The 72,089-nt window shown below is 43.7% G+C and overlaps 1 protein-coding gene across 1 annotated transcript; it reads left to right on the top strand.

Moving 5' to 3' along the window:
• The first annotated feature begins 25,201 nt into the window (after positions 1-25,201).
• Positions 25,202-60,636, top strand: ENPP7 (ectonucleotide pyrophosphatase/phosphodiesterase 7). The gene is made up of 7 exons (XM_044299461.1): positions 25,202-25,616; positions 25,772-26,526; positions 34,035-34,278; positions 48,076-48,221; positions 50,798-51,421; positions 57,510-57,747; positions 60,509-60,636. Exons 1-7 carry the CDS (start codon positions 25,202-25,204, stop codon positions 60,634-60,636), a joined length of 2,550 nt encoding a protein of 849 aa, XP_044155396.1.
• The last annotated feature ends 11,453 nt before the right edge of the window (positions 60,637-72,089 follow it).

Here is a 72,089-nt window from a genome sequence, read left to right as displayed (position 1 = left end):
CCAAAAACTTTGCATAAAAATCTAAAGAATATGTTCTCAGGATTAGAGGACCAGATTTTTCCAAGAAAGATATGGTTATGTTTTGGTGCATCTACCCTACATGGCAGTATGCTTACGTTGAAACAGATTTTTGGAGGTGACAGACTCTCTTTAACCAACATATTCAGTTACAGTAAAAATTGTGGCAATGTATAGTGTCATCAAACATATAGCACATAACATCAAAATATTATAAACTATAATATTAAAGGGGTTGGCCACTTTCTGGCTACTTATGACTGCTGTGTATGTAAGATGACTATATGGCACTTAACAATATACACCTTGTTGATATTCTGTGGTGTTTGCTATTTTTCATAAGCCTTGATAACTTGTTAGGCCTCTTTCACACTTGCGTTGTCCAGATCCGGCGTGTACTCCACTTGCCGGAATTACACGCCGGATCCGGAAAAACGCAAGTGAACGGAAAGCATTTGAAGACGGATCCGTCTTCAAAATGCTTTCAGTGTTACTATGGCAGCCAGGACGCTATTAAAGTCCTGGTTGCCATAGTAGTAGTGGGGAGCGGGGGAGCGGTATACTTACAGTCCGCGCGGCTCCCGGGGCGCTCCAGAGTGACGTCAGAGCGCCCCATACGCATGGATGACGTGCCATGCGATCACGTGATCCATGCGCTTGGGGCGCCCTGACATCACTCTGGAGCGCCCCGGGAGCCGCACGGACGGTAAGTATGCTGCTCCCCCGCTCCCCGCTACACTTTACCATGGCTGCCAGGACTTTAGCGTCCCGGCAGCCATGGTAACCATTCAGAAAAAGCTAAACGTCGGATCCGGCAATGCGCTGAAACGACATTTAGCTTAAGGCCGGATCCGGATCAATGCCTTTCAATGGGCATTAATTTCGGATCTGGCCTTGCGGCAAGTGTTCAGGATTTTTGGCTGGAGCAAAAAGCGCAGCATGCTGCGGTATTTTCTCCGGCCCAAAAACGTTCCGGTCCGGAACTGAAGACATCCTGATGCATCCTGAATGGATTTCTCTCCATTCAGAATGCATTAGGATAAAACTGATCAGGATTCTTCCGGCATAGAGCCCCGACGACGGAACTCTATGCCGGAAGAAAAGAACGCAGGTGTGAAAGAGCCCTCAGACAAATCTGTGCTGTTCACATAGAGGTCCTGTCCATAAGATGGCCGCTGATGGATAGTCATGTGACCTGCCACTTCACTCAGTCTCCTCCGTTTAAACACTTCACACCTGCTCTAAACTCCCAGCAGTGAAGTGCAGATGGTAGGTGCAATGTATTTGAATGGAGGAGACATAGTTACATAGTTGTTAAGGTTGGAAAAAGACAAAAGTCAGTCAAGTCCAACCTGTAATCCTGCTATATTGATCCACAGAACAAATCCCTGGAACAAACAGGGGTTGGGCCATAGGGAAAGGGTGTGTAGAACATGATTTCTATGCATTTTGTTATTTTGAATTAAAAAGTCATCTAAACCTTTTTTTAAGCCATCTCCTGTATTTTCTGTAACCAGCTCCTGCGGCAGGCTATTCCAGAGATTCACAGCCCTTACTATAAAGAATACATGTTGATCCTTTTTCCTCCCGGCATAGGGAGTGGCCCTTTGTTTTTTTTTTAGGGGGTTTAACAAAGAATAGCTTCCCTTGATATTTTTTGTATTGTCCATTTATATAATTGTACAGGTTAATCATGTCCACCCCTTTTTCAAGGCTAAACAAATTCAGTTCTTTTAATCTTTGCTCATAGCTGAGATATTCTAGGCCCTTTATGAGTTTAGTCGCTCTCCTTTGCACTTTTTCTAACTCCAGGGCATCCTTTTTATGGACTGGTGCCCAGAACTGAACTGTGTATTCCAGGTGAGGCCACACCAACGCTTTGTATAGTGGCAATATTACACTGCTGTCCCGCGAGTCTATACCTCTTTTAATACAATACAAAAGTTTGTTGGCCATAGAGGCAGCTGACTGGCATTGCTTGCTATTATTTAGTCTATTATCTACTAATACACCTAAATCCTTCTCAACCAGTGACTCTCCCAGTTTTAATTTCCCTAGGACATGTGCTGCATGCAGATTATTAGCTCCTAGGTGCATAACTTTACATCTATCTATATTGAACCTCATTTGCCATGTGAAGGCCCAAACTGTAAGACTTTACCGTATCACAAAGTTTAGTGTCATTTGCAAAAATAGAAAGAGCATAATTAATCCCATCCTCTATGTCATTAATGAATAAGTTAAATAGTAGTGGACCCAGCACAGAACCTTGGGGTACACCACTTATAACTGGGGACCATTCAGAGTAGAAATTATTGACCACAACTCTCTGGAAACGATCATGAAGCCAATGTTCAATCCAATTACAAATGATATTTTCTAAACCAGTAGACCACAATTTACCCATTAGTCATCTGTGTGGGACAGTATCAAACGCCTTTGCAAAGTCCAAAAACACAATATCGACAGGTTTCCCTATGTCCAGGCTTCTACTCACCTCCTCATAAAAACAAATCAGGTTAGTTTGTCTTAGTAAAACCATGTTGGCTATTACTTATTACTATTATATTATTGACAATTACATAATCCTGTATGTAGTCCCGTAGAAGGCCCTCAAACATTTTTCCCACAATGGATGTAAAGCTTGAAAGGGTTTTCCCATTACAATAACTTATCCTCTATCTATGCAATATGAGATAAGTGTCTGGGGCCCGTTTTCTCCAATTTGAATGGAGCACCAGACCCACATACATATACCTATAGTGTTGCTCACTCCCAAACAACAAAAACAAACCCAATATAGTCAAAAATATATCCACGTTATTGCATAAAAATTCATGTACACAATATATAACAATATAATGGTAATGATGAAAGGAAAACGACAGATAAGGGTGCCAGAATCACCTGACCTATGCTGCTACTACTCCCAAAAAGATCTTCCACATGTCAAGTGTCACCATGTCCAAAGAGTATACACTATAAAACATGAATATCACAAAACGGCCTACCTGTTACTACATGCATGGGTATATCCCTCAGTACGGGTAGATCTCTATATCAAGTTCACATTTGGGACGCGTATAATAACACTCCTTAATAAATATTGCCTAAAACAATGGTACAGCATGAGCCCAGAAATAAGCAATGGGACGGAGAAAATCAATATGAAGAGCAAAAAAAGAGAACAATGAAAAAGCAGAAAAACTGAAAAAAGAAAAAAGGGAAAAAAGACAGGAAGACCCCCCAAAAAAACACCACTCACAGCCTGGTCAGGAAAGCCAATAACAATGTGACCAAAATATGCCACAAATTGCCATAATATTATGAGCGATACATACCACAAGACATGATTGGGGGTAAACAGAGCAGTGCAGGTCAGCAAAAAATACCTTGACGCGTGTTTCGTCTCTGCTTCGTCAGGGACATACCCATGCATGTAGCAACAGGTAGGCCGTTTTGTGATATTCATGGGTTATAGTGTATATTCTTTGGACCTGGCGACACTTTACATGTGGAAGATCTTTTTGGGAGTAGTAGCAGCATATCTGTTGTTTTTCTTTTATCATTACAATTATATTGTTATATATTGTATGCATGAATTTTTAGGCAATAAAGTGGATATATTTTTGACTATATTGGGTATGTTTTTGTTGTTTGTGAGTGAGCAACACTATAGGTACAGTGGATATAAAAAGTCTACACACCCCTGTTAAAATGTCAGGTTTCTGTGCTGCAAAAAAATGAGACAAAGACAAATCATTTCAGAACTTTTTCCACCTTTAATGTGACCTATAAACTGTACAACTCATTTGAAAAACAAACTGAAATCTTTTAGGTGGAGGAAAGAAAACAAAAAAAACTGAAATAATGTGGTTGCATAAGTGTACACACCCTCTTGTAGCTGTGTTCAGAATTAAGCAATCACATTAACAATCCTGTTAAATAGGAGTCAGCATACACCTGCCATCATTTAAAGTGCCCCTGATTAATCCCAAATAAAGTTCAGCTGCTCTAGTTGGTCTTTCCTGAAAATTTCTTAGTCGCATCCCACAGCAAAAGCCATGGTCCACAGAGAGCTTCCAAAGTATCAGTCAGGAAAAGGGTACAAAAGAATTTCCAAGGCATTAGATATACCATGGAACACAGTGAAGACAGTCATCATCAAGTGGAGAAAATATGGCACAACAGTGACATTACCAAGAACTGGACGTCCCTCCAAAATTTATAAAAAGACAAGAAGAAAACTGGTCTGGGAGGCGACCAAGAGGCCTACAGCAACATTAAAGGAGCTGCAGGAATATCTGGCAAGTACTGGCTGTGTGGTACATGTGACAACAATCTCCCGTATTCTTCATATATCTGGGCTATGGGGTAGAGTGGCAAGACGAAAGCCTTTTCTTACGAAGAAAAACATCCAAGCCAGGCTACATGTTGCAAAAACACATCTGAAGTTTCCCAAAAGCATGTGGGAAAAGGTGTTATGGTCTAATGAAACCAAGGTTGAACTTTTTGCCCATAATTCCAAAAGATATGTTTGGTGTAAAAACAACTCTGCACATCATCAAAAGAACACCATACCCACAGTGAAGCATGGTGGTGGCAGCATCATGCCAAGGGGCTGTTTTTCTTTAGCTGAAACTGGGGCCTTAGTTAAGCTAGAGGGAATTCTGAACGGTTTCAAATACCAGTCAATATTGGCACAAAACCTTCAGGCTTCTGCTAGAAGGCTGAACATGAAGAGGAACTTCATCTTTCAGCATGACAACGACCCAAAGCATACATCCAAATCAACAAAGGAATGGCTTCACCAGAAGAAGATTAAAATTTTGGAATGGCCCAGCCAGAGCCCAGACCTGAATCCGATTGAAAATCTGTGGGGTGATCTGAAGAGGGCTGTGCCCAGGAGATGCCCTCGCAATCTGACAGATTTGGAGTGTTTTTGCAAAGAAGAGTGGGCAAATCTTGCCAAGTCAAAATGTGCCATGCTGATAGACTCATACCCAAAAAGACTGAGTGCTGTAATAAAATCAAAAGGTGCTTCAACAAAGTATTAGTTTAAAGGTGTGCATATTATTTTATTTTTATATTTTTTTCTTCCCTCTACCTAAAAGATTTCAGTTTGTTTTTCAATTGAGTTGTACAGTTTATAGGTCACATTAATGGTGGAAACAGTTCTGAAATGATTTATCTTTGTCTCATTTTTTTACAGCACAGAAACCTGACACTTTAACAGGGGTGTGTAGACTTTATATATCCACTGTATATGTTCTGGTTAATATACATACCCTGATTTGTTGTTGCATTAAGGCCTGTTTAGGTTTTAGACCCACATACATGTCTGCAGCTCCATTCAAATCTATAGGACTGCTGAAGATAGTCAATTACAAATGCTTGGCTATAAAGCTGAATGGAGCAGCAGCATGCACGCATGTCCACTGCTCCATTCAAATAGTGGGAACACAAGCCCAGCTGTCGGAACCCTGTCAATCAGACACTTATCAACGAAGTGCCCTGACGAGAATTCTAAGTGTACCAATTCAGCAGGCTTTGTCAGGTTTCGTGAATCAGCTGCAAAATCCTTTATTCTAAGAGAAAAAAATAAGAGCAGAGTTTTATAATCTTGTAGGATTTATAGCTGAGTGATAAGGTGGAAATACAACCTTTGCAACCAAAATACAAAAATACAGCTTTTGAGATAGACTGAGAGACTCCTCCTGAGGACGCAGAACGGCGAAACGTACGTCGAGGAGATAAAATTAACCTTTTCTGACTCTAACTGGTACGATCTTTACCTTTTGTCTCTGGTTACCTTGTTCTTGATATTTGTATCTAACTAGATCATTTTTCATGCTATTCAGAGAATATGGTGCATTGACTCTGCACTGAGCGACATTTAGAGGGTGGATCCCCCTTCTGGCTCGGTGCATAGTCAGTCCAAGGCATCCTGTTCTCTGTATTAGCATTTTTCCATAGACTCATCACCTTTAGAGTGGTATACATATAAAGAATCGGTGGTGTTATATTGGACATATTCACTATATGCTCATCATCAGTTCATTTTTGGCATTTATATTAATATAATGTTTTGTGATTTTTTTTCAAATAAAGATTAAACATTTTTAACTTATGGGATGTGTATCTACTCCTCTTAGTGTGGCATATCTTAATAATGCTGCCCTATCTCTGTCCAAGCCTTCTCTTATGCTGCACCTCTTTTTTGGAATGCACTTCTACATTGTGTAAGACTATCTAGCTTAAAAACCAAGGTAAAAAAGCTACAGTATACTATGCTCAGTGAAAGAATGTGCCTGTGGATCAGCTTGTGGATCCATCTGATGCCAACTTAGGGAGAAGAGTAAGGTCATGGATGCTAAAAGCCATTTGCGGGGCTAAAACAGAAGCGTGAGCCAAAACAATCTCTGGAAAAGAATGGAGCTAGTTATATCCTGCAAGTTCCAAGATGGATGCTAAGTGCAATACAGAAAGACTGAGAATTGCAAAGCTAGGGACTTGCTTACTTCTACTCATTTTGAAGAGTAGGTCTTCACTTTGTTTTAACGCCTCAAAATTTATATCAAATATAAAAATGTATAAATCTTTAGAATGGTGCTTGGTCCTCCTTGAGGACTTGAGGTGTTAGCCTAAGTTCACATCTGTGTCGGAGGTTCCAGTTGGTGCCTCTATCTCAAATTTTTGCAAAAATCTGGAGAAAATACTGGTGCATACCAGGGAGAATGAGGAAAACTGAAATAGAAACTGACAGACCACAATATAATCATTTGCCTTTTAATTTTTGTTCCTGTTTTACTATTCCTGTACTGGAACAGAAAAATAGAATAGCAGATGTGAACTTAGCCTAAGTCATCTGGTCCTGGTGCCTACTTGTTTTACCTAACTTTGGCCCAGTCTCACATCTTAAATCTGAGAGGACCCTGCTGCTGGACTTTATCAATCACGAAGACATGTAGGTACAGTTGTGTTCAAATTAATTGCAGTGTGTTTAAAAAAGTGAATAAAGCTCAAAATCCTTCTAATAGCTTTTATTTCCATACACACAAATGCATTGGGAACACTACACATTCTATTCCAAATCAAAACATGAAGAAAAATATATCAAATTTGTGTGGTTCCTCTAAAAAAATTGAAGAAAAGTGAATATTAGACCGTTTAAAAGAATAGCAGTGTTTGTTCTTCTTTACAAACTCAAACATTCACTATATAAACAGAAAAATGTTTAAAGATTTAGCTTTCCTTTGAATCACTTAACTAATATTTAGTTGTATAACCGCTGTTTCTGAGAACTGCTGTACATCTGTGTTGCATGGAGTGAACCAACTTCTGGCCCCTGTGAACAGGTATTCCAGCCCAGGAGGATTGGACCACATTCCACAGTTCTTCTCTATTTCTTGGTTTTGCCTCAGAAACTGCATTTTTGATGTCACCCCACAAGTTTTCTATTGGAGTAAGATCCGGGGATTGGGCTGGCCACTCCATAACGTCAATCTTGTTGGTCTGGAACCAAGATGTTACACGTTTACTGGTGTGTTTGGGGTCGTTGTCTTGTTGGAACACCCATTTCAAGGGCATTTCCTCTTCAGCATAAGGCAGCATGACCTCTTCAAGTACAGGTCCTTTAAAAAAAATTAGCATATTGTGATAAAGTTCATTATTGTGGCGGAACCCGCCTCGCCACTGGGCATTGGAGAGGCCTGGCTGGCCGCCTCCTACCTACTGATTATGGCCCCTGGTGATTTGGTACGTTTGAATGCAATATTTGGGCATGTGCTATTTTATATTGCTGCTACTGGCCCTTTAATGGCCATCCGGGGACATGTCTGACTTTTAGGAACAATGCCCCTTTAAGACTGTGTAGCAGATTGCATTCAGGCTGTCTTAAATACTATGCATGTTAATATGTGTTCGGTTGAATTGTATATGTGTATGCCAGGGTTCAAGTTAGTCCATTACGTTTGATAATTGTATTTTGTGGATTGCGTCTGAGACAATGCTTATTGTGTTGGTTAATTACATCTCAGACAATGCTCATTGTGTTTTGTTTATTGCGTTACAGACAGAGGGAAGGGGATTTTGTGTACAATTGCTGGGAAGGTTTAAATACTGTAGATACATATGATTGGCTGTTTTTGCAGAGCCTGTGGGTGGTACCTTGTTGGAAGATGTGTATAAATCAATGCTTGTGTTAAAATAAAGAGAGTTCCTGTTTTAAACCTCAAGGTGAAGTGTCGTCTCATTCTTGGGGGAGGATTTATTGCATGCTGTCCCAGTTTGACTGCTAGGAGTGAAAACCTATTCGTATGGTTCCTATTCAACTGCCTACAGCATTCATTGCTGGGAGAGGATTTATATGCTGGTTCGGTGATTGTGGTGTCTGCCAGAGTGCTTGGAAGCCTCAGGAAAACGCTAGGCGCATCCGTAAACGGAGGTACTCAGTCGGGGTGCCAGGAGATCCGTTACATTGGTGGCAAGCAGTGGGATGGCGTCCTAGTGCGAGGAGAAGCAGCTCAGAGACACCGGTAACGTGTGGAGTTAAAAATTGAGGGCAAACGCTAGCACTCGTGCAGCGCCCCTGGGAGCAGATGTATCCAGCGACTTGGAGCAGACAAGTATGGAAGGCTCTGAAGATGACTGGCTGGCCGAGGTGAGGCAGCGAGTGGACCAGTATGGAGATAATGTGTCCATGGATATATGCCAGGCCATCTGGAACCAGGTCACAGCCAAGCGACACGCAAGGATGGAACGAGAATTCCGACTGGCGAAAGAGAGAGAAATTGCCCAGCAGAAGGAGTGTTACAGCAGCCGAGCAGAGGCTGCATCCGAGGAGGTAAGCCGTTTCCCCTTGAGGCGGCCAGAGGAACCCGAAGTAGGGGTCCTCATAGACTGGTCCTGTGAGGAACCACAACAGGCAGGTGGAGACGGGACCGAGGTCTCTCCACCGGGATGCTGGGCAGCTGGCCCAGACCCTCAGCAGCAGCCGAAGTTGCAAGGTGTGGACGCAGATGGTCCTTACTCGCAAATGTTGAGGGACCTCACAGACTGGTCCTGGGAAGACCCGCAGATGGCAGGTGGAGATGGGACCGAGATCTCTCTACCGGCCCTACAGGGATACTGGGCAGCCGGCCCAGATCTCCAACTCCAGCAGCAGTACCAGGAGGAGGAGGTAAGCAACCCCTCCCCTCCACAGCCAACTCCAAACCAGGTACTGGGGTCAGTAGAGGAGTCGTTAGCCCCCTCTGGCCCCCTCCCAGTAGAAGAGCTGGCATCTGGGCAGAGCGCCGCTGGCCTCTGCCCTACTTGTCCCCTTACTACCCAGCAGGACTGTACTCCAGTCCCTCCAGCAGAAGAGCTGGCATCAGGGCAGAGAGCCGCTAGCCTCTGCTCCACCGACCCCCTTGTTACAGGGCTGGCTTGTACCCCCCTTGCCCCAGCAGAATTGCTGGCATCAGTGCAGAACACCGCTGGCCGCTGTTCCCCAAGTAGCCCCAGCGGTTTGCCTAGCACACCAAGGGGAGACAGCAAGCCCCACAACAGTGCAGATGGGACCGTAGTCTCTGTACCTGCACCACTGGAGATATGGACAGTCTGTCCTGGTCCACAACAACAGGACAATGTATTGGAAGGAGAGGCAGTCTGTTTTCCCCTACAACAAGGGAGGGTGTCGCAGAGAGAGGAGCCTGTTACCCCTTCCCCCCAGCAACAGCTTTGTTCAACCAGGGGAGAGGGCACCCTGGTTACCTTCCCCCCAAGTCATGGATCTACAACTGGGCACAAGTGGCAGGGGGCCATAGGGACAACTACACCCTTGGAGAAAGGCCGGCTGACTATCAGAGCCCCAGACCGCCTGGAGGTCTGGAGTCTGGATAGTCTCAATGGGAAAGGGGACAAATGTGGCGGAACCCGCCTCGCCACTGGGCATTGGAGAGGCCTGGCTGGCCGCCTCCTACCTACTGATTATGGCCCCTGGTGATTTGGTACGTTTGAATGCAATATTTGGGCATGTGCTATTTTATATTGCTGCTACTGGCCCTTTAATGGCCATCCGGGGACATGTCTGACTTTTAGGAACAATGCCCCTTTAAGACTGTGTAGCAGATTGCATTCAGGCTGTCTTAAATACTATGCATGTTAATATGTGTTCGGTTGAATTGTATATGTGTATGCCAGGGTTCAAGTTAGTCCATTACGTTTGATAATTGTATTTTGTGGATTGCGTCTGAGACAATGCTTATTGTGTTGGTTAATTACATCTCAGACAATGCTCATTGTGTTTTGTTTATTGCGTTACAGACAGAGGGAAGGGGATTTTGTGTACAATTGCTGGGAAGGTTTAAATACTGTAGATACATATGATTGGCTGTTTTTGCAGAGCCTGTGGGTGGTACCTTGTTGGAAGATGTGTATAAATCAATGCTTGTGTTAAAATAAAGAGAGTTCCTGTTTTAAACCTCAAGGTGAAGTGTCGTCTCATTCTTGGGGGAGGATTTATTGCATGCTGTCCCAGTTTGACTGCTAGGAGTGAAAACCTATTCGTATGGTTCCTATTCAACTGCCTACAGCATTCATTGCTGGGAGAGGATTTATATGCTGGTTCGGTGATTGTGGTGTCTGCCAGAGTGCTTGGAAGCCTCAGGAAAACGCTAGGCGCATCCGTAAACGGAGGTACTCAGTCGGGGTGCCAGGAGATCCGTTACAATTATTTTCTGTAATGTACTGATAAACATTAGACTTTCATATATTTTAGATTCATTACACACCAACTGAAGTAGTTCAAGCCTTTTATTGTTTTAATATTGATGATTTTGGCATACAGCTCATGAAAACCCAAATTTCCTATCTAAAAAAATTAGCATATTTTATCCGACCAATAAAAGAAAAGTGTTTTTAATACAAAAAAAGTCAACCTTCAAATAATTATGTTCAGTTATGCACTCAATACTTGGTCGGGAATCCTTTTGCAGAAATGACTGCTTCAATGCGGTGTGGCATGGAGGCAATCAGCCTGTGGCACTGCTGAGGTGTTATGGAGGCCCAGGATGCTTCGATAGCAGCCTTAAGCTCATCCAGAGTGGTGGGTCTTGTGTCTCTCAACTTTCTCTTCCCAATATCCCACAGATTCTCTATGGGGTTCAGGTCAGGAGAGTTGGCAGGCCAATTGAGCACAGTAATACCATGGTCAGTAAACCATTTACCAGTGGTTTTGGCACTGTGAGCAGGTGCCAGGTCGTGCTGAAAAATGAAATCTTCATCTCCATAAAGCTTCATCTCCATAAAGCTTTTCAGCAGATGGAAGCATGAAGTGCTCCAAAATCTCCTGATAGCTAGCTGCATTGACCCTGCCCTTGATAAAACACAGTGGACCAACACCAGCAGCTGACATGGCACCCCAGACCATCACTGACTGTGGGTACTTGTCACTGGACTTCAGGCATTTTGGCATTTCCCTCTCCCCAGTCTTCCTCCAGACTCTGGCACCTTGATTTCCGAATGACATGCAAAATTTGCTTTCATCCGATTTCCTGCACACGCCTGTACACGGTGGCTCTGGATGTTTCTACTCCAGACTCAGTCCACTGCTTCCGCAGGTCCCCCAAGGTCTGGAATCGGTCCTTCTCCACAATCTTCCTCAGGGTCCGGTCACCTCTTCTCGTTGTGCAGCGTTTTCTGCCACACTTTTTCCTTCCCACAGACTTCCCACTGAGGTGCCTTGATACAGCACTCTGGGAACAGCCTATTCGTTCTGAAATTTCTTTCTGTGTCTTACCCTCTTGCTTGAGGGTGTCAATGATGGCCTTCTGGACAGCAGTCAGGTCGGCAGTCTTACCCATGATTGCGGTTTTGAGTAATGAACCAGGCTGGGAGTTTTTAAAAGCCTCAGGAATCTTTTGCAGGTGTTTAGAGTTAATTAGTTGATTCAGATGATTAGGTTACTAGCTCGTTTAGAGAACCTTTTCATGATATGCTAATTTTTTGAGATAGGAATTTGGGGTTTTCATGAGCTGTATGCCAAAATCATCAATATTAAAACAATAAAAGGCTTGAACTACTTCAGTTGGTGTGTAATGAATCTAAAATATATGAAAGTCTAATGTTTATCAGTACATTACAGAAAATAATGAACTTTATCACAATATGCTATTTTTTTTAGAAGGACCTGTATTCTGATGTATTCAAACTGATCCATGATTCCTGGTATGCGATAAATAGGCCCAACACCGTAGTATGAGAAACATCCCCATATCATGATGCTTGCGCCACCATGCTTCACTGTCTTCACAGTGTACTGTGGCTTGACTTCAGTGTTTGGGGGTCGTCTGACAAACTGTCTCCGGCCACTAGACCCAAAAAGAACAATCTTACTTTCATCAGTCCACAAAATGTCTCTTTAGGCCGTCAATGTGCTCTGTGGCAAATTGTAGCCTCTTCAGCACATGTCTTTTTTTCAACAGTGGGACTTTGCGGGGGCTTCTTTAGATAGCTTGTCTTCACATAGGCCTCTTCTAATTGTAACAGTTCTCACAGGTAACTTTAGACCTTCTTTGATCTTCCTGGAGCTGATTGTTGGTGGAGTCCTTGCCATTTTCTCTATTCTTCTATCCATTCGAATGGTAGTTTTTTGCTTTCTTCCACTTCTTTCAGGTTTTGGTTGCCATTTTAATGCATTTGCAATCATTTTAGCTGAGCAGCCCATAATTTTCTACACTTCTTTATATGTTTTCCCCTCTCCAATCAACTTTTTAATCTAGGTACGCTGTTCTTCTGAACAATGTCTGGAACAAACCATTTTCCTCAGAGAGAAATGCACTGTAACCAGCATGTACAACATTTGCTGCCTTCCTTCCTTAAATAAAGGCAATAATTGCCACCTGTTTTTCAAAGAATGAATGACCTCACTCATTGTACTCCACACTGCTATTATTTTGAAAATGCCCCTTTCAATAAGTGATTGAATTACACAGAATCAGCAGCATGCATGTCATGACTGTTGGATTTCTATTACTCTACTTCACCTGCTAGTAAATTATTTGCCATGTAGAAATATCATTTCTGCCAAAAACAGTGATTGATCAGGTTAGTTAAGTCTGACTGCTATTATTTTGAACACAACTGTAACATAACATGGGGAAAAAGTAAATATTATGTAAGTATTACATAGTGCTTTCCATCCATTGTGGTTTTTTTTTGGGGGGGGGGGGGGTTAGAAAGTAGAAATTTGTTAAAAAATAAGCAACAAAATCCCTAGTAGGCACATATGTGAGCTTCAGCAGTTGTAAAGGTAGAAATTGCTTGTTGTGGTGATATTGGTTGCAGCTGAAGTAGGTGGGGTGCATAGTTGCTTTTACTTGGGGAAAGTGTTATTGAGAGGACATTAAAAGTTCAGTGTCTGGCAGGCTTGATTACTTTAATTTGTGTATCACACTGCAAGCAAGTGTCCATGCTTGAGCAATTGCTGGAGGACAGATGTCTTGGGCCCACCAGTAAAATTTATTTTGGGGGCCAACATACAGATACATTCAAATATTACCTGCTCAAAAGCATATTGGATGCAGATGCAGCATGATTTTTAGCTCTTCGTAAGGCCCCATGCACATGAACATATCTGTTTTGCTGTACGCAAATCACGGATCCACAAAATACGGATGCGGTCCATGTGCTGTCCGCATTTTACTTTACATTAAATAGGTTTACATTTTGCAGGTATAGTTCTTCTTTTTTGCGGAATAGACATACGGATTTGCAAAGCACGCGGATGATCCATGTGCTTTCCGCATACAAATGCCCGTTCCGCAAAAAGATAGAACATGTCCTATACTTGTCCCCAAGATGCAGACTGAAGACCCATTGACTTCAATACAGATGCAACATGAACAAATACTTTTTGTGCTGAAACTAATGTATTCATTTAATTGTTGGTACACTATAAGGCAATTTTCTTTTCTTTTGACCTTTATAATGAATATATTTAAGCACTGACCACCGCATATATGGACCCCATCCAATGCATGGTTCATCAGGAGACATCTGGGAACCTCCATGTGATGCTGCCACCTGATCATTTCTACTATTCACAGCTGGGTGGCCAAGTGGATCAGGAAAGACCGTTCATAGTTTCTGTATTGCTATGTACCCCGACACCATATTCTCAGCAAAATGACTATACAGAATGTGACTGTGACCAAAAGTACCGGCGCTTTGTGATCCTCCAACATGAATGGGAAATTGCAGTTTATTTTTACGAGGCTACCAAAAAAAAAAAGGACTATGGGGGTCATTTATTATTCAATAATCACCAAAATGTTTGGTGTATATATGTCACAGATTCAGTTGCAAAGGGGATTTGCGGCCGAATCCGCAACTATTCCCCACTCACACCGGGTCTAAAAAAGGGCATGGTGGGGAAGGTGGGCGGGCTGGCCGGCCCATCTCATTTATCATTTTCTACGCCTGTTTTAGCCGTAGAAAATTATCTAAATCTGCGCCAGCAAGAGCTACTTTCACACTGGCGTTTCTGGGTCCGCTTTTGAGATCCGTTTCAGGGCTCTCACAAGCGGCCCAAAACAGATCAGTTCAGCCCCAATGCATTCAGAATGGATAAGGATACGTTCAGAATGCATAAATTTGGCTGTGCTTGGTCTCCGTTGTGTTTTTTAGACGGTCACTAAAACGCAGTTTGCAGTGCCTATACGGAGCCAAACGGATCCGTCTTGACTTACAATGTAAGTCAATGGAAACGGATCCGTTTTTCACTGACACAATATGGTGCAATTGAAAACGGATCTTTCACCCATTGACTTTCAATGTAAGTCAAGACTTAGACTTTTTTTGAATGAATAATGCAAACGTATCCGTTATGAACGGATACAAGCGTTTGCATTATTGGTGCGGATCCGTCTGTGCAGATAAAAGACGGACCCGCACCAAACGCGAGTGTGAAAGTAGCCTTATGCGCATCATATACCGCCAGTCTTAATAAATTACCCCACATGTCTCCAGCCAGTATACCAGTTGGGAGGCCTGCTGAAGGTTGGATTTCTACTATTTATTGGCAGAAAATTCCCACAGTAATGGAAGAAGGCATTTAGAGGGAAATTGAGGAAGAAAGGAGTGGATTTCATTGTCTGGTGCATCTCAGATCCATCACCAATTAACCTCTTCGGCACCCAACAGCAGCAATAGCTCATGAACCAATAGCAGGAAAATGGGCGAGATGATGGCCAAAAATGTACTTATTTACAGCGGAGGCTGGAGACTATTTTCTTCCAATGCAAAAGTACTAGTACAACTAATATGGACACTGTCCACATGGCTTTGGCTGAGCTGTTGTGGGCAAACACAGGACAAGTTATGTTTGTGCCCATACGCCCTATGGTCCTTGAAGTTCAGCATTATATGAAAACATTTAGGTCTGTCAGGCATTGTTGGTGTCCATCAAATGCCAAATCTGCCACTACCATTTTGGTTTTTCATTATGCTGTTCCTTACAGCAGTTCCCTAGACATTTACGATTCAGAGTGGTGCAGTCTTTACTGAGAAGAAACGTCAGTAGAAGACATTCTTCTGTCTGCCTTTATTGACATCAGCGATATAGTTATTATCTTGTCTGACCTTGTTTGTGTCCATGACTCAATGATTCTTGTTTTGATCATTCTAGAAATTATCTTCATAGTCCTGTCTTGCCTTTTATTTCAGATGGATTACAACTGATTTACAAGGAACAATAAATAGAAGAGATAAGGAAAATGTAGCAGGTGGACTCTGCATATGGCCAATGTACAATTCTCTTCAATCACTTGCAAGGTATGCGGACAAACCTGGATCATTATACTTCATTACCTACTCCTGAGGTGAACTTAAATGGGTTTTCCAGGCGATCAGTATTAAAGGCCTATCCTCAGGATAGGTCATCAATACCTGACTGGTGAGGGTCACACCCCTGGCATCCCCACCAATCAGCTGTTTAAAGAAGCGAGTGATGTCATGTTCATTGGTCACATGGTTATTTGCAGCTCAGCCCGGTTCAAGTGAATGGGCCTGGGCTGCAATACAAAGCACAGCCACTATACAATGTATGGCCTGGCCCTGTCAATCAAAGTGCAGAGGGCGCGGCAGTTGCAGAGAGAGCAGAGCCTCTTGGATCAACGCAGATGCCTTCAGCTGCCAACTGCACACGCAACAGGTACAAATCTTCTGACAGATTCCCTTTAAGCGCAGGGTTACTTAATTTCAGTCATTTCCAAATCATTAGTGAGATTTCCAGTGGAACTTGAGTCCTAAAATCCTTATATTCATGTGGCGGTCCTATTTTTCCAGAAGATTATTGTCAGCTAGTGATGGACGAACATCGCGGTGGGCTCCATTCACTTTTAATGGCAGGCGAACCTGAAAAACCTTCAGGTCATATTTGCAGCCACAAAATACTTACAAGTGCAGAAATAGTCCCACAACATGGAAAGTGACAAAGGAATCAATTGCAAAAATTCCCACCCAAAAATATTTTAGGGCTCTTTCACACTTGCGTTCTTTTCTTCCGGCATAGAGTTCCGTCGTCGGGGCTCTATGCCGGAAGAATCCTGATCAGTTTTATCCTAATGCATTCTGAATGGAGAGAAATCCGTTCAGGATGCATCAGGATGTCTTCAGTTCCGGACCGGAACGTTTTTTGGCCGGAGAAAATACTGCAGCATGCTGCGCTTTTTGCTCCGGCCAAAAATCCTGAAGACTTGCCGCAAGGCCGGATCCGGAATTAATGCCCATTGAAAGGCATTGATCCGGATCCGGACTTAAGCTAAACGTCGTTTTGGCGCATTGCCAGATACGACGTTTAGCTTTTTCTGAATGGTTACCATGGCTGCCGGGACGCTAAAGTCCTGGCAGCCATGGTAAAGTGTAGTGGGGAGCGGGGGAGCAGCATACTTACCATCCGTGCGGCTCCCGGGGCGCTCCAGAGTGACGTCAGGACGCCCCACGCGCATGGATCACGTGATCGCATGGCACGTCATCCATGCGCATGGGGCGCGCTGACGTTATTCTGGAGCGCCCCGGGAGCCGCACGGACTGTAAGTATACCGCTCCCCCGCTCCCGCTCCTACTATGGCAACCAGGACTTTAATAGCGTCCTGGCTGCCATAGTAACACTGAACGCATTTTGAAGACGGATCTGTCTTCAAATGCTTTCAGTACACTTGCGTTTTTCCGGATACGGCGTGTAATTCCGGCAAGTGGAGTACACGCCGGATCCGGACAACGCAAGTGTGAAAGAGGCCCTAATCAGGGGGCATTTTTATGCGTCTTTAAGGGAAACTCTCAAAAATTTGCCCTGCTGGAGCCTAGAAAATTTTTACTTTAGGCCACGGGAGTACGGCCCCCAAACATTAGGCATTCACCTGACAGAAAAGAACTTGTGATTATGTGGCTCGAGATACATTAGGCGGTCACTGGATAAAAAATTTCTGTAGGCCATTGGAGTAGAGGCCCCAAACATTAGGCATTCACCTGACAGAAAAGAACATATGTTTATGCGTCTGGCGGTACATTAGGCGGTCACTGGTTAAAAATGTACTGTAGGCCACTGGAGTACAGGTCTCAAAAATTAGGCATTCACCTGGCAGAAAATAACTTGTGATTATGTGGCTGCAGGTACATTAGGCGGTCACTGGATAAAATTTTTACTGTAGGCCAGTACATGCCCCAAAATATAGGCATTCACCTGACAGAAAAGGCCTTTTATGCCGCTGTATACACATAAGACAAGGACCATTCTTTGTTCTGGTTGATGGTGGATAATTGTGGGCTGGCATGAGGAAATTCAATTACACGTGGTCGTCACAGGTGTTGAATTCCTCCAAGATCCATGCCTCATTCATTTTTAGAAATGTGAGGTAGTCCACACTGTCGTGAGCTAGGCGAGTCCGCTTATCGGTCACGATCCCCCATGCTGCGCTGAACGTCCTTTCGGACAGGACACTCGACGAGGGGCAAGTCAAGAATTCCATGGCAAATTGTGCCAGCTCTTGCCACAGGTCAAGCCTGCACACCCAGTAGTCCAGGGGTTCCTCGCTTCTCAGAGCATCCACATCGGCCGTTAATCGATGTAGTTGGACACCTGTCGGTCTAGGCATTCCCTGAGGCTGGATCCAGAGGGCGGCTGTCGATGGGTTGGCTGCTAGAATGATCTCATATCTGAAGTGACCAACACATCTTCAAACTGTCCTCTTCTTGCAGGTGCAGTGGGATTGGTACCCGCACCTGTTTTGCAGTGGATGGAAATTCCTCTGCCAGCGCCTGCAACAGCAGAATGCAGGATTTCTCGCAGCAAGGCCTGGAAATGCTGCATTCTGCCAGTCCTTTGTGATGCTGGTAACATGTCTGCCATTTTGTGTTTGTACCGGAAGTCTAAGTACGTTGCCACCCAGTACTGGTCCTTGCCCCTTATGCTTTTTATACGGGGTTCCCTCTTCAAACACTGGAGCATGAAGGCCCCCATTTGCACTAAACTGGGAGCAATGGAGCGCCCTGGCTCCTGCTCATCGCCCAGGAGAATGTCATCTTTAGTCTCCTCCCCCCAGCCACGGACTACTGCCCATAGCGGTCCCGACTAATTGTAAATAGAAGTGTCCATCAAAAAGAAAAAAGTTGTAAGAAGAACGTGTAATAGGGTTAAAATGAACCTATTGTGCCCGTGAAAAAGTGCACTTTTAGTGAAAGGAAATGAGGAAACTGCCTGAATTCCTCAATCATGTCTGATGTTGGTGTACAGCGCCTCAACATCAAGACTAGCCAGTTTTGTTTCTGGAGTGACCTGCAGCTCCTGGAGCCTGGTGACCACATCCTGGTGGCTCAATTACATCTGGAACTCTAGGATCCAATGTGTCCAAGGATTCCAGAATAGTCAAAGCATCATTTTCTTGTCTTAGTAGACGTCCATGATCCGTGTCTTCTTGTTTAAATGACTTGTGTGAGGAAAACTTGCGGGCGAAGAGATTTATATATTTTACCCACATGAAACATTCAAAGACAGGTGTAAGGGTGAACGAAAGACCTCTACTAAGTAATTTAACATGTCTTTCCTCCAGGTAGGCACTGGAAAGATTTACAATCCTAAGGGTGTCCGCTAGGTCTTGGCATTGTATGCCCATTTGTCCCTGTCTCTTAGGGAGAGGCCCTGACCTAAAAAAGGTACAGATGTGTTCATTGGCACTGATGTTACTGGTGTGGTAGAGGAAAAGCTGAAACCATATGACGAGGAGGAGGGTTGTGTACTGGACAAAACCAACCCTCCTGCAAAAAGACGCTGGGGGTAAGGAGGGGTGATCTAATTTTTTTTCTTCTCTCCGTTAGTGATGTTGTATCTATCCCTTACCGTAGTTAAAGTGTCAGCGCATCCATTGATAGCACAGGACATGTGCACAGTCGGCGCGCATGGGCAGCAGAGCACCTTTTTAAAGGGAAGGAAGGGAAAAAGTGCTCATGCATCGGTGGCCGGCGCAGGACATGCGCACCGGGCATGTCTTGATTTCCCTTTCTTTTTAGTTGGTGCGCATGGGTAAAGGCACTCAGTGTCTCGGCTACTAGAGACTGAGTGCTCAGGCACCCGCCTCCTGCGCAGGACATGCGCTTTGGAAAGCATCATCTCGCTGATTTTCTAAGTTGGAGCGCAGTGACAGCTTGCGCATGATGTCATAAGGAGACCTCCTCTGCCCTGCTTTCATTTGTCAGCAACAATATAGGGAGGGCAGCTATTCCAAATCTCTTGCGTTCTCATTTGTCACTTGGTGTGGCTTGCTTAACAGCAACTGGCTACCACACAAATCAATCACAGAATTGCAGCATATATACCACCATCATGTCTGTTGAAGAAGCCAGTGATCTGGTGAAACATGTTGGGGGGCAGTTCCTTGTTTTAAAGATACTTAATAAACTATTACCAGTACCTTATAGATTATCCTCATTGTGTTTCAATGCATTCTTGTGCCGCTTTCCTGGGATGGATATTCATGAAAAAAACGACTTATAAAGTCCTCGTATCCAGCTCCTGAAGTCACGCTAGAAAGTCAAGGGAGTAGCCCTTCCCTCACTCCGGGCTGTAACTCCCCTGCCCTAACCCCGCCTCTAAGTAGTGTAACTGACACCCGGCTCAGTCGCCGGGACCGCGCTTGTACAGGCGGCGCATGCGCTGTAGGACTCGAGCGCATTCCTGTAACTGAATCGCGCATGCGCCGTCCCCGATGCCTGCCTGTCTTCTCTTCCTCACGCGCGATTCAGTTACAGGATCGCGCTTGAGTCCGACGGCGCATGCACCGCCTGTACAAGCGCGGTTCCAGCGACTGAGCCGGGTGTCAGTTACACTACTTAGAGGCGGGGTTAGGGCAGGGGAGTTACAGCCCGGAGTGAGGGAAGTGCTGTGAACGTTTGTGTGTAGGAGCACAGTCACCTATTCTATTTAATCAGTTTTTGCAGGCAACTACGGGTAGTTCGCTTACATTAGTCCATCCACACATTGCCCCCTTATGTTCAAGCTCTGCAGATATAGTTGTGGTAAATAGGAGATAGTGCACATCCCCCTCACCCTGGCAGCAACTAAGTCGTCAAGTCTTTGGGGTGAAAACAAAGTGTTTTAATTGTTTGTTATGGCTCACAGCCATATTATGGGTTGCATCAGAAGGGGCAATGGGTTGCATCAGAAGGGGCATAGATTCCCGTGATGAGAACATAGTCCTACCACTTTACAAATCGCTAGTCAGACCACACATGGAGTACTGTGTACAGTTCTGGGCTCCTGTAAACAAGGCAGACATAGCAGAGCTGGAGAAGGTCCAGAGGAGGGCAACTAAAGTAATAACTGGAATGGGGCAACTACAGTACCCTGAAAGATTATCAAAATTAGAGTTATTCACTTTAGAAAAAAGACGACTGTGGGGAGATCTAATTAATATGTATAAATATATCAAGGGTCAGTACAGAGATCTATCCCATCTTCTATTTATCCCTGTGACGAGGGGACATCCTCTGCGCCTGGAGGAAAGAAGGTTTGTACACAAACATAGAAAAGGATTCTTTACGGTAAGAGCAGTGAGAATATGGAACTCTCTGCCTGAGGAGGTGGTGATGGTGAGTACAATAAAGGAATTCAAGAGGGCCATGGACGTATTTCTGGAGCTTAATAATATTACAGGCTATAGCTACTAGAGAGGGGTCTTGCTCTGGATCAACTTGCGGGATAACAGGCCGAACTGGATGGACAAATGTCTTTTTTCGGCCTTATGTACTATGTTACTATGTTATTATCATTATGTCAAATTAAAAGTGAAGTTTTAATACACACTTTATACCAGGGTCAAGATAGGTCTAGGCCATTCTTGGCATTAATATATATGTGTATAGGTCAAAGATCGGCACAATGCAAAAGAATATGGCGCCGGCGTACATCGCCATATGTTCGCATGTTCTGCGAATTTCGAACGCGCAAAGTTCGCCGCCAGGCGAACTGCAAGGACATCTCTATTGACAGCTTTCATTTAATACTGAATATATGGAAAAAACTGCTATTAAGCAGCAGGGAGCTCAGGAATATGAGGGCAACCCCTTTAATGAAACTGCAATTTCCCTATTCAGTTAAGATGGCCGCCACTGCCCTCACCCTGAGGCTAATCCCGCCTGCCCTCATAGCCAGTAACAATAGCACCCCAAAGTGTCAGTAACCAGAGCCCTCCCCCCTAAAGGGTTAATCTCCTGCAGCACAAAGGGGTCCTCTTACCACATGTTGCTTTCATTTATACACTGAGCAGACGGCAGATCTCCCTTCCCTGCTCTGCGCTGCTTCGGCTCTGCATTGTCCCAGTCTGCTGAGTGAGGGAGCGTCTGCCAAGCGCAGGGACAGGGAGAAGTGCACACAGCCCAGGCACTGTTATCAGCTGCTGGGGAGGACCTGGCTTTAATCATTTACTTACAGTCCCTGGCTGTCAGTAATGTGACCCTGCACGCTGCGTGCTTCTGCATCCTCCGTCCTTCAACACATAGACGGACCATGCCTAGCAACCTGATTTTAAGCACAGGTAAAAATAGGCAGTACAGGGAACTAAACTGTGGAATTAAGGGGTAATTGAATACACAGTGAAAAGTTGAAATAGGGCCACCAAGGAGATATTAGTCACCACAATCCAATACTCCAAAAAAAAAAAAGATGACAGATGGTTAAGGCTGCAGCGCAGCCTGTAATTGTGGGAGGGGTATGCAGCATTTAGGCCGGCACTCACCTCCTCTCCAGCCTGGCGTTCCTGCGGCGTGCGCAGCTTGCAGTTCGGTCCGGTCCTCAGCAGTGGCCTCCTCACTTCCGGGTCCGCCCCCTCAGCTTACTCCCGCTGCGATTCCTGCATTCGGCTCTCCTCCGCTCCCGGCGTCTCAAGGATACCTCGGTAGGTTAAGCGCAGGTTCTGCCGGTCACCTCACGCTGCCTGGGTGAATCTGCCTCCAGGGTCTCGGATCCCACGTCTGCCTGGTCAGGATTCCTGTCCTCTCCCTTTCATCACCTTCTTCTGTCCGCTCCCCTTGTCCACTGTTGTCTTCACTGCTGCACATATTTTTCTCCACTCTTTTCACCTGGGCTGGGTTCAGGCCTGGGCGTTTTGCAGCACGCTCCTGCGCGCTGTCGGACGCTCATCAGGCGGGGGCCATTGATTCCCTGGGAATGGTTCTCGCCTGGGCGTTTTTGCAGCGCGTGCGTTCGCGCTGTGGGTCGCCCGACGCCCCAGGAGGCTGTCGCTTATCTGGTCCTCATATGCATTATCTTCAGATCACAGGTTCGGTCCGTTTTTTTCGGCTCGCGTCAGTCAAGGGTTAAAAATCCTTTGCAATGTATGTTCAGGTCATGTTCGGTCCCTCTGAGGACCGTATTTTTGTTTGTTTTTCTCTTCTCTTCTGAAGGTCTGGGTTTTTCTTTAGCTTTCCGGTACGTAATCGGATTCAGATCTCCTGTTCCTTGGTCTTGGCCTTCTTCTGGTAAGTATTTTAAATGGTTTCGTGTCCCTCACCTTTCATCTTCGTTTTCGGCTGTTCCCTCGCGTCCGCAGCTTCGTTTTTCCTCTCATTTACATTTTTCCGCAGGTCAAGGATGTCGCACGTGTCAGAGATGGAAGACAATATTTCCCTTCCTGGAACATCGGCTTCTGGTCACTCCGTCAGCGCTTCCTTACGGAGCTGGACTGTGCCTAGGCTGATCACCAAGCTCAACCGCAGGGGGATTCGTCATCCCGTGTCAGCCCGCAAGGCGGAATTATACCGCTTGTTGATGACGGCCCCGAGTTCAGTGGAAAGTCAGTCTAGCTCTCCTTCCATCCAGCAAGCCTTGTCCCAGATTCAGTCCTCTATTAGCGGGCTTGCCAGTTCTCTATGCGACATTCAGGCCAGGGTTGCAGCCCTAGAGTCCAGACCCTCGGCAATCCCACCCTCCCCAGTGGTGGCACCCTCCCCACCTCCAGATGTGGCAGGTAGGCCAGCTTCTGGTCCTCTGATTGCCCCGTCTCACTTCATTCCCGAGCATATCAAGAAGGACATCTTGGCTGGGAGGGATGTGAATTTAGCCTCCATCCTTATCGCCTCCCAGGACATCTCGGAGAATCGGATCATTAATTGCGGGGAGGTTTCGGTGGTCTTGAAGGCCAAAGACGCCAGACTTAACCGCAAACTGTCCATTCCCGAGTTTGTCCTGGCCTTTAGCCTGTATCGGGACATTGTTTGTTCTGCCAATCCGTCCAGGAGGGAGGAGCTTGATACCTACCTGTATCGGGTGTCGGACCTGGGCCACAAGTACGATGGCTCAGCGTTTTACGATTGCCACAGGTCCTTTTCCACTAAGGCGGCAGCAGCCCAGTCGCAGTTTCAGTTCATGACTAATTGGGCTGATCTCGACATGGAGCTGTTCTGCCGTCATTTCGCCGGTCTCAGAGCTCCCTCCTGCACCTCTTGCCAGTCCATATTCCATTCCTCTGACTGGTGTCCCGATCAGGCTCATCCTTCCCAGCCGGGAGCTGCTCCTAGTACTTCCGGGGCCACCAAGTCCTCGGCAACTCTGGACAAACTAGGCAGACCAATTGTCTATTTAGGTAGCAGCCAGGTCTGCAACAATTTCAATGCGGGGGGTTGTGCCTTTAATGCCTGTCGAGCTCTTCACATCTGCTCGGCATGTTTTCGGGCCCATCCGCGTTCGGCCTGCACCAGGAAATCTTCCAAGAGCTCCTGACTAGCCGACATTGATGTAGACCTTCTGGCTGTTCTGCTGCAGGATCACCCAGACCGTCTCTTCGTGGCCTTCCTCTTGGCCGGGTTCAAGGAGGGCTTTCATACAGGGCTCATCACCCTGCCTCACGGGTCATGGGAGGGTCCCAATTTGCGCTCGGCGTTCGGTGACTCGGAGGCCGTGGATGCCCTCCTTCGATCCGAAGTGGAAAAGGGTTTCATCATTGGTCCCTTTCTCCATATTCCGTTTCAGTACTGGCGGATCAACCCTATTGGGCTGGTTGTGAAACAATCCTCCAATAAAAAACGCCTCATCTACGACCTGTCAGCGCCTCATATGTCATCCACCCCAAGCCTGAATTCTCTTATCCCCTCTGAGGAGTATTCCATGCAATACTCGTCAGTTGAGGAAGCCATTCAGCTCATTTTCCAGTCGGGGGTTGGGACTTGGCTTGCCAAGGTAGACATAGCCGATGCCTTCAAGCTTCTCCCGGTCCACCCGCATCTTTGGAGGTACTATGGTATAAATTGGTCGGACAGGTTTTATTTTGCCAACCGCCTAACCTTTGGGTCCAAGAGCAGCCCCTGGCTGTTCGACCAGTTTGCCAGGGCTCTCCATTGGATCCTGGTGCATCACGGAGGTCTTCCCATGGTAATTCATTACCTGGACGACTTTTTGCTCATTAAGAACCCTCATCCGGTCTCCTCAATTCCCGCTACCCTCTTGGAGTTCTTCTCCCTCCTCCAGGTGCCCATGGCCTCCTCCAAGACCGAGGGCCCTGCCACCAGGGTGACCTTTCTGGGCATCACGTTAGATTCCGTCAAGATGGAGGCCAGTCTGCCTCCTAAAAGTTGACCAGGATCCGCTCTGCCATCTCCCGGGCGGTCAGCGCTCTGTCCCTTACTGGGTCTTCTGAATCACGCCACGAAGATCATGCCCCAGGGCCGGTCTTTCCTGGCCAGCCTGTTGCATCTTCTTTCCACAGTTCATGACCAGGATTCTGTTGTCCACCTGGACTGCCACGCCATCTCGGACCTTGCCATGTGGAACACCTTCCTTTCAGATTGGAACGGCATTTCCCTCTTTGTTCCCCGCTGGGACTCGGCTTCCCAGATTATTTTCTCGGACGCAGCCGGTTCCATCGGCTTTGCTGCTATCTTCAGGTCCCACTGGCTGGCGGCCAGGTGGCCTCCGGAAATCCAAGCAGACCCAGCTGCCATCGGGTCTCCTCCCCTCCTGGAATTATATCCCATCGTGGCTGCCGCCTTGGTCTGGGGCAGCTCCTGGTCCAACCTGCCAGTTTTGTTTGTCACGGACAACCAGTCCCTGGTCGATATTATCAATTCCGGCAGGTCCAGATCTCTCCGGGTCATGGCCCTGCTGTGGAAATTAGTGTGGCTATCCCTCACCCACAACTTCCATGTCCGTTGTGCTCACATTCCAGGGGATTCCAACACTGCCGCTGACGCCCTCTCCCGTTTCTGTTTTTCCACTTTCTTTCAGGAAATGCCCGAAGCGGATCATTCCGGCACTCAGGTTCCTCCATTCAGCTCATTCATCCTGGATTAGCATCTCTGGTGGTCCAGGCAGAGAGACTGGTCGAGGGTTCTCTTTCTCACAACACGGCTAGGAATTATCGGGCCGGGTTCACAGCTTTCAGCAAGTTTGCTCGAGAATTCCCAAGGGGTCAGCTGGAGGAAACCTCATATGTCATGGCGTTCATTGCATTTTTCCACACCCGCCTCTCCTTGTTGCACAGCACCATCAAGCTATATTTAGCGGGGCTCCAGCATCATCGCTTGATCGCCAAGCCAGATGGGGGTTCCATCCTCGCTTCACAAGCTGTCAAAGCAACACTCAGGGGTCTGCAGAAGAAGAGGAAGGGTCCGCGCACCCGTAGACTGCCGGTGTCGGGGGAATTGTTCAGAGCCCTATCCTCGGCCTTAGACGGCAGTCCTTTTGGGCCCTCTCTCAGCACGGTTCTGAAGACGGCTATTTACCTCGGGTTCTACGGCTTCCTCAGGCCTGGTGAATTCACGTCGGGCTCCGGGCATCATAGCTTCCTCCAGAAACGCCACCTAGTCTGGTCCGCAGACCATTTTGTCCTCCATCTCCCGTCCTCCAAAAGCAACCAGTCTGGTCCTCCCACGGAGATTAAGTTTTTCCCTTCAGGTAACTATTGGTGCCCGGTCGAGGTTCTGTGGCAATTATCGTCCTGCTTCACGGTCTCTCCACCAGACTCCCCTCTTCTGCCTTGTGTAGGTAAGCCACTCACCACATCGAAATTCATGTCCCTCGTCCGGTCCCTGATGCAGGGGGTGGGTCACGACCCCAGTACTATTTCAGGTCATTCCTTCCGCATTGGGGCTGCGTCGGCAGCTTCTAAGCATTAGGTCCCCGCACATGTCATTCGTTGCATGGGGCGTTGGCGTTCGTCCTGTTTCGCCCGTTATATACCAGATCCCCAGGCAGAAATCTCTCAGGCCTTCCGTACACTGGCTTTGTAATATTCAATAAAACTATGTTACCTATTCAGAGTCTTTGGCCCCTTTTCTTGGCGTACCCGCGATCGTGGCTCCCGGCACACCCCAGCCACTAGGTTCAGGGTTAAGGGTTTCCCCTTTCCCACTTCCACCATCCTTAGCCCTGACCACAATTATACTTTAAATTGTTTCTGTCAGCATGATCAATGCCACAAAAATAGGCTGACTGCCTGGTAGGGTTGATCATGCTGATTAAAATTATACTTTTCTTTTGTCTGTATGTTAAACAGCTGCAGAGATATCTGTGCTTTTATTTATATATAAATGAGCAAGTTGGAGCACCAGGAGGTGGGATTGAATCCTTGGAGTGACACTTTTGTAATACCCCCGTACTCTGCACAGTCCTCTTGCATATTAAGCCTTGCATATTAAGATCCCATGTTTGGATCCTGGGAGAGACTTTTCTATGTATTTTTTTTTTCCCGATTTTTTTTTTTTGACCCTCATTTAATCCTTAACCACTTCCCAACCACCCCTTGACTATAAACATTCTGGGCGGTCGTGTTTATCTCTGAAAGGACGTTCTGGAACGCGAAGTGCCACAGGGCGTAACTACGCATGCGCGGAAGCCCTCCATTCATTTCTATGGGACTACCGAAAATAGCTGAGTGCTGGCTCGGCTACTTCTTTAAGCCTTATAGAAGTGAATGGAACGGTGGTCACGATTGCACTGTGTACTTCCCATTCATTTCAGTGGGACTTCCAAAAATATTTGAGCATGCCGTTCGGCTGTATTTTTCGGTAGTCCCATAGAAATTAATGAAGGGTGGCCATGCATGCACTGTGTGCCCTCTGGCACTTTGCTCCGTTCTAAGAATTGTTACGTGCCCAGTTACCCCCACCGATCAGCTCTTTAAAGAGAAGGCAGCACTCATATGCAGGCTCGAACTGGCCCACAGGTGGGCCGCTGACCAAGGTGGGCCCCTAGTCTCCCACCCCCTACACAAGTGGCACATAACACAGTAGACTTACTGCACTACATACATATGTTCCATGTACAGCTCCTCAACCTGCCTATTTTCATATAAAAAAACTTGATAGAGTATTAAAGAAACTCCCCAGTTTATTATAGATACGATCAGAGTTGAGAAGACTTCTAGGCAAAGAGGAAGGCTCGCCGGTATCCTCTTTTCCCCAGGACCCACCTTCTTAAAGTAGCTGCAGGGACCCCCATATTCAGTCATCTGGTAGCATCTTGCTGCTGTGTTTGCAGGTAATATTTGAATGTATCCATATGGTGGGCCCCCAAAATAAATTTTACTAGTGGGTCCTTGGCACCCCAGTCCGACACTGCTCATACGAGCATTGCCTTCTCTTCTCTCTTTGCCTGCTCACCACAGCAAGTTGCAGCGGTTAGCAAGCGTAATTACAGCTAAGGCGCCCCCATTCACTTTAATGGGACGGCTCCATCTGTTCAAGTGAATAGGACGGAGCCGTCCCATTAAAGTAAATGCCATAGCTGATCGGTGGGGGTGATGGGAGTCGGACCCCCACCAATCGGATATTGATGACCTATCCTGAGGATACGTAGGTCATCAATATAAAAAAGCGGACAACCCCTTTAACAAGAGGAAAAGTCATCAATATCAGATCTGTGGGGGATACCAACCTCAGCACCCCTACCCACCAGCTATTATAATACATCAATATAAGAAAGCGGACAACCCCTTTAAGTCATCAATATATTAGTCCCAGAAAACCCCTGTTAATGAAGACCATTTATAAAGTTGCTTAAGTTTGCAAATGAACAATAACAACTCCAGTCCAAAGGAGTCAATGGCCTTTGAACAATATGATAACACTCAAAAGTAAAAAATAAAATGTATAACATTCTACAATACGGCATGTAGACGTGTGATGGATAAATACTATGTGTCTTTTGCTCAATTAGCGTTGCTCAATGGACGTATATTCTAATACCTCACTATAGGGCTCCTTTTATCCGTATTATTTAGGATGATGCATTTACAGCAATTTACATAGTTAAAGAGATTGGACACATTCTGGCTACTTGTGACCATTGTATAGGTAAACTATATTGCACTTACTAATATAGCCTTTGTTGATATTCTGCGCCATGTTCTATATTTCATAATGTCCCCTTGTTTGCCAATTCCACACAGACGTCTTGTCCATAAAATTGCTGCTGAAGGATGAAATACAATGAGATACAGGAGGCCAAAGAAAGTAAGAACAACCCCAAAACATTCTTCAAATACATAAATGCAAAAAAAACAAGATAACAAGATCAGAACATGTAGGGCCCCTAAATGAATGTAACTGGGTGTTGGTCACCGGGGATCAAGAGAATTCAGAGCTCCTAAATGTTGTTGTTTTTTTAGCTCTGTATATAAAAAAGAAGAGAGGGCATTTTATGAGGGTGGTGCCACTGGTGTAAATACCTCAGATAACATACTTACCTGGCTTACTGTAGATATGGTCCTTAATATGCTAAAGAAATTAAAAGTGAACAAGGCCACAGGTCCAGATGGATTGCACCCTAGAGTTCTAAAGGAGCTCAGTTCAGTTATTGCTTTGCCACTGTTCATAATATTTACAGAATAATGACAGGCATTGTACCAAGAGACTGGCACAAGGCGAATGTGGTGCCCATTTTCAAAAAGGCTGCTAGGTCTTCCCCAGAAAATTATAGACCAGTAAGCCCTTAATTGGAGCTTACTATGTCAGGTGTAAGAGTTTTCACAAGGCTCCCAGCTGCCAGGGCTGTGGAGTCAGTAAGCCAAAGTTCTGACTCCAAATCCTGCATTTTATCACAGTCCAACTGCGGCTCCAACTCCTTCAAAAATAGCCAATCATTTAGTAATACATTTCCTGTAGTAGAATGGTAACATCTGGATTTTTCTCACCATCATGTAAGTAATCAGGATACTTAGATAGGACTTAAAGGGGTTGTCCCATGACCTATGTAAAAAATGTATATCAAGCATCATATAGTACATGACAATCTCTTTCCAACCAGCCCTGTAACTCACATGGATCCAGAGATCTTCCCATTCATTGCTCTTCTAAATTTATATCAAGCTGGCAGCTCAAGGGGAGTGTCTTTTCTGCTGCAGTTAAGGGGGCGTGTCCATTTTGCTGTAGCTCTCTCCCTATCACAGCTCAGGAGACAGTTGAAGGATGAAACTGAGCATCCACGTTACCAAGGAGGACAGAGAAATAGGGGAAAAAAAACTGCAGGTGGCACTATACAGACACATTTTATTGAATAACTCAGTGGCTATGCCAAATTCTTAATTACATACAATTACAAAAAGTATTCAGAGCTATCAACCCCTTTAAACCATATTTAATGGAATATAATTTATGAAACTCCTGAAATTTTCTAAATTCTTTTAAGCAAATATGCAATACAGTGTGCATTTAATAACTGGAAAACATCATAATACATCTAATAATTTTAAGAAATCTACAAATTTGTCCTCAGAGACAGTTAGAGAAGCTCTATATCTATAAGTCATGTAAAGCAAAGAATCATGTGCCAGTCTAAATGGGAATAAAATAAATATGTAAGAAGTGCAGCTACCCGCAGCTCCGGTCCTGAGCACTGGCTCCCATGTGTCCATCTTCTAGTTCATGGATTGTTTACTTCCTCTCCGGCATGATCATATGCTACGCTGAAGCCAATGACTGTTGTCCACAAGAGTCACATCACCGCTGAAGCCAGTTATTGGTTGCAGAAAAGCAGATGACCATGCCTGGGAGAAGGTAAACAACTTTTACCAGAAGATGGACACACAAGAGAAAGTGCGCATGTCTGCAGCTGCAGTAGGTAAATATGATTTTTTTTCATAGCAGAAACAGGCTGTGGGCACCTGTGAAAAGTTACTTATTCCGGACAACCCCTTTAATGCTGTCTTCCTGTTATGGTTAGCAGTTCTGAGATGACTGCAGGCATGTCTAGTAGTTATCTTCCTCCTCTGGTATTCACTACAGAGCATGTTTCAGGCACTGTAACTAAGGGCCTTGGAGCAATATGAAATACCTAGTATAATGGGCAAGAGAGAACACAAGAGAGGTGAGAACTGATTATCTAACACCACAAAAAAAAAACCTGCTTATCACTGTTTATATTATAAGGACTGAAAAGAACACAAGAGAGGTGGGTACTGATTATCTATGATCACTAGGACATCCTGTATGTATAGTATGAGGACAGGAGAGAACAAAGGAGAGGTGAGAACTGATTATCTATCACCACTAGAAAACTCTGTTTATCACTGATTATAGTATAAGGACAGAAGAGGTGAGACCTGATTATCATCATTACTAGAACACCCTGCTTATCACTGTTTATAGTATAAAGGAAAGGAGAGAACACATCAGATGTGTGAACTGATTATCTATCGCCACTAGAACAAACTGCTTATCACTGTTTATAGTATAAGGGAAAGAACACATAAGAGGTGGGAACTGATTATCTATGATCACTAGAACATGATACTTATCACTGATTATAGTATAAGGACAGGACAGGGGAGAACACTGTTTATAGTATAAGGGAAAGGAGAGAACACAGGACAGATGAGAACTGATTATCTATCACCACTAGAACACCCTGCTTTTATTACTGTTTATAGTATAAGGGAAAGGAGAGAACACAGGAGAGGTGAGAACTGATTATCTATCCCCACTAGAACACTCTGCTTATCACTGATTATAGTATAAGGAGTCAGGACAGAAGAGGTAAAAACTGATTATCATCACTAGAACACCCTGCTTATCACTGTTTATAGTATAAGGGAAAGAGCACGTGAGAGGTGGGAACTGATTATCTATGATTACTAGGACATCCTGCTTATCACTGATTATAGTATTAGGACAGCACAGGAAAGAACACTGTTTATAGTATAAGGGAAATGAGAGAACACAGGACAGATGAGAACTGATTATCTATCACCACTAGAACACCTTGCTTTTATTACTGTTTATAGTATAAGGGAAAGGAGAGAACACAGGACAGATGAGAACTGATTATCTATCACCACTAAAACATCCTGCTTCTATCACTGTTTATAGTGTAAGAGAAAGGACAGAACACAGGACGGGTGAGAACTGATTATCTATCACCACTAGAACACCCTGCTTATTACTGTTTATGGTATAAGGGAAAGGAGAGAACACAGGACAGGTGAGAACTGGTTATCTATCACCACTAGAACACCCTGCTTATTAATGTTTTTGGATAAATAGGAGCCTTATGGCAGATTTACACTGCACAATTGTGGGGCAAATTATAAGGAACAAACTTTACTACGAAAGCTCTTTCCTAATAATAGGCGCACGTAAATGTGTTGCTGAGTAACTGATGGAACAAGCAAAATGCTCGTTCATCGGGTGAGTTTATCGTTCATGCAGCACATTAAATCAGTGATCTGCTCCCCAGAAACAATGACTCTGAATTAAACAATGAATCTGTATGAGGACGAGCGATGGCAGTAGCCATCACTCATCCCTATACAGTGATGGAGATTGCTACATATAATTGCAGCTCTTCACCTCCACTGGCAAGCAAGTGATCGGGAAGGAAAAGTCCCTTCCCTATAATTGCCTACTCGGCCTGTGCATGTAAATGCACCTTTACATTGATAGAACATAAAATATTTTTAAGATTAACGTTTCCAAACGTTTTAAATTCCTCTGAAAGTTATTAAATTAATTACACAATATTAATAATAATAACAGACAATATTTTTTAAACTGGAGTTGGAGAGGACCACTAGTGGGGTGATATCCCTTTATTACAACACGCTCAGGGCTGAAGCTGATAAGTCCAACCCACTACAGTTGTATGAAAAATGGAAGACGGATATTGAGGGCCTGACGGAGGAGAACTGGGAAAGGATTCCCACTGATTTACCAACGTTGTCGCTAAGCGAATCTTCTAGGATTTCTTAATTGTATCTCCTACATAGGGTTTATAGAACACCTACATTGTTATTGAAAATGGGCTATAGGGAGGATGATAAGTGTCCACGTTGTGATGCATCGGGGGCGAACCTGATTCATTTAATGTGGAACTGCCCACGCTTACGGAGGTATTGGATGGAGGTAGTGGAACTGGTCAATAGGGTTTTTCAGGTGAGCTTGGAGGTTAACCCACTAATTTGTTTACTAGGTCTTGTGATAGTGCCTAGGACCATGTTAAAAAAGAAAGTGGCTATTATGAGAGTATTGTACCATACTCATTGGATAGATGAGATGGCCCCCCACTAGCCAGGAAGTAGTGAGTAGGGTTCACGCACTTGTTAAATTGGAGGAATATGTTTACCTGAAAAGGGATTCAAAGAAGAAATTTGAAGCAATTTGGTCCTCGTGGATTTCGCATTATGATCTGTCTTAGATGTGGATGTGAACTTTGACTGGAATGCCAGACATGACGGATGTTGGTGCATGTGAATGGTGAGATGTTAGATGGCAGTTAATGTCTGAATGCTTGTGCCGAAACGTTATGTGGGGATTATGGTAATCCATGAAGTCGTATGCCCTGCCTCAGAAGATTCGACGGTGATACCTTCAGATGACATCATGGACTTGCAACTATGGACCATACCTGACGTCTTCTAAGTGACTGTGCTTTGGGAAGGGGGGGAGGGATGGAGGGGGGGGGTTGTTATGGTTTTGTATTTGTATAATACATTTACCTGAAAAACCAAAATAAAAATTATCTGATTTAAAAAAAAAATGGAGTTGGAGTTGATACTTTTTTACCGACTGCACCCAAAACTAGCTTCTACTCTGACTCCACAACCCTGCCGGCTTCTGTAGAACTGCAAATTGCCAGTAAATTGCCAGTAAACTGCAGTGGCCAGCAGGTGTCCTGCCAAAATTGATAGGTTTAGACAACATTTATCTAGTGTGTATGGCCAGTTGTAGAGAAATTCAGATCTGCATTGTTTAGCATCAATGAGACCAACAGCAAACACATGCAGAACAGATGTATTATCCTCCATGAGGAAAGGTTATATGATTATAAAAAGGTAAGGCCATATCTACAGCTTTGTTCCACGCTGCTCTTCGTCAGTAGTCATTTGATAAAGGGAACCTGTGAACTGTAGATGCCAGCTCGTTATTGATCCCTGTACATTGTAAAGATTCCGTTAGATAAGATATCTGGACAAACTTTGTTCTCGCTCATTATAAGTATATGAACGTGGTTTTCACTTGCTCCATTGATCAGTCTCTCTCATGCTTTCTTGAAGATGTTGACCTTTCTGTGCAGTAATCCTAACTTTCCTAGCATTGGGGTCATCAATCCCTTTGCAAGCGAGAAGGAAAGCCCCCATAAACTTTTGCTCATCTCTTTTGACGGATTCCGTTGGGACTACGACCAAGATGTTGATACCCCCAATATGGATATCCTGAATAATGATGGAGTAAAAGCAAAGTACATGACTCCAGCATTTATAACGATTACAAGCCCTTGCCATTTCACCCTGCTGACTGGTGAGTTATTAATAAGAACATGGAAAAGAACATTTCTATGACATCCTGCTTACAGAGAACAATATTACGCAAAATGTAGGGTTTTATTCTTTGACAGTTTCTTACAAACTAGGTGACAGTAAAACTTTTCTGAGAAAGAAATAAGACACTTAATAGTTTCATTAAAATATATGCATAATTTTTTACAACTATTTAGTATTTTTTAACTTTATATAAAGATGTAGACAAGCTAAACTTGACTCTGATAACATATGGTACACCATTGAAATCCACTGAAAAGTTAGTTATAATTTTCTTGCCTTTTTTTACGTAACGCGTTAACCATTAAGTTAAGCTCGGCTGCATCTATATACCTGAATATATATATATTTTTTTTCTTCCTATTACGTATGTGTTCCCTGCTGCCCCCTTATACTGATAGGTGATAACAAGTATCCAACACCCCATAGATCACTGTTACCAGTAACCGGTATAGACAGAGACAGAGACATCTACATGGGGTTCCCTACCTAGCGTCTGTAGGCAGAAGCAGCACTTCCTGCATTTGAGAAGACAGTACTCAATATGAGCGCTGTGTTCATAGTTTTTTTTTACTACAGGGAACTGATTATTTCCGTTCCTGTCAGATCCTGCGAATGGCTTTGAACAAAGAAGTACGAAATGTCCTCAAACTCCCCGCTTATATTAATGGATTGCAGACGTAGGGACTAGTCTTTAGTCCATTAAAATAAGACACAGACAAGTTTCTCTGCAAATTTTCATTTTGTGGGGAAATTTGAGCTCGCTCAGTGGCTTTACCCAAGGGTGCCCCTAGGCTTTCTGCTGCCTGAGGCGGAAAATGGAAACGGCGCACCCCCTGCCAATTTCTTAACCTAACCCTTTTGCCACAATGAAAGTGCTCATTGCCCATGGCCCTTCCGCTGCCCCCCTCTTGCCCCTACCTGGTGCTGCCTGAGACAATTGCCTCACCTGGCCTCATTGGTGGTGCCCCCCTGTCTGTACCAGTGTGATCCATAAGTACTGGTTCCTGTAGCAGCTGATATGGATGCTACAGCAATAGTTCTGCCCATGCAGTGAAGTCTGTGAAGTTGTTCTTCTGTGGGACTGGACCGGATGGTCTAGTCTTCATTCTTCACATGCATTAATGAGCCTTTAGGGGCTCATGATCCCACTGACAATTAACCATTTATCCTTCCTTGGACTAATTTAGTACTAACCCCATAAGGATTGCCTTTATGGAGTCGTCTAGCCATCACAATTTGGCCCTTGAAAAGTCACTTAGCTGCTTATGCTTACCAGCTTTTCCTAACTGTTCACTTGCCTCCGATTTTTTTTCCCGTGTACGTTTTTTTATTTTATTTTTTGCAGCCTGTATGCGAAACCATTCATTATAATGGGTCCGCAAAAAAAAAGGGAAATGACTCCGTGTGCATTCCGTTTCTGTATGTACGCATTTCACAACAAAAAGATGTCCATTTTGTGGACACGGATAGGCATTGTTACAATCGATCCACAAAAAAAAACGGATGCAATACTGGTGACATGGACGTCATCTGTAATTTTTGCGGACCGCAAACTATATCCAGTTGTGTGCATGAGCCCTAAAGGTAAGTTCAAAAAATTTTTTTTGCCATGGAGAATGGTGCACCTAATATCAACACAGAAAATGCATATAATACACCTCCCATTGATTTCAATAGGAAAACTACTTTCGGTTTTAAAAACCACGTTGTGGATAGCAGAAGTTTACTTATTTATGTTATGCACTGACATATTCTGCAGCGCTTTACAGACCTTAGCTTCCAACTGTCACCAATGGGGCTCACAGTCTAAGTTCCCCTATCAGTATGTCTTTGGAGTGTGGGAGGAAACCCACGCAAATACGGGGAGAACATACAAACTCCATGCAGATGTTGTCCTTGGTCGGATTGAAACCTAGGACCCCAGCGCTGCAAGGCACCAGTGCTAACCACTGAGCCACCGTGCTGCCCATTTTTGATGCAGATTAAAGTGCCAAATCCATGTTCAAAAGATTCCAATGAAATGGGTAAGATCAAAAGCTGTGTCGAATATCACATGGAAACTTATGGGGTCATTTAATAATACCAGTCTTAATACCCCCTGCGCTGGCACTTAAAGCTCCTAAGTTATGTAGAGGTGCCAGTCTCTAAATAACTTAGGCGCTGGCTGTTCGACTTGCTTAAACCTACACCAGCTCCCCTGCTGGCCAAAAAGAGGCGTAGAAAATGATAAATGAGACTGGCCGGGCGGCCAGTCCGCTTTTTCCGTCACCTTGGAAAGGTACCGTGAACGGGGAAAAGTCACAGATTAATGCGCAAATCCGCTTTGCGACCGAATCTGCGACAAAGGTATGCCAAAAAATTTAATAATTTGCTTCATAAATGACCCCCTTAATGGGAACCTGCCATCAACTTCATGCTGCCCATACTAACGGCAGTATAAAGTAAAGACAGGTGAGTTGATTTCAGAGGTCTGTCATTTATAAGTTAAAAGTAAGTGAGTAAGAACCAACATCACAATCATTGCAGACTGGGCCTGGAAAAGAGTCCCGGCCACCTGAGAAGAGTCCTGGTTATTCATGATCTCCTGCTCTCCTGCCCACCTGCTGATGACTGACAGGCTTCTACCTAGTTTTCTCCCTTTCTCTCTAGGAGAGAACTGCCAATCATCAGCAGATGGTCGAGGAGAGCAGGAGATTAGGAATAACCAGGACTCTTCTCAGGTAGATTTGACTCATTTCCAGGCCCCGGCTGCAATGATTATGAGGCTGGTTCTCATAAACCACTTACTTTTAGCTAATGAGTGACATACCGCTGAAATCAGCATTTCTGTCAGTAATTTATGCAGCCCTCAGTGAGGTCAGCATAAGGTTGACAGGTTCCCTTTAAAGTGTATTTATTGAGTCAGCAGAACTTCACCACTCACAGTCAAGGAGGGAAGACATTTCATGAACTGACTCGTGGCAGCGGTGACATCCTAGTACAGGACCACGCTGGAATTCAGTGAGCTCTTTAGAACGAGCTGTTCTTCTACAAAAGTTTGCAGAGGCTGACTGCACGTCGAGGGGCTGGATTTTATACTCCAGTGGCAATGGTGCTGAATGAAACACCTGAATTCAATAATTTTTATATATTTTATGTCTATATAGTGTATTTGCCAGTGGTATCGGTATTATTAAGGACATGGTGGGGTAAAGAATATAAACAATTATGGACAAAATTTAGCTTACAACTAGAGGTTGTTTGCCTTTTTCTGGAAAAATACTGCAGGTTCAACATCGCAGAGTAAGGCCTCATGCACACGACCGTTGTGTGCATCTGTGTCCGTTGTTCCGTTTTCCGTGATTTTCTGCCGAAGATGACTTCAAGCTGTCTGGCAGAACAGAGAAAAAGGGAAACGGAATTTACATACCCGACAGTATATTCTAACACAGAGGCGTTCCCATAGTGATGGGGACGCTTCAAGTTAGAATATACTAAGAACTGTGTACATGACTGCCCCCTGCTGCCTGGCAGCATCCGATCTCTTACAGGGGGCTGTGATCCGCACAATTAACCCCTCAGGTGCCACACCTGAGGGGTTAATTGTGCGTATCATAGCCCCCTGTAAGAGATCAGGTGCTGCCAGGCAGCAAGGGGCAGACCCCCCTCCCTCCCCAGTTTTTAATTCATTGGTGGCCAGTGCAGCCCCCCCTCCCTCCCTTCCCTGTATTAAATTCATTGGTGGCCAGTGTGCCGGCCCCCCCTCCCTCCCCTGTATTAAATTCATTGGTGGCCAGGGCGGCCCTCCCTCCCTCCCCTGTATTAAATTCATTGGTGGCCAGTGCGGCCCCCCCGGCCCCCCTCCTCTGTATTAAATTAATTGGTGGCCAGTGCGGCCCCCCCCCCCCTCGCTCCCTCCCTCCCCTGTATTAAATTAATTGGTGGCCAGTGCGGCACCTCCCGGCCCCCCCTCCCTCCCTCCCCTGTATTAAATTCATTGGTGGCCAGTGCGGCCTCCCCCCTCCCCTAATTAAAATCCCCCCCATCATTGGTGGCAGCGGAGAGTTCCGATCGGAGTCCCAGTTTAATCGCTGGGGCACCGATCGGAAACCATGGCAACCAGAACGCTACTGCAGTCCTGGCTGCTATGGTTACTTAGCAATTTTAGAAGCATTATACTTACCTGCACTGGCTGTGACCGGCCGGGCGTTCCTCCTACTGGTAAGTGACAGGTCTGTGCTATAAGCAATGCGCTGCACAGACCTTTCACTTACCAGTAGGAGGAGCGCCCGACCGGTCACAGACAGTGCAGGTAAGTATAATGCTTCTAAAATTGCTAAGTAACCATGGCAGCCAGAACTGCAGTAGCGTCCTGGTTGCCATGGTTACCGATCAGAGCCCCAGTGATTAAACTGGGACTTCGATCGGAACTCTCCGCTGCCACCAATGATGGGGGGGTGATTTTAATTAGAGGGGGGGCTGCACTGGCCACCAATGAATTTAATACAGGAGAGGAGGGGCCGGGGGGCCGCACTGGCCACCAATGAATTTAATACAGGGGAGGGAGGGGGGGCCGGCACACTGGCCACCAATGAATTTAATACAGGGAAGGGAGGGAGGGGGGCCGCACTGGCCACCAATGAATTAAAAACTGGGGAGGGAGGGGGGTCTGCCCCTTGCTGCCTCGCAGCACCTGATCTCTTACAGAGGCTATGATACGCACAATTAACCCCTCAGGTGCAGCACCTGAGGGGTTAATTGTGCGGATCACAGCCCCCTGTAAGAGATCGGATGCTGCCAGGCATCAGGGGGCAGTCATGTACACAGTTCTTAGTATATTCTAACTTGAAGCGTCCCCATCACCATGGGAACGCCTCTGTGTTAGAATATACTATCGGATCTGAGTTTTCACGAGGTAACTCAAATCCGATGGTATATTCTAACATAGAGGCGTTCCCATGGTGATGTGAAAAAATACTGTCGTGTGCATGAGGCCTAAAAGACATGTGAAGTCCCCCCTTCCCTCTTGTGTCCTGACTTACTGATAAGAATGATGATGTCATCATGGAGGTCTGTCTCATCAGCCAAGACACAAAACGGGCTGGTGCTGCTGCAGTACAGTGCATATGGAGTCGGACTAAGGACTCCTTTAGTCCAACTCCATATGCAGTCTATTACACATAGGATTGGACGGCCAGCACAGCGAGTGGTCTGACCCACTGTCACTCCCCCCCCATAGACTCTGGTGACCGTACAGGTCACACATAGCTCAGCCCTGCTGAAGTGACAGCCGTCTTGCCTCTTTCATACGAGCGTGATGGCTAAGGTCCGGATGCGTTCAGGGTGCGGTCAGGGAAACTCGTATCATTTTGAAAGCAAGTTCAGTCAGTTTTGTCTGCGATAGCGTTCAGTTTTTTCCACGTGAGTGCAATGCGTTTTGAGGCGTTTTTCACGCACATGATAAAAAACTGAAGGTTTACAAACATCTCTTAGCAACCATCAGTGAAAAACGCATTGCATCCGCACTTGCTTCCGGATTTAATGAAAAACGCAGAATATAGAACATGCTTCGTTTTTCACGCAACACACAAGTGATGAGTGAAAAAAAACGCTCATGTACACAGACCAGTTAAAATGAATGGGTCAGGATTCAGTGCGGGTGCTGTGTGTTCACGTCACGCATCGCACTCGTGCGGAAAACTCGCTCGTGTGAAAGGGGCATTAGAGGTTAAATCCAGGACTTCCAAAAAAGGCGCTGGATTCAATAAAAATTCTCCATAAGATAGAAAACTAAATCTGGAAATGTAAATTGCGTTTCCCTTTTTCTCTGTTCTGCCTGACAGCTTGAAGTCATCTTCGTCTTCTACACAGGTAATAATTGCTGGTTGACAACCACTAATGACAGCCATCACAGTAACCACTGGGGTTGTCACTCGACTTTCTGTAGTTTACTGTCATATAAGTTACCATAATTATGCAAGATTTAAGTTATGTCCTGCGCTAGCTCTCTAGCTGCAGTATTGCCCTAGCATTCTGTTCATGCACTAGGAAGATCAGGATGACAGGGACATTTCTTTGCTGATCACAGTCTATGGCTATGTTCAGACTGAGGAAACTGATGAAGAAATCGGTTGCTGAAGCCTGACCTTCTGGTTTCTGGTGTGGGTTTGCATTTTGCATGCCACTGGTCTGCACACGGCTTTACCCCCTAATCAATGGGGCTAATCCACGTGTGCATACGTGGAAGCTGAGCCAAGAGGAGGGGCGTGTCCCTTCTTTATGAAGTCTGGAAATCTACATGGAGATCCATGTCATTTACTAAGGGTACGTCCACCCATGGTGTATATGCTGCTGATTTTCCACTGTTGGAATTGAGGGCATAATTTTTGCTGCATTTTACAGTAACAAAAGTGGATTTAAACACAATCACCGTTTTACTGCTTGCAACTTGTGGACGTGATTTTTCTGCTTCCTCACAAAAAAAAGCACTTTTAAGGGCCAAAAGCTTTGACGTCAGGGCATATGCCATGAATCATTGTATCCAGATAGTTTAGTGGGCACACCCAATGTCTTTGTCATGATGCTTCCTAGGTAATGTCTTGACAACACCCAGCTGCTGAAATGTGAATGGGCGAACTGTTGTCAGTAGCGTTTGGGGGGCAGGAGAGCAGATTCTGTTGACATTCTTCACCAAAAGCTTATAATGGTTTAAAGCAGGGATGCTGAACCTGCGGCCATCCAGCTGTTGCACAACTACAACTCCCAGAATGCTCGGGTAGCCTACAGCTATCGTCCTACAGCAGGCAGGGCATGGTGGGAGTTGTAGTTTTACAACAGCTGGAGAGCTGCAGGTTGAGCATCCCTGGTTTAACCACCTCAGCTGCCCTAGCTTAAACCCCCTTAGGCCTCTTTCACACGGCATTGCTGGAAAAGGTGCGGGTGCGTTGCGGGAACATGCGCGATTTTTCTGCGCGAGTGCAAAACATTGTAATGCGTTTTGCACTCGCGTGAGAAAAATGCGAACAAAAAAAAAGTGCTACATGAATTCACTTGCTGATTCCCGATTGAAATTGGGAAGATCTGCATGCTTTTTTTTGGGTGAAATCTGTGCCCAAAAAAAAACGTATGTGTGAACATACCCTAATCATCTCATCCACATGCTGCAAAAGAAACCTGCAGCGTAAATTGACCAGTGGTGTGGAAATTAACTCTGCAATGTCAATTTATGAGCAGATTTTGTCTGCGGATTTCCCCCTTTGAGATGCCTATCTCCTGCAATATCTGCAACAAATCGGCCGTGGGAAATCCGCCCCGTGTAGCCGTACCCTTAAAGGGGTATTCTGGCTGTTACAAGTTGTCCCAAATCCACAGGGTAGGGGATAACTATTATATTGTTGGGGTTCCACCAGCTGGGAACCAATGAGAACAGGGAACCCCATACCCTACGGGGACCCCTGAAATGCATGGAGCAACAGATCAGGCATGCCTACTGCCGCTCCATTCACCTCCATGGGACTGCCAGAGATAGCGGAGTACAAGCGGTTGGCTATTTCTGGTAATCCCATAGAGGTGAATGGAGTGACAGTGTACTCTCCCAATCTGCCGCTCCATTCATTTTGGGGGACCCGCAGGTTACCAGGTCCCTGTTCTCATAGTAGTGGGGCTCTGATCTAATAGTTATCTTCTATCCTGTGGGTAGGGGATACTTGTTACAAACGGAATGCCCCTTTAAAGGAAAACTGTGGGCAGAGATAGTCCTGCTCTTGAGTGAAAGGCATATCCAGATCTCTGAGGCTGATATATATAACCTCCACTGATACATTGTAGCAGAAATCATGGCGAGATTTATATTGCCGCCCTATTTTTCCCAGCGTACAGAGTGTCATCTAGACTGGATACCATTGAGGCAAACTCTCAGCTGTGAATAGTTTTAGGTACCTACAGGGTTTCATATTCTGTGTGTAAACAAGAATATTTCCATTCACTGACAGCAAACTGAGATCTTGAAGAAAGGGCAGAATTGAAACAGGGAAAAGAAATGTGCAGAACATTTCATTCTCCGACAATGGGCCTCTGAAGTGGACTCCATTCCCTTGAGATTGCTGCTGTTCCATTCTTTGACCATTTGGTGGCAATCTTTGAGTCAGTTCAGACTGCAGTGACGTTAGAGGGCCAGGACGGTCCGGCTTATGCAATGCAGCAGTTTTCCGGCATGTTAAAGTAGCCATGCTGTGCTATTGTATAATAACACGGGGGAAGGGGCAAGTTGCAGTTTTGCGTCCGGTCATAAAAAACTGAAAAAAACAGGCCCAGCACTGAAAACAATGTAAGTCAATGGTGACAAATCAGTTTTTTTTGGATCTCAATACCGGAATTAATGAAAGTAGCCTTAGTGTGTGTTATGTATGTGACTGGTACATGGTGTGGGCAGAGCTGGCAGCAGTGTCTTTGTTCTCAGTGATGAGGTACCATATCATAGGGCATAGGCTTCCCTTCAGCTTTGACCTTACTGATGTACTACATATGTATGTGTGCGATATATGTACAGTATATATATTTGCAGGACAATAACTTGAATTTGACAGACTTGTGTTTTTTTCACTATGTAAGGCCTCATGCACACGACCGTTCCGTTTTTTGCAGTCCGCATTGTAGAAATGCCTATTCTTGTCCGCAAAACGGACAAGAATAGGACATGCTATATTTTTTTTGTGCTGTCCTCATCCGTATGTCCGTTCTGTAGCCCTGCAAAAAATATAGAGCATGTCCTATTCTTGTCCATTTCGCAGACAAGAATAGGCATTGTTACGATGGATCCGTAAAAAGAACGGATGCAATACATAGTAACATAGTTTATAAGGTTGAAAAAAGACATCTGTCCATCCAGTTTGGCCTGTTATCCAGAGGAAGGCCAAAAACCTCTGTGAGGTAGGAAAAATTCCTTCCCAACTCCAATCAGGGAATCAGAATAACTCCCTGGATCAACGATCTCTCTGTCTAGAAGCTATAGCCTGTAATATTATTACACTCCAGAAATACATCCAGGCCCCTCTTGAATTCCTTTATTGTACTCACCATCACCACCTCCTCAGGCAGAGAGTTCCATAGTCTCACTGCTCTTACCGTAAAGAACCCTCTTCTATGTTTGTGTACAAACCTTCTTTCCTCCAGACGCAGAGGATGTCCCCTCGTCACAGTCACAGTCCTGGGGATAAATAGATGATGGGATAGATCTCTGTACTGACCCCTGATATATTTATACATATTAATTAGATCTCCTCTCAGTCGTCTTTTTTCTAAAGTGAATAACCCTAATTTTGATAATCTTTCAGGGTACTGTAGTTGCCCCATTCGTTATTTCTTTAGTTGCCCTCCTCTGAACCCTCTCCAGCTCTGCTATGTCTGCCTTGTTCACAGGAGCCCAGAACTGTACACAGTACTCCATGTGTGGTCTGACCAGTGATGTGTAAAGTGGTAGGACTATGTTCTCATCACGGGCATCTATGCCCCTTCTGATGCAACCCATTATCTTATTGGCCTTGGCAGCAGCTGCCTGACACTGGTTTCTACAGCTTAGTTTGCTGTTCACTAAAATTCCTGAGTCCTTTTTCATGTCAGTGTTACCCAGTGTTTTACCATTTAGTGTGTACTGGTGACTTGCATTATTCCTTCCCATCTGCTTAATCTTATATATGTCAGTGTTAAACCTCATCTGCCACTTATCTGCCCAAGCCTCCAATCTATCCAGATCGCTCTGTAGCCGTATAGTGTAGGTACACACACACACTATATTGTCCTCTACCATGTTAATTACTTCACACAGTTTAGTGTCATCTGCACAAATTGATATTTTACTGTGCAAGTCTTCTACAAGTTTATTAATAAATATATTGAAGAAAATAGGGCCCAATACTGACCCTTGAGGTATCCCACTAGTGACAGTGACCCAATCTGAGTGTGTATCATTAATAACCACCCTCAGTTTTTTTGTCACTGAGCCAGTTACTTACCCACTTACAGATGTTTTCTCCCAGTCCGAGCATTCTCATTTTATAAACTAACCTTATATGTGGTACAGTATCAAATGCTTTGGAGAAGTCAAGATATATGACATCCATTGATTTGCCGAGGTCAAGTCTAGAACTTACCTCCTCATACAAAACTGATTAAATTAGTTTGACATAACCGGTCCCTCATAAAGCCATCACTTGAATACAAGCATTCCAAGGCTTTACTACCATAAATGTGGCAGGACTATGCATCGGCAGCAACTGCCTGACACTGGTTTCTACAGCTTAGTTTGCGGTTCACCAAAATTCCTAGGTCCTTTTCCATGTCATGGTTACCCAGTGTTTTACCATTTAGTATGTACGGGTGACTTGCATTATTCCTTCCCATTTGGTACAGTGTCAAATGCTTTGGAGAAGTCCAGATATAAGACATCTATTGATTCACTGCGGTCAAGTCTAGAACTTACCTCCTCATAGAAACTGATTAAATTAGTTTGGCATGACCGATCCCTGATGAAGCCATGCTGATATGACGTTACTTGCTTATTTTCATTGAGGTACTCTAAGATAGCATCTCTTGGAAAACCTTCAAACAGTTTACCCACAACAGATGTTAAACTTAACGGCCTATAGTTTCCAGGCTCTGTTTTTAGACCTTTTTTGAATATTGGCACCACATTTGCTATGCGCCAATCCTGTGGAACACTCCCTATCAGTATAGGGTCCTTAAATATCAGAAATAGGGGTCTGGCTATGACATTATTTAATTCTCTTAAGCCTCATTCACACGTCAGTGTTTCACGTACGTGTGCTGTACGTGTTCTCCGCGGAAAGCACACGTCCCCATTCAATTGAATGTGTGTATTCACACATCAGTGTTTTAGCACGGTCCGTGGGTCCGTGTTTTCAGCACAAATGCATGTCCTATCTTGGCCCGTGTTCCCGGATCCCTCACGCCCATTATAGTCTATGGGTCGGATGCCATTCGTGTTGCATCCGTATTTCACAGATCAATAAGAAGAGATTCTTTGAAAATTATTTTTTCTGCTGTTTAGTGTCAGTGAAACACGGACAGTAAAAAACGGACCCATGGACCCAACACAGATCCTTCACGGACAGCTTCACGGATGCATCACTGACCACCTTCTCACGGATTTGAGCACGGACACGTCCGCTGTACTTCTTCCTAGGTCAGACAGGGAACATTTAATGGAGTGGAGAAAAAAATATTTAATAGCTTTGCTTTCTCCTCATCGCTCTCTGCAACTCCCCCCCCCCCCCTCTGTACTTTACTCTGTAAAGGGCCGACACCTTCAGATTTATACTATTTACCATTTATATAATTGAAGAACATTTTAGGGTTAGTTTTACTCTGTCTCTAGTTTGGCTGCTTTTATTTGTCTTTTACATATTCAATTTTTTTCCTTTGCTTTTTTTTTCTAGTTTTTCAATGCTTCCTCGCTCCCTACTGTTTTAGTGATTTAAATGCTTTCTTTTGACATTTATTGGTTTCTTTACAATTCTATTTATCCACATTATTTTTTTCTTTCTTCCTTAAACTTTTATTCCCATAAGGTATGTACATTTCACAATTAGATTTTAGGATGGTTTTAAAAATATCCCATTTTGTGGCTGTATTTGTATTTTTGAGGACTTTGTCCCAGTTAGTTTGGGCCTTTGGCCTCTCTTAGTTGGCTAAATTTTGCTTTTTTGAAGTTTGGTATTTTTGTTCCTCCCTGAAGAAACACTCTTTTGAGTGACAATTGGAAGGTTATTACTTTATGGTCACTATTTCCCAGGTGTCCCCCCAACCTGCACATCGGTTGTTCTCTCAGGTCTATTGGATAATACTAAGTCCAGTATGGCCGTCCCGCTAGTCGGGTCCTAAACCAGTTGGGAGAGGTAATTGTCTTTGGTTATTGCCAAGAACCTGTTTCCTTTATGAGATGTACAGGTTTCAGTTTCCCAGTCTATATCTGGGTAGTTGATGTCCCCCATAATAACCACCTCATTATGATTTGCCGCCTCGTCTATTTCGTTTAGTAGCAAATTTTCTGTGGACTCTGGTATATTAGGTGGCTTATAATAAACTCCTGTTTGTATTTTATTATTGTTTTTTCCTCCATGTATTTCTACCCACAGTGACTCCACATGTTCATGTCCCTCACTTATGTCTTCCCAGAGTGTGGGCTTTAGACAGGACTTTACATAAAGGCAGACCCCTCCCCCTCTCCGAATGCCAAAAGGAAGTAATCCGTATTTTTTGAGGATCATTGTTTTGCGGACCACAAAACACATATGGTCGTGTGAATGTAGGGATCATGCACACAAACATATTTTCTTTCCGTTTTTTTTTTTTTTTTGTGTGGACCATATGCAGAACCATTTATTTCAATGGGTCTGCAAAGAAAACTAGTTACTCTGTGTGCATTCCGTTTCTGTCTGTTCGTTCCGCAAAAAAATAGAACATATCCTATTATTATCCACATTACCGACAAGGATAGGAGTGTTCTATTAGGGGCCAGCAGTTCCGTTCCGCAAAATATGGAATGCACACGGATGTCATCCATATTTTTTGCGCACCACAAAATACATACGGTCGTGTGCATGAGTCCGTATGCAGCGAAGACTATTAGGCAGTGATAATACAGCCCGCTTGAGCTATTGAACACAGAAACAGCAAAGACGTCAATAATTTTACTGAATCTTTTCCCACAAAACTATGGGGGATATTTATCAAAACTGGTGTAAAGTAGAACTGGCTTATTTGCCCATAGCAACCAATCAGATTCATTTTCAAAAGGAGCTGTGAAAAATGAAAGGTGGCATCTGATTGGTTTCTATAGGCAAATAAGCCAGTTCTACTTTACACCAGTTTTGATAAATATCCCCTGTATATTAAACTGATCAGCTCCCCCTGCTCTATAACACACTGACTGCAGATTTCACTTTTAGGGTACATTTACACAACTGTCAGTGTTTTGTGGTCTGCAAATTGCGCATCCTCAAAAAACGGTTACCGGCCTTGTGCATTCCGCATTTTGCAGAAGGGACACGGCCGGCCCTATGATAGAAACATATTCTTGTCCGCGAATGCAGACAAGAATAGGACGTTTTCTATCTTTTATGCTGAATGCGGACAGCACAACGTGACAGGTCAGCTTTAGGGCATATCCACATGGTGCGGATTATGAGCACATTTTCTGGGTGCGATAAAACGGCTGTATAATACAGTACCAGCCAAAGTTGGTATTTTCCAACTCTCATGTAAACAATGTGCTTTTTAGGTGTGGAAATTGACCTGCGATGAGGATTTAGAAATCTGCCGCATGTCAATTGCTTGGGCAGATTTTCAGAGCAGATTTTGAGATCTACGGCAAACTTTCATCAAACTCGGATGTTGATTGTGGTGCAGATTTGGCATTGAAATGCAGGAAAATCCGTAGGGTAAATCTGCATTAACTACACGGCCGAGTGCACATACCCTTAAAGAAAGAGAACTGCATCCATACTATATGAGCTTACAGGACTGCCGGGAATGTCTTACATACAGGACCCATCAGATGTGTTACATGTTGACAAGCTGAGGCTCATAGACAGGCTGGGTCAGTGATGCATTTCCAGAACACAGGCGGCTGTACTGTACCTATACTCTGGGCCTGGAAGGATTTATATTATGAAAGATCAGACTTTCATAATATCAGGCTAAAATATATATATTAACGCGGGGAAACGTAGCTTTAGATTAAAGAGGAATAATAGTGACAATTTATTTTTTTCTATAGGAAGATACATTGAGAACCATGGTGTAATACACAACATGTACTTTAATGTCACTAATTTGAAAAAGGAAAATTATCTCTCTACGCAAGGCATCTCAGCCTGGTGGGATAATGGAACGCTTCCTATCTGGATCACAGCTCAGAGACAGGTAAGTATGTTTTCTGCTAGTGAACAACAATTATTGGTAGAAACGTAAATGGCTTCAAAACCTAATTTTCTATAGGAATAGATAAGAATAGTGAAAGTAGACATGTCCATTACAAGGATTGTCAAGCTTTTCATGGGTGAGGGTCTGTCCTTAGTAGAGGCCTCACTGTGTGATTGTCGGAGGTCCAACACCTTGCTTCCCAGCTGTCTTCGGCCTCATGCATACTAACGTATTTTCTTTCCGTGTCCTTCAGATTTTTTGGCGGACCGTATATGGAACCATTAATTTCAATGGGTCCGCTAAAAAACGAAAGTTACTCCGTGTGCATTCAATTTCCGTATGTCCGTTCCATAAAAAAGAAATACGGAATGCACACGGACGTCATATGTATTTTTTGCGGATCCGTTTTTTTAGACCGCAAAATACATACGGTCATGTGCATGAGCCCTTTAAAGGGGTTGTCTGATGTCAGAAAATGACCGTTATTTTGTAGAGAAAGTTAATACAAGCCACTTACTAATGTATTGTTATTATCCATATTACTTCCTTTACTGGCTGGATTGATTTTTCCATCACATTTTACACGGCTCGTATCCATGACCACCCTGGAATCCATCAGTGGTGGTCGTGCTTCCAAACTATAGCAAAAAGCACCAGCCTCTCTGGTGGCTGGGACCATGGGAGCACACATAGACTAGTGCTTTTTCCTATGGGACTATGTCATCTCTTTGCTGTAGCACTGAAAGGGTTCTGTACTGAATTTGCTAGGAATGTGCTAAATTTGTTCATTTCTGAATTTTCTTACAACTTATTTTTCAGTAAGATAACAAATATACAGTCAGGTCCATAAATATTGGGACATCAAAACAATTCTAACATTTTTGGCTCTATACACCACCACAATGGATTTGAAATGAAACAAACAAGATGTGATTTAACTGCAGACTGTCGGCTTTAATGTGAGGGTATTTACATCCAAATCAGAGGAACGGTGCAGGAATTACAACAGTTTGCATATGTGCCTCCCACTTGTTAAGGGACCAAAAGTAATCGGACATAATAATCATAAATCAAACTTTCACAGCCTGAAGTCTGGAACGCATAGACATCACCAGACGCTGGGTTTCATCTCTGGTAATGCTCTGCCCGGCCTCTACTGCAACTGTCTTCAGTTCCTGCTTGTTCTTGGGGCATTTTCCCTTCAGTTTTGTCTTCAGCAAGTGAAATGCATGCTCAATCGGATTCAGGTCAGGTGATTGACTTGGCCATTGCATAACATTCCACTTCTTTCCCTTAAAAAAAACTATTTGGTTGCTTTTGCAGTATGCTTTGGGTCATTGTCCATCTGCACTGTGAAGTGCCGTCCAATGAGTTCTGAAGCATTTGGCTAAATACGAGCAGATAATATTGCCCGAAACACTTCAGAATTAATCCTGCTGCTTTTGTCAGCAGTCACATCATCAATAAATACAAGAGAACCAGTTCCATTGTCAGCCATACATACCCACGCCATGACACTACCACCACCATGCTTCACTGATGAGGTGGTATGCTTAGGATCATGAGCAGTTCCTTTCCTTCTCCATACTCTTCTCTTCCCATCACTCTGGTACAAGTTGATCTTGGTCTCATCTGTCCATAGAATGTTGTTCCAGAACTGTGAAGGCTTTTTTAGATGTCGTTTGGCAAACTCTAATCTGACCTTCCTGTTTTTGAGGCTCATCAATGGTTTACATCTTGTGGTGAACCCTCTGTATTCACTCTGGTGAAGTCTTCTCTTGATTGTTGACTTTGACACACATACACCTACCTCCTAGAGAGTGTTCTTGATCTGGCCAACTGTTGTGAGAGGTGTTTTCTTCACCAGGGAAAGAATTCTTCGGTCTTCCACCACAGTTGTTTTCCGGGTCTTTTGGTGTTGTTGAGCTCACCGGTGTGTTCCTTCTTTTTAAGAATGTTCCAAACAGTTTTTTTGGCCACGCCTAATGTTTTTTCTATCTCTCTGATGGGTTTGCTTTGTTTTTTTCAGCTTCACTGATAGTGACAGCTCTTTGGATCTCATCTTGACACTTGACAGCAACAGATTCAAAATGCAAATAGCACACTTGAAATGAACTCTGGACCTTTTATCTGCTCATTGTAATTGGGATGAGGGAATAGCACACACCTGGCCATGGAACAGCTGAGAAGCCAATTTTCCCATTACTTTTGGTCCCTTAACAAGTGGGAGGAAAACATGCAAACTGTTGTAATTCCTACACCGTTCATCTGATTTGGATGTATATACCCTCAAATTAAAGCTGACAGTCTGCAGTTAAAGCACATATTGTTTGTTTCATTTCAAATCCATTGTGGTGGTGTATAGAGCCAAAAATGTTAGAATTGTGTCAATTTCCCAATATTTATGGACCTCACTGTATCATGTTTGATATCTTGGATACATTTCCTAGATATATTCGCCTTTTAACATAATAAGCTATTGTTCAAAATTGATTGTATATTTCTTTTAGAACTATAACCTTTATATATCATTAAAAATATCATTACATTAACTGAAATATTATTTGGTTGCCCAGGGTCTAAAAACTGGATCCCTTTTCTTTCCTGGTGGCAATGCTACGTATGGAGGTGAAACTGTGAACTTTAAAAAAGTTGAGAGCAGACTACACAACTATAGCAATGAAACAGAATGGAAACAGAATGTCGAAACAGTGATGACATGGTTTACAGAGGAAGATCTTGATTTTGTGGCTCTGTATTTTGGAGAACCTGATAGTGTAGGACACAAATATGGACCAGAATCTCAGGAGCGTAAAGACATGGTTAGACAAGTAGATCGCATGGTTGGACACATACGAAATCGAGTGAAACACCATGACTTGGAATCCAAACTGAATATTATAATCATTGCAGATCATGGCATGACTAAAGTAGAAAAAGGGTCGGATGAGATTGTACTGAGAAATATACCAGATTTCTCTTTTAATGATCTTCAGTTTCATTTAGTGGATTATGGGCCAGCAGGACTTTTGCTACCTAAAGAGGGAAAATTGGAAAAAGTATATCAAGCGTTAAAAGGTGCTCATCCTAAATTAAATGTCTACAAGAAAGAGGATGTTCCAAAAAGATTGCACTTTTCAAACAATGCAAGAATCACGCCATTAGTACTATATGGGGAACCAGGATATGTCATACATAGTGTAAGTACTATTCTTTTCCTCTGACATCTACCATTCTTTAATTGGCTAGATTTACCAAGAGAATCTGAATCTTTTAATGCCATCTACCATCGTTAAAAAAAAAATCACATAAATGTAATGCTAATTTTTGCAATGATGTATTTACCTCAATAATGTCTTATAGTTAGAAATGTACTACAGTATTAGTATATTTTATTATTTGTAGTATGTTTTACGATACTTTACTATTGATGGCCATCAAAATCTGATCTGTGGGGGTCCAGATGAACAGCTGTTCTGGTAGTCATCGCTGGATCTACATAGCTCCGTCCATTTCAGTAGTGGATGGAGTTGGTTACTGCAGAGCTGCTCTAATTAACTTCAGTGGGAACAGCGTTAGGGTAATCAGCTACATCAGAGCTCTGCAGTTCTGGCCCCGACTTCTGATGCTGGAGCTACTGCAGAACAGCCGATCATGGGGTGCAGGGTGTCCTAGCCCTGCCAATCAGATATTGAGAATAGCCAAAAAATATTGAAAATAGATAAGATAACAATAAAACTATGTGCATTCTACAAAAAACAAATGTGTGAGACAAAGGTGTACCTAAAGGGGTGTTCCAGCTAACCAAATATATTCAGATCAGAGGGCTTAAAAACACCTCCACCTATCCTCTGCCGCTGCTGTGCCGAGACTACCTGGGATCCCTCTGCTCTCTACTGAGCCTTGGCATGCCCAATCAGTAGAGCAAAATCTCAGACTTTTTATGGCATAGCACAGGGATGCCCAAACTGCGGCCCTCCAGCTGTTGCAAAGCTACAACTCCCAGCATGCCGGGACAGCCTACAGTTATCAGCCTACAGCAGGGTATGATGGGATTTGTAGTTTTACAACAGCTGGAGCGCCACAGGTTGAGTATCCCTGGCATAGCATATTAGCAGGGATTTAATATGGAGCACTGCAGTTAGATTAAAGAGGTTTGCACAATATAGTAAGTGATTACATATTTGTAGGATATGACATCTCTTACTGCTTGTTGGGGGGGGGGGGGGGGGGCCGGAGCATCTGGACCCCTTAATATGCCATACAATGAAAGGGTCACAGTGCTAGTAAAGCAATGTACCTATTTTACTGTTTCCTGCATGACTATACTCCTGATTATCTGCTGTACAAAGCTCTTGAATTAACCCGTAGGATACTAGCGCCGTATATGTAAGGCGCTGGGAACTTTGTCAGAAATCCCAGTGTCGTACAGCTACGGCGCGCTGATCGGGCGGGCGCAGGAGCTGCGTTCGCCCGATCAGCTGCAGGGGTCTGGCAGTCAATTATAGCCGGACCCCTGCTGTATGTCCCAGCATTGGTGAAAACACAGATGCCGGTGCATTAACCCTTGCACTGCCGCGGTTAGCGCTGACCAAAAAAAAAAGTGTCCTTTTCCCAAAATAAAGTTCTCTATAAAAGTATCACATGATCCACCCCACCAGGTGAATGCCGTAAAAAATAAAAATAAAAACAGTGCCAAAACAGCTATTTTCTGGTCACCTTGCCTCACAAAAAGTGTAATACCAAGTGATCAAAAAGGCGTATTTAGCCCAATATGGTACCAATCCAACCATTATCCTATCCCGCAAAAAATGAGATACCTAAGACAATCGGCCAAAAAATAAAAAAATATGGCTCTCAGAAAATGGCAACACAAAAACAAGATTTTATTCTGTTCAAAAAGGATTTCACTGTGTAAAACTTAACAAAAATAAAAAATAATAGACACATTGGGTATCGCCGCGTCCGTAACAACCTGCTCTATAAAAATATCGCAAATATTTAAACTATGCCAAAACAGCCATTTTTTTCAACTTGCCTCACAAAAGGTAATACCATGCAATCAAAAAGTCTTATGTACCCCAAAATGGTACCAATCAAAACCTCACCTTATCCCACAAAAAATGAGCCCCCACATAAGACAATCGCTTAGAAAATAATCATCAAATGCACCCGTAAATCAATCCATCAAAATCTGCACTGCAAAAGCGATATGGCGTCCTGCCATGTGCCCCCACAGCAGTTTACCACCACATATGGGGTGTTGTCGTATTCAGGAGAAAATGGGTAACAAATTATGGGTGCTTTTTCTCCTGTTAGCCCTTGTGAAAATAAAAATTTGGGGCTAAAGCAACATTTTGTTGGAAGAAATGAAACTTTTTATTTTCACAGCCAAGTGTTTCCAAATTCCGTAAAACGCTTAGGGGCTCAAAGTGGTCAGTACCCTAGTAGTTTCAAAAATGGGGTCACTTTTGGAGGGTTTCCACTGTAGGGGTACGTCAAGGTCTCTTCAAATACAAAATGGTGCCTAAAAACCATTCTAGCAAAATCTGCCTCCAAAATCCATATGGGGCTCCTTTCCTTCTAACCACTGCCACATGCCCATAGAGCAATTTACCACCACATATGGGATATTTCTGTTCACTGCAGAATCAGATATATATAAATATATAGAGGTATATTTTGCTGTTAACCCTTCCTGTGTTGCAAGAAAAATTGATTAACATAAAAAAATCGACCAAAAAAGTGAAATATTGAAATTACACCTCCATTTTCCTTTAATTCTTGTGGAACACCTCAAGGGTTAACAAAGATTGTAACATCAGTCTTTAATAATTTGAGGGGTGTAGTTTCTAAAATGTAATGGGTGATTTCTATTATGCAAGCCCCTCAAAATCACTTTATAACTGAATTGGTGCTTAAAAATGGTTTTGGAAATGTAGAAAATGTAAAAAATTACTTCTAAACCTTCTAACCTAAAAAAGTTGACATATGGGGAATGTTAAGTAATAAATATTTAAGGAGGTATCACTTTCTGTTTTAAAAGCAGAGAAATCGAAATTTTGAAAATGAAGAATTTTTCTAAATTTTTTGTAAATTTTAGATTTTTTTCATAAATAAAGGTGAAATATATTGACTTAAATTTCTGACTGCCATGAAGTACAATGTGTCACGAGAAAACAATCTCAGAATGGCTTGGATAAGTAAAAGCGTTCCAAAGTTATTACCACAAATTGCAAAAATCAGCCTGGGATTTAAGGTGAAAAGTGGCTCGGTACTGAAGAGGTTAAATATGTTTTTGATTTATACATTGTTCACGCCATGTTCTCTGTGTCCAAAACAAGCTCAGACTCAATCCAATTCAGGCCAACCATCCAGATTTATCTAATTGTTTTATATAACCCAGTCAGAGACAAAGTAATATACGGTAGCTACCAGCTGCAATAGTAACTCTAAGGCCTCTTTCACACGGGCGTCGCGTGTGAGGGCCAGATAGGATGCGGGTGTGTTGCGGGAAAATGCTTGATTTTTCCACTCGAGTGCAAAGCGTTTTAATGCATTTTGCACATGAGTGAGAAAAATCTGCATGTTTGGTACCCAGACTTCTTCACAGAAGTTTGGGTTAGGTGTTGTGTAGATTTTTATTATTTTCCCTTATAACATGGTTATAAGGGAAAATATTATCATTCTTAATACAGAATGCTAAGTAAATTAGGGATGTTATAGGGATGTTATAAGTAAATTACCATGTTATAAGGGAAAATAATAAAGATCAGGTCCCCATCCCGATCGTCACCTAGCAACCATGCGTGAAAATCGCACCGCATCCGCACTTGCTTGCGATTTTCACGCAGCCCCATTCACTTCTATGGGGCCTGCATTGCGTGAAAAATGCACAATATAGAGCTTGCTGCGATTTTGATGCAACGCACAAGTGATGCTTAAAAATCACCGCTCATGTGATTTTTCCCTATTGGAGTGAATGGATTCAGTGTGGGAGCAATGAGTTGACCTCAGCATTGCACCCGCGCGGCATTCTCGCCCGTGTGAAAGGGGCCTAAGGCTTATTGCACACGAACATGTGCGCTCGTGGCCTTATTGCAGACCGCATTTGCGGATCCGCAATACACGGGCAGCGTTCCGTGTGCATTCCGCATCACGGATGCAGACCCATTCACTTCAATGAGACTTCCGGAGATGCGGAATGGTGCGGAATGGAAGCACGGAACGGAACCCTACGGAAGCACTACAGAGTGCTTCCGTGGGGTTTCGTCCCGTAGTTCCATCCACAAAAAGATAGAACATGTCCTATCTTTTTGCGAAATGGCCATATCGCGGACCCATTAAAGTAAATGGGTCTGCGATCCGCTGCGGCTGCCCTACGATGTCGACGGGGCGCACACGTTCCTGTGCAAGAGGCCTAAGAGAGTCTAGGCAATGCTTTCTGGGTAAAGGTATGCAAATTAGGTCTCCTCCAAGAGGAAGAAAACAGTCTCTCATATGCCACCTACAGGGGGCTACCCTGTAGTTCAATGTCCAACCTATTAAAAAGCCTTAAAACAATGCAAGGGATTTTACTTAAACCAGATTCTCCTTTAAAGGGAACCTGTCACCAGTTTTATGGTGTCCTAACTAAGGGCAACATAAATAAGTGACTGGTTCTCTTAGCAAAATGCTGGGTCACTTTCTTTAATTGATCCAGTCAATCTGCCAACATCTTGTATTGAAAAACTCCAGCTGATAATGATCAGTCCTGAATTTTCATGAGCTCCTGACTCTCCCCGCCTACCTGCTGCTGATTGACAGTTATTTTCCATATGAATCAGCAGCAGGGGAGTGGCTATAGCGCTGAATAAAAAAAAAACGCTGGACTCACTGACATCACGCTGGACTCAAATCAGCTCATTAGCATGCGGCATGTGGCATCTTTGTGTGTATATTATGAGGTAACCATCTGTCACACCAGTAAGTGAATACATCTAAAGTACTTTTTAGTAGTTCATGATTGTATATAATTAGATTATAATCAAATATCCACATGACAGGTTCCCTTTAAGGAAATAGACCCATCTGTAGACATCTGCATCAAGGTTCCTGCCACTCGTCAGTACAGAACAAGATATGGCCTTATTCACACACCAGTGGCGACCTCCGTGTTGTTCTGCTACCAACCCACAGTAATTGAAAAAACAAGGATGTGTGAATAAATCTGTCTGCTGCCCGCGGAGAACATGGACAGCAGTCACTGACACATGAAGAAGCTGTTAGAAAGTATCAAGAAAGTAATAACTAGTAGGGTAAAAAAAAAAAAAAAGACGTAGCTAACAGGTGCTTTCTGCTTTCGAGACTCAATTCAGTTCACTCCTTCGTTCCTCTAAACCTACATATTATTTAGTCTACTTTAACATCTGCACTTTCCCTTTCCGCGATTAAGATCATTCATAGGACTTCACTTCAGTTTTGTCCCCATTCATTGTCAACAGGGACAAAACTAAACCGAATGGAAAGGGGTGCACCAGAATGCATTCCGTTACTTTCATTGCGTTCCCATGATGCACAAAAAAGTGCTGTAAGCTGCGTTTTTGAGTGCGTCCTGGGATGCGGAGCCAGGCGGATCTATCATGACTCATAATGTAAGTCAATGGTGGCGGATCCATTTTCTCTGACACAAAAGAAAACCGATTCGTCCCCCATTGACTTACAATGGTTTTAGAGACGGATCTGTCATGGCTATTTTAGACATAATACAACCGGATCTGTTCAGAACGGATGCAGACGGTTGTATTATCATGACAGAAGCCTTTTTCTGATCCATGACAGATCCAGCAAAAACAATCTGTGATGTGAAAGTAGCCTTAAAAAAATTCACCCTTTCTTCATTCAAGAAACTACCAAAAGGCTTTTTTGCGCTAATACTTTCATCCCACAAATAGTGCAAACTGTTTGGTCTGCTACTAACTACACACACAATTATAATCTGTTATAAATGCTGTTGCCAGACTATTTTATTGAACCCGTCTTTCCTCAACTTTGCCAGTATCTTTTAGATTGTGTTGTGAATGGGGAGAGAGGAATGTTGACAGCCAACAGCCTGATCCTTCTCTCTCTCAACATTTGCAGTTGGGGGAAAGTTGGGAGACCGCCATCCATATGTCGTGGTTGTCCAATCCTGCTGATATCGGCGTGTTTAGCCACCTAAAGAGTTTATGATGACGGTAGAATAATGCGATTGACTAATCTAATAAAAATCTTATTTCTTCTAACTATATCTCTCCCTTTTATTCCCAGTATATGAAGTTCCAATTTAACAATGGTGAACATGGCTTCGATAATGATGTTATGGATATGAAAACCATATTTAGAGCTGTAGGTCCTTCATTCAAAAAGGGCCTGATAGTAGAACCATTTGAAAGTGTTAATGTCTATGCTCTAATGTGTGAGCTGCTGGGAATAACACCAGAGCCTCATGATGGAGACCTTGAAGTAACAAAGAACATGTTGCTGATGGACAACCAGAAGGATACAGGTTTGGTTTCATATATGTTAATGTTGTTTAACAAAAAAAAAATGTTCCTGTGCTAAGGCTCCTGTCTCTGCTCCCTGGCAGACCAAAAACATGATGTCCTGTCTGTGGTCATGTGCACCACTGCAGACATTCACTGGCCTCAATGGTGATATGTCCCCAAGTGGCATGAGACCACTTGGAACGGGAAGTCACACTTCTGGTTCATTTGGGACCTGAAGGAGCAGCATTAAACATGTGAGTGCATTTTTTATTTTTTATAAACACTTTCCTAGCCCTCAATAAGATTTGTTTTGGGGTCTGACAACCCCTTTAGAGGGAACTTGTCACCTGAATATAGTGTCTTATCTGCAGGCAGCAGGTTATAGAGCAGGGGGATCTGAGCGGGTTGCATGTAGTTTATGGAAAAGCATTAGGCCTCATGCACATTAACATATTTTCTTTCCGTGTCCGTTTCGGTTTTTTTGCGGGCCGTATACGGAAGCATTAATTTCAATGGGTCTGCAAAAAGACTGAAGTTACTCCGTGTGCATTCCGTTTCTGCAAAAAAATAGAACATGTCCTATTATTGTCTGCATTACTGACAAGGATAGTACTGTTCCATTAAGGGCCAGCTTTTCCGTTCAGCAAAATACGGATTGCACACGGATGTCATCTGTATTTTGTGCGGATCCGTTTTTTGCAGACCAAAAAATACATACGGTCGTGTGCATGAGGCCTTACATCTAGCTGATTTAAGCCAGTTCTATGAACTGTGACTTTTAAAAAAGGTGCAAGAATTGTCAGACTCTCTAGTGAAGAGGTGGAATATAAAGTGGAGAACCATCTGAAGACAGTAGTAGACAGGATCCACAGGATAGGGGATACCTATCAGATTGGTGGAGGTCCTACCCCTGGGACCCCCACCTATGACGATAATGGGGACCCCGTATCCTGCGGAGCCACCTGAAATGGACGGAGCGTCTGGTTGAAAAAAAAAACACGATGCTGCTCCATTCATTTCTATGTGAGCACCAGAGATACTGTAGCGGAGTACATAAAAAAAGTTATTGCTGCATCTCAAAATGCTTGAACTATTTAAATGCATTTATCCCATACGGGGAATGCTGTAATGGTGAGGGAAAAAAATCTGAATGGCTGATTTCCCTTTTTTTTCGGTCTCTTCACCTCCCAAAAGAGGGATCAAAGAGTCATACACAACTCAAAGTATCAATAAAAAAGTATCAATAAAAACTACAGATCACCCCACAAAAAGGTGGTAGGAGATACAAGGTAAAGAGGTAGAAGATACAAAGTAAAACCGTTATTGCTCTGGAAAGGCAGGGAGTTAAAAAAAAAATAATAAAATCTCTGCAGCATGAAGGGGTTAAATCATGTTTTGTTTTTTGTTTGTTTTGGGCTAAAATTATTTGTAATAGGCTTTTATTAACATTTGTGGGGCCTATTTAACTACTGGAGATAATACATTTAAATAGAATGCTGCAGAATGCTGTTGACAGTGAAAGCAAATATCTAGAATATAGTGCTATATCTTCGTAATCGCGAATATTCTAGATTTTTTTTTCATCAGTACCCATGATCCCTCAATGCTTCTTGCTTGTGGGCCAATGAAAAGGCTGCAATATCTGTGACTTTAGGAGTTGTGTTGATTGTAAAAAAATCGGCTATACGAAAATTCGCAATCAGGAAAATAATGACTGGAGATCTCGAATTCGCAAATATATGATGAATATTCACCCAAATATTAGCAAAATCGAATATTGCCCCTGCCGCTCATCACTGATGATATGTACACTGCATGCCAATGTCTGTACTGGAGGATCCTCTCTTTAACCCCTTTTCGACCTCCGCCGTATATGTGTGGCAGAAGTCGCGTCGTTAAACATAAGGCTAATAACAAAAATTTAAAATGTGACCATGGCATCTGAGTAGTTCAGAAGCGGTAGCCATGCTCTCCCGCTCCTGTAACAGCATTCCCCGGTTGAGATCGGGGAACCTGTTACGCAGTACTAAGAGACCAAAACCTCAAAGCAGGCTTCGGCAGCTATTAGTAAAATGTACCAATACAGGCCACTAGGTGACAGCACTGTATTGTTATATTTAAAATAAAGTGTTTAGTGATGGCTATATAGCCATCAATGAACACAATGGATAATCTAATGATTGCCAGGGTGATTTAAAAAAAGTAATAAAAAAAGAAATAAAAAAAAGAAGTTTGAAAAACCTTGGCGTGGTGAGTGGGCTTATGCCCTTTGATCAAAATGTACACTAATGCCTCATTTAGCATGTAGCATAGGAGGCAGTACACATGCGCTATTTAGCACTGTTTTCTGCTAAAGTGGCAGGGATAACATTAATTTTTTTTCTTCTTTTTTGTGTATACACTATGAATTCTCTGCTGAATACAGAATGAGACAGAATGGACTTCATAGAAGTCTTGAGTGGGGAGTGGGGGGATATTGCAGTGAGAGAATGAGACACACAGGGTGGAAGGCAAAATCTCCTGTGTTCTCCCTGTGCGTTGTATGGGAGACATAAAAGCAGCTAGTCTCCAACCACTAGCTCCGGTAGAACTGATAATTAGAGAAACAGCCTGCATAGGGGATAAACTTTTAGATATGCAGAATACATGTTATAGAACGACCAGAAGTCATGCTATTACTCATGTATACAACAGCTTATTCTGAAAAGTCTTCTGACAGTAGAGGTACACTTCAATTTCTAGAGTTATTCTATAATGAATGCCTATTTTTATGTCTTTTAGGCTCTGAAACGGATGTGTTTTTCCATGCTACAATTGGATTGACTGTTGTAATTGGAATCCTTTTTATTGCTTTTGTCATAACAGTAATCGTCATGGCTATCAAAAGGCGGAGAAAAACAACAGCTTAAGGTGCTGTAAAGAGCTGCGGTATAAACCACATTGTAAATCTTAAAGGGCATCTGTCAGCAGATTTGTACCTATGAAACTGGCTGACCTGTTACATCCAAAATGTTAAATCCAAATGGCGCCCGTAAACCAATCCATCAAAATCTGCGCTGCAAAAGCCATATGCGCTTGGCAGCTGAAGGCATCTGTGTTGGTCCCTTGTTCATATGTGCCCAAATTGCTGAGAAAATGTGGACACATATGAACATGGGACCAACACAGATGCCTTGAGCAGCCAAGCGCACATGTAACAGGTCAGCCAGTTGTCTGTATGCAATTTAAATGGTTTTCTGAGATTTTTATACTGATGACCTATCCTCAGGACCCCGCCGATCAGCTGTTCGAGAAGGCAGCGATGCTGGCAGTAGCACTGCGGCCTTCTGTCTGCTTTTCCTAGGCCAAGTGATGATAGGTTCCTAGGTCACGTGGCCTAGGAGCAGCTCAGCCCCATAGAAGTTAATAGGGCTGAGCTGCGATAGCAATTACATCCACTTTACAATGTACAGCGCTGTGCTTGGTGAGCAAAGAGAAGGCTGCGGCACTGTCACGGTGGGGAGTGCGGGAAACCCCCCACTGTACAATGTCGGGTATAAGGGATTACAACTAGGCCTGGATGCCGGGATAAGGGAGCTGGTCACCTCCTAAAGCGTCTCTAATCCACGCCCTAACTCCTAACCATATGAGCGGACCTGGATGGTAGGATGGCTCACACCCAGGAAACCTAGGGCCCTGAGTTGCCCTGAGTTGCCCTGCTAATCCCTCACATAAGAGCAGGGAAGAGACGACCTGTTCTTCCAAGACACGGATGAACAGGAGTCTCAACCGGCCTAGTTGCAGTTTAAAAGCCAAGTGGAACGGCAGGTAAGTATCCAGTGGCGGGAATAACCACTGAACCAAAAACCCCAGAATGCATGGTAACTTACCTGCCGCAGCTGCTAGACGGCACAACAGAAGACACGCCAAAGAGAACTGGAACCCAAGCAAACGTACTGCAATCTGAAAGAACCAGCACTCCAGCAACAGCTCACTGACTTGACTTTTGGTTCCCCCTTCCGGTGAACTGACCCCAGCCAGGGAGCCACAGGAGATAAAACCATAGTGGCCACACACAGCCAGGAAGTCAACCCCTCAGACACCAAACAGGGGAGGAACCAGGAGAAGGGGAGAAAGGCACATACAAGCCGACATCAATGTGTTGCCCCTAGCAACCGACATGCACGGCAATGTGTCACACGCACAACATCAAGGCTGTGACAGACGCCTTCACAAAACAGCTGATCGGCGGGGGTCCCAGGTCTCTGACCCCCACTGATCAGATACCGATGACCTATCCAGCGGATAGGTCATCATCAGTAGTAAAATCCTGGAAAACCCTTTAAAAAAAAAAAAAGCATTTGGCATTAAACAGTTTTTTTTTTGGATGGACCTTGTGCTGTACCTTTTTTCCAAACATGAGTGTAGATGTGCACACTCTATATTGCAGATGGTCATTTAAAGGGATTGTTAGCACAGAAAAGGATAGCTGAAAACTTGGCCAGTGAAATGGCGAATTAAGTATATTGTGGATAAATGTAGAGCTGGGCAGAGGAGCTAAATGTACAATGATATCTTTATTAGTAAAAATACTAGGTAAGACTGAAAAAAGACTTGGGGATATAGGTGGACGGCAAACGTAAAGGGGTAGTCTTATCTCAGACACCGATAGCATATCACTAGGATATCAAAGTCAGATAGGTGTTGGTCCCACCTCTGGGACCAACTCCTATGTCGAGAACAAGACCCCAGAAGTGAAGGAGAGCATGCTGTTCTCCATTCAGAGCTATAGGAGTGCGCTTGCTCAACTATTTTCAGAAGTCCCATAGAAGTGAATGGAGAGCACACAGTCTGCTTTACAAACGATGGAATATGCGATCGAAATTATGATTTTGTGAACGATAATCATCACGTCTAAAGGGTCATTGCTGAAAGGTTCACTACACCAAGAAATGACTCGTTCATTGCTCAATCCTACCAATCATCTACTCGTGTAAAAGGTTATGCCCAAGGATCACAGAGGGATTGCAGTGCAGCGGAGATAGCAATGAATGGGATCGCAGCATGACTGCGACCCTAGAATAGCAAAAAAAACAAAAAAAAAAAACACGGTTGGATTTATTGCGATTCTGGGGTCATAGTAAACTATGCTCCACTACACTTTATTCTCCACTACACTGCAATCCCACTGCACTGTATTTGGGCATGACTGACCAAGATCACTGTGTGGCTGAACTCTAAGGAGTGCTTATTTTAATTCAGTAAAGTAGTATTTCATTTCTTTTTTTTACATGTTTTGCAGAATCTTCAATTATTTTTCAATGAAGATCATGGATAAGAAACATAACATTTCTACTGGGGATCGAAGCAACTGTATTTTGAAAGCTTTTGAGATGACTTGCCTAATATACCTTTTTAACTTATGCTGACCAGGCTACCTGGGCAAATCATAAACTGACGGACTGCACTGATAAACTTGAATAACCATCTTCAAAATGTGTCTGACTTCACACCATTGAGAAAATATTTTACCTAGCACTAAAAATATTAACCCAATATGAACAGACTGTAACCTTCTAATAAATGCTCTGAGCATATTTGTCCACCCGTTTGCTTTATATTACATACTGTACCTTCAAAGTTAGCTTTTTTTCTTAGGCTAGTTTCACGCTAGCGTTCAGATCTCTCTGGATCCAGAATTGCCAGACGGTATGTAAATGTTGTCCGGCCCTATTAAATATAATGGGGGCCGGCGGAGAATCGGCCTGACAAATACTGCAGTTGTATATACCAGGGATCAGAAACCTTCGGCACTCCAGCTGTTCCGAAACTGCAACTCCCAGAATCCTCATTTCACTTCTATGGGAGTTACAAAAACAGCTAAGTGTGCATGCTGGGAGTTGTAGTTTCACAGCAGCTGGAGTGCTAAAGGTTGCTGATCGCTGGTATATACCATCTCTGTGTCTGACATGGATATGTCTAAGTGGGGGAGAAGAGGAAGCAGTTTTTGTCCGCCCGATTCCTGGCATTGGGCCTCAGGTGTGAAAAAAGCCTTAGGCCTCTTTCACACTGGCATCACGTGTGAGGGCCGGATAGGATGCGGGTGCGTCACGGGAAAATCGTGCTATTTTGCCTGCGACTGGGGTGAGTTTTGTATGCGATTGCGTTGCGTTCTTCATTTTTTTCCGCGCGAGTGCAATGCATTTTGAAATGCATATGCTGTGAAGATACAAGATGTGCAGCACCTGAAACTACGGATACTGGAAGCCTGTGCTAGCATTTCTCCTGCGGTGTTGCTATCAGTGTGTAAAGAGTGGGAGAAGAGGGTTGCATTGACAATCCAACACAATGGGCAGCACATTGAACACATTTTATAAGTGGTCAGAAACTTGTAAATAACTCATGAAAGAATAAAGTTATGTTAAAACCAAGCACACCATTGTTTATCTTGTGAAATTCCCAATAAGTTTGACGTCACATGACCCTCTTCCTATTGAAAAAACAAAAGTTGGATTCTAAATGGCTGACTTCAAAATGTCCGCCATGGTCACAACCCATCTTGAAAAGTTCCCCCCCTCACATATACTAATGTGCCACAAATAGGAAGTTAATATCACCAACCATTCTCATTTTATTAAGGTGTATCCATATAAATGGCCCACCCTGTATATTGACCAAAACTTAGCATAAGATACAATGGGGAAGATTTGTTTAGACCGAAATTCTGCATGCCAGTCTTAGGGTCCATTCACACGTCCGTTTTTTCTTTCCTGATCTGTTCCGTTTTTTCAGGAACAGATCAGGACCAGATCTGGACCCATTAATTTTCAATGGGTCCTGGAAAAAATCGGACAGCACAATGTGTGCTGTCCGTTTCCGTTGTTCCGTTCCGCATGTCCGTTTAAATATAAAACATGTCCTATTCTTGTCCTGAAAAATCGGATCCTGGTACAATACAAAGTCAATGGATCCGCAAAAAACGGATGACATTCGGATGTCATCCGTTTTTTGCGGATTCCGTTCCTGGAAACACATAACAAATTTTTTTATTTTTTTCAATTTTTTTTCAAAGAAAGCCAAACAACTTTATTTGATTATTGAAATGTATACATGTTCCCGTTTTTTGCGGATCCGCAAAAACGGATGACATACGGAAACATTTTCAGGAACAATGGATCCGCAAAAAACGGACCGTTTTTCAGGATGAAAAAAAACAGGACGTGTGAATGGACCCTTAAAGGGGTTTTGTGGTTTGCATCTGTCACTCCTGTGACAGGTCTTCGAAGGTCTGAAAGATTATCTGCACATTAGTGACAGCCTCTTTTGGTTTCACTTTGTGTGTTGCTGGTATGTCCACACCTCCTGTTCAGGTGTGGATCATGTGACCTTTACCCAGCTCTATTTAGTTTGACTTTATCCATCACTCCTTGCTCTGGATAGCTTTATTTGGTTTTGTAAGAGCTGGAGTGTGGTTCGTGTTGAAGTCCTGTTCATCAATCATCCTCAGACGTTAACTATTCCACTTGCGTTTTGTATTACCCCCCCCCCCCCCTGGTTGTTTACTAGGCCTCAGCGAGATGCTGGTTCCTTCACCTGGGAAGAAACGGGTTGTCTCTGCCCTGTCATTACCTTAAGGGCATCCGGGGGTCACCAGGGTTTTCTAGGTTCCTGTGTATGGGCATCTCTACCATTGAGAGGTGCCCATACGGATAGGAGTTAGGGCCAGGAGCAGGGTTTTATAGGTGGTTACCCTTTTCCTTCCCTAGCGGTGAGGCCTAGTGTCTTTCCCCTTCCTTCTTGTTGTCTTTTGGTGTTCTCCCCTATTACATCCGTGACAGCATCAACATCCATTAAAATAATTTATGAAGGCAGCTGTAATTTTGTAATATATTCCTTTTACCGTCGCTCCCGTTCTGGGTTGTGGTCACATAACCATGTCCATGCAGCTCTTATTTTCTGTGATGTTATGTCTATGGGTGTGTTAATGCTGAAATATGGGCGTGTCTATCTAACTACCTGGGTGGGAGGAGCTATAAAGTAGCTGGGGGTTCTTAGGGGCAGTGTTGGAGCTGTTGCACAGAAAAGTGCATCAAGGGTTTGGTTGGATACAGGAACAGGAAGTGCTACATACAGGATGGAAACAAATCAGAGGGATTTGTTTACAATGTGAAAATGGGTCAAGAGAGTCAAAACTGTAAAAAAAAGCATAGAGAATATGTACTTCAGGTAAGCAACTATATGAGCATATTAGTTTAAAACTATAGCAATTTTACAAACCCGCTCCAACCTCTGCCCCGCTGGGATGCACGCCTCTAAGGCTACTTTCACAGTTGCATTTTGTCTTTCCATTTGTGAGATCCGTCATGGGCTCTCACAAACGGTACAAAACGGATCAGTTTTGACCTAATGCATTTCTGAATGGAAAAGCATCCGCTCAGAATGCATTAGTCTGCCTCCGATCAGTATCCATTCCGCTATGGAGGCGGACACCAAAACACTGCCTGCAGCGTTTTGCTGTCCGCTTGACGAAACTGAGCCGTCCTGGCACACAGTGTAAGTCAATGGGGACAGATCCGTTCTCTCTGACACAATAGAAAACAAATCCGTCTCTCATTGACTTTTAATGGAGTTAATGATGGATCTGTCTTGGCTATGTTACAGATAACAAACTGATCCGTTCATGACGGATGTATGCGGTTGTATTATTGTAACGGATCCGTTTTTTGCAGATCCATGACGGACCCGCCCAAAATGTGAGTGTGAAAGTAGCCTTAAATGTGGAACATCTTGGGCAGCCTGTGCACCAGGAGCTAATGTAGATTTCAAGTATGAGTTATTTGATTATTCTGGCGTAAATTATAATAAATAATAAATGTGCCCCATACCACCCACTTTTTCGAAAAGTGGTGAGCAGGGAGCAAAGCCCTCAAAAAGTCACAAAGTGGGGTATTTTGATGGCAGTCTTCAAGCTTACTGGGGCTGATAAATGTGGGTGTCATGAGGGGTAGGGAATAGTGCAGCCATGAACTCCACCCACACCACTGTCCCTAACTACTTGCACAATCCGCTCTAAATGACTTGACTAAGTGCAGGAGACTAAACCTAATGGGGAAAAGAGTAGTCAGACAGAAAGAGGACAAAACCAGATAGGCAAAACCAGGTTCGGATCAGAATCCAAAAGCTAAAGTCAAATACACAGCAGAGTGAAACCAGGAGATAACGTCAGAGGCAAAGGCAAGGTGAAAAACTAGAAGAGTCTAATACCAAACAGTGTCCAATATCAAGTAAGGTCAAACAACAAGCATGGTCAAACACCAGGAGGTCACGTTAGAGGCAAAAATCAGAAAACTGAGAAACCGGCAAAAGGTCAGTGATCCAGAGTAACGAACACAAAACCAGCTAGTGAAGCAGGTATACCAATCACAGGCAACCGTGGCCAGCAGCTGCCTGTTTAAATAGCCTGCCTTCATGAAAAATGTGATGCCAGTGCTGAGCTTGATTGGTTCTGTGTCCCTACTCCCTTATAGGTCAACCAGCCCAACTTTCAGAGGGGTTGGTTGTTATAGCAACAAAGCAATACCAGTGACTCACTACAGAAGAGCAAGCGGGTAGGTACATGACAGTGGGCCAGTGTATCATGAAAAAATAAAATACAATCTCAGAATACATAGTAACATAGTTTGTAAGGTTAACAAATGACAAACGTCCATCCAGTTCAGCCTCTTATCCTGCAAGTTAATCCAGAGGAAGAAAAAATAAAATAAAACAAACTCTGTGAGGTAGAAGCCTCACTTTAGGGGGAAAAAAATCCTTCCTGACTCCAATTAGAATAACTCCCTGGATCAACGACCCCCTCTCTATTAACTATAACCTGTAATATTATTACACTCCTGAAATACATCCAAGCCCCTCTTGAACCCTTTTAGCGAATTCACCATCACCACCTCCTCAGGCAGATAGTTCCATAGTCTCACTGCTCTTACCGTAAAGAATCCTCTTCTATGTTTGAGTACAAACCTTCTTTCCTCCAGACGCAGAAGATGTCCCCTCATCACAGTCACGGGGATAAATAGATGATGGGAGAGATCTCCCCTCAGTTGTCTTTTTTCTTAAGTGATTAACCCTAATTTTGATAATCTTTCTGTGTACTGTAGTCCAACCATTCCAGTTATTACTTTACTTGCCCTCTTCTGAACCCTCTCCAGCTCTGCTTTGTCTGCCTTGTTCACAGGAGCCCAGAACTGTACACAGTACTCCATGTGTGGTTTGACTAGTGATTTGTAAAGTGGTAGGACTATGTTCTCATCACGAGCATCTATGCCCCTTTTGATGCAACCCATTATCTTATTGGCCTTGGCAGCAGCTGCCTGACACTGGTTATTACAGCTTAGTTTGTTGTCCACTAAAATTCCTAAGTCCTTTTTTAGGTCAATGTTACCCAGCGTTTTACCATTTTGTATGTACTGGTGACATGTATTTTTTCCTTCCCATGTGCATAACCTTATATTTATTAGTGTTAAACAGCCACTTTTATACCCAAGCCTCTAATCTATCCAGATCCATCTGTAGCAATATACTGTCTTCTATAGTGTGTGTATATACACACACAGAGTATACTGTCCTCTTCCATGTTACTTTACACAGTTTAGTGTCATCTGCAAAAGTTTATATTTTACACTGCAAGTGTCACGGTCGCTCCAGTGACAGAGGTTAGAAGATCTGAGAGATCGGCTGCACGTTAGGTCATCTGACAGCCTGTTTTCACTTTTTGCAGTGTTGTTGTTGGTAATGACCACACCTCTTGTCTCAGGTGTAGCTTGTGGTCATTACTGCTCCTCTATTGAGTCTGGACTCACACTTCATATCATGTGGTTGATATTCTCTGCCTGGAGTTGGAAGAGTTGGTGTGTGATCCTCATCTGAGTTCCTGCTCATCCATTTTCCATTGAAGATAAGTGTACTTCTCTTGGTATTTTGTTGCTCGTTGTTTACTAGGCCTCAGGGAGATGCTGGTTTGTTCATCTGGGAAAGAACCAGTAGTCTCAGACCCTGTCACTAGAGCTTTTAAGGGTTACTAGGGCCTAGGTTTACAGTGTATGAATATTCCCACCTTCAGGGTCTATTCGTACTGACAGGAGTCAGGGCTAGGTTTAGGGTTTCCTTAGATGGTCAACATTTCTCTTTCTCTAGCCTTAAGGCCTTGTTCCTGGTCATTTTCCTTCTGTTGTCATTCTGGTGTTCCTCCCCTCCCCCTACACTGTGACAGCAAGCCTTATACAAGATTATTAATAAATATATTGAAGAGAATAGGGCCCAACACTTACCCCAGAGGTACCAGTGAGCCAATCTGAGTGTGTACCATTAATAACCAACCTGTTTTCTATCACTGAGCCAGTTACTTACCCACATACAGACATTTTCCCCCAGTCCAAGCATTCTCATTTTATATACTATCCTTTTATGTGATACAGCATCAAATGCTTTGTTACTGTTTGTTATGCTCCTCATAAAAACTTATTAAATTAGTTTGACATGACCGATCCCTCATTAAGCCATCACTTGAATACAAGCATTCCAAGGTAATTACCACAAAAAGAAATTGAGATTTCCACAAGGCCCAAACTGATTTAATTAGCATTCTTCTTTTATTTCATGCCTCTTACACTGTGCCTATTTAGGGCTGAGAAATATGGGATTAGAAAACCTGGAAGAATCAGTCATTTCACAAAATACCACCAGCAAGAGGAACAACAAATTCATGAGATTACCCCACGCACATTTACAGTCACGGTCAAAAGTTGAGACTGACAAATTTTGTTTATTTTTCCCCAAAATTTGGTGGTTCAGTGTTTTTAGATGTTTTTGTCAGATGTTTTTACAGTATAATGAAGTACAATTATAATGATTTTGTAAGTTTTTAACTTTTTGGGGGAAATATCACATTATGCAAAGACTTCTGCAATTCAACCAGGCATGCTGGATATCAGCTTCTGGGCAAAATCCTGACTGATGGCAACCTATTTTTACCTAAGGAGTGCTTAGAGTTTATCATAATGTCTGTATTTTCGTTCATCCCACTGTGTGAGGATTGACCACAGGTTCTTAATAGGATTGAGATCTGGGGAGTTTCTTGGCCATGGACCAAAAATTTTAGTGGCTTGGTGGACAAAACACTTGGGTATTACTTTTGTCTTATGACATGGTCTCCATCATGCTGGAAAAAGCATTGTATATCACCAAATTTCTCCTGGTTGGTTGTGAGAAGTTGTTCTTGGATGATGTTTTGATATTCTTTTTTTCATGGCAGTGTTCTTAGGAAATCTGAGCCCACTCCCTTTGATGAGAAGCAACCCCACATATGAATGGGTTCAGGATGTTTTACTGTTGGCATGACACAGGACTCATGGTAGAGCTTACCTTTTATTCTCCAGACAATCATTTTTCCAGATGTCTGAAGAGGTCTTCATCAGATAAAATAACTTTCCCCCAGTCCTCTGCAATCCAATCCCTGTGCTTCCTGCAGAATATCAATTTGTCCTAGATGTTTTTCTGGGAGATAAGTGGCTTGCTTTTTTTTGCTGCCCTTTCATGACACCAGATCATACTCCAAAAGCCTTTGTGTGGCCTAAACCACTGTGTGTGAAGATGCCCTCACACCTGCTTGCTGCCATTTCAGAGCAAGCTCTGCACTGGTGGTAATCCAATCCCATAGCTAAATCTCTTTAGGAGACGGTCCTGGCACTTGCTGGACTTTCGTGGGCGCCCTGAAACCTTCTTCACAGCAATTGAATTTGCAACTGATGCATTCTGAGCGGATCCTTTTGCATTCAGAATGCATTAAAATGCAAACTGATCCGTTTTGGACCGCTTGTAAGAGCCCTGAATGGATCTCGCAAACGGAAAGCCAAAACGCGAGTGTGAAAGTAGACTAACAAGATCACAGAAATTATGCTAGCAGCCAATTTTGTTGCAGAGCTGAAATGCAGCAGGTGGCAGATACATTTTATTGACTAACTCAGTGGCTATGCTAAATATTTAACCCCTTATGGGCCCGTGACATACACGTACGTCATAACTGGAAGTGACTTAAGGACCATTAGGCAATATTGGAGTTCAGACATTTTCTACCAGACTCCAATTTACAGTCAGACCATGACCCGGAAGTGATTTGAGTTAATTAGGAAATTCCTACACTACAATGCAGTGCCCATCCCAAAACGACCCAACATTTGACCGTGGTTCATTGACCACTTCAGCACCAAGTTTGCTGAGGTGTACAAACCAGAGAAAAAATGTCAGTGTAGGGGAGTCCCTATTACTGTTCAAAGGGAGGATTAGATTCCGCCAGTACCTGCCTAACAAACGGGCAAGGTATGGCATAAAAATATACAAACTCGGTGAGAGTAGCTCCGGGTACACCCACAAGTTCCGCGTTTATGAAGGAAAGGATTCCAGGAGAGGTAGTGGGAAGATTGTGTGGGACTTACTGCACCCACCGCTGGATAAGGGTTACCACCTCTATGTGGATAACTATTATACCAGCATACCCCTATTCAGATCCCTAACTGCAAGAGGTACTGTGGCTTGCGGCACAGCGCGCAAAAATCAGAGAGGCCTACCTAGATCCCTGGTAGGGCAACCACTGAGAATGGGTGAAAGTAGAGCTCTCCGCAATGAGAACATGCTGGTAGTTAAGTACAAGAGGGACGTCCTTGTACTAACCACCATTCACACTAATGCCAGCTCCCCTGCTGCTGTACAAGGTACCACTTCCACTGTCCCCAAACCAGTTTGCATCCTTAATGATAAAAGGCAAATGGGAGGGGTGGATCTTGCAGATCAACTTATGAAGCCCTACAGTGCCACACGAAAAACTAAAGTGTGGTACAAAAAGCTGGCCATACACATTGTACAGATGGCAATGTGCAATGCGTACATCCTATTTTAATTTTCAGGCCAAAGAAGAGCTTTCCTTCAGTTCCAAGAGGTGGTAATCAAGGCCCCAATTTTTTAAGCCCAGGCCGGGGAGGGTCCCAGTACTTCAGGAAGTCATGGTGCGCGTGTCGTACCAGGGCAACATTTTCCAGGTCAAGTCCCCCAGACAGCAAGGAAGGGAAGGACCCCAAAAATTCAGGGTGCGTTTCAAAAGGGGGATAAGGGAAGACACCATTTACCACTGCGAAACCTGCCCTGAAAAACCTGGCCTGTGCATGCAGGAGTGTTTCAGAATATACCACTCATCCATGGAGTATTAATTTAATTTTATCCTTTATGCTCCCTGTACTATCTCCACTTTATATCTCTGATTTAGTCCCCCTCCCTTGCATATCTGCTTTTTAACAACCACTCCATATTCTTTTCTGTGAGACAACTGTTAGGTCAA

This window comes from Bufo gargarizans, chromosome 6 (genome assembly GCF_014858855.1).
Source record: "Bufo gargarizans isolate SCDJY-AF-19 chromosome 6, ASM1485885v1, whole genome shotgun sequence".
Lineage (NCBI taxonomy): Eukaryota > Metazoa > Chordata > Amphibia > Anura > Bufonidae > Bufo > Bufo gargarizans.
Note: the sequence above shows the minus strand (reverse complement) of the source record. Positions and strands in the feature narration are given on the sequence as shown.

Bases quoted from the DNA above. Each gene is read 5' to 3' on its own strand.
- ENPP7 (XM_044299461.1), top strand. From the start codon at position 25,202: ATGCCCCAGGGCCGGTCTTTCCTGGCCAGCCTGTTGCATCTTCTTTCC. The intron at 51,422-57,509 runs GTAAGTACTATT...TTTTATTCCCAG, and splicing joins CAGGATATGTCATACATAGT to TATATGAAGTTCCAATTTAA. The intron at 57,748-60,508 runs GTTTGGTTTCAT...TATGTCTTTTAG, and splicing joins GGACAACCAGAAGGATACAG to GCTCTGAAACGGATGTGTTT.